The sequence below is a fragment of the Chionomys nivalis genome, chromosome 10 (assembly GCF_950005125.1).
Source record: "Chionomys nivalis chromosome 10, mChiNiv1.1, whole genome shotgun sequence".
Classification (NCBI taxonomy): Eukaryota; Metazoa; Chordata; class Mammalia; order Rodentia; family Cricetidae; genus Chionomys; species Chionomys nivalis.
This window is the reverse complement of record NC_080095.1, coordinates 14,196,159-14,257,106: the sequence shown is the minus strand read 5'-3', so window position 1 is coordinate 14,257,106 and position 60,948 is coordinate 14,196,159. Positions and strand designations below refer to the sequence as shown.

At 51.1% G+C, this 60,948-nt stretch overlaps 3 protein-coding genes and 2 pseudogenes across 8 annotated transcripts; 3 read left to right on the top strand and 2 right to left on the bottom strand.

The window, feature by feature from the left end:
* Positions 1–556: 556 nt before the first annotated feature.
* On the top strand, positions 557–6,655 carry LOC130882897 (cysteine-rich protein 1). 4 transcript variants are annotated; one of them, XM_057783048.1, is made up of 6 exons: positions 557–629; positions 4,827–4,898; positions 6,042–6,136; positions 6,226–6,283; positions 6,386–6,432; positions 6,547–6,655. In XM_057783048.1, the coding sequence occupies exons 2-5, from the start codon at positions 4,859–4,861 to the stop codon at positions 6,424–6,426; spliced, it is 234 nt and encodes a 77-aa protein (XP_057639031.1). In that variant the 5' UTR covers positions 557–629; positions 4,827–4,858; the 3' UTR covers positions 6,427–6,432; positions 6,547–6,655. The 4 variants fall into 4 exon arrangements, with proteins under 4 accessions (XP_057639031.1, XP_057639029.1, XP_057639032.1 ...); XM_057783046.1 differs by lacking the exon at positions 557–629 and adding an exon at positions 3,767–3,784; XM_057783049.1 differs by lacking the exon at positions 557–629 and adding an exon at positions 4,377–4,437.
* A 2,704-nt stretch (positions 6,656–9,359) lies between these two features.
* On the top strand, positions 9,360–21,955 carry Tedc1 (tubulin epsilon and delta complex 1). 2 transcript variants are annotated; one of them, XM_057783346.1, is made up of 8 exons: positions 9,360–9,518; positions 9,620–9,698; positions 10,508–10,710; positions 10,946–11,101; positions 11,482–11,580; positions 16,171–16,248; positions 16,609–16,788; positions 17,999–21,955. In XM_057783346.1, exons 1-8 carry the CDS (start codon positions 9,384–9,386, stop codon positions 18,326–18,328), a joined length of 1,260 nt encoding a protein of 419 aa, XP_057639329.1. In that variant the 5' UTR covers positions 9,360–9,383; the 3' UTR covers positions 18,329–21,955. The 2 variants fall into 2 exon arrangements, with proteins under 2 accessions (XP_057639329.1, XP_057639328.1); XM_057783345.1 differs by having other exon boundaries at positions 16,162–16,248.
* Positions 21,956–24,080: 2,125 nt separating this feature from the next.
* On the bottom strand, positions 24,081–25,037 carry LOC130882200 (40S ribosomal protein S25-like; annotated as a pseudogene).
* Positions 25,038–28,371: 3,334 nt separating this feature from the next.
* On the bottom strand, positions 28,372–28,814 carry LOC130883099 (profilin-1-like; annotated as a pseudogene).
* Positions 28,815–37,307: 8,493 nt separating this feature from the next.
* Tmem121 (transmembrane protein 121) lies at positions 37,308–40,832 on the top strand. 2 transcript variants are annotated; one of them, XM_057783068.1, is made up of 2 exons: positions 37,308–37,395; positions 39,433–40,832. In XM_057783068.1, exon 2 carries the CDS (start codon positions 39,616–39,618, stop codon positions 40,570–40,572), a length of 957 nt encoding a protein of 318 aa, XP_057639051.1. In that variant the 5' UTR covers positions 37,308–37,395; positions 39,433–39,615; the 3' UTR covers positions 40,573–40,832. The 2 variants fall into 2 exon arrangements, with proteins under 2 accessions (XP_057639051.1, XP_057639052.1); XM_057783069.1 differs by having other exon boundaries at positions 37,323–37,719.
* Positions 40,833–60,948: the final 20,116 nt, after the last annotated feature.

Sequence of the window (60,948 nt, the reverse complement as noted above, 5' to 3'; positions counted from 1 at the left end):
CAGACGGGGGTCCCTTGAGGCAAGCTGCTGAAAATAGGCCCTGGGAACTTGTAAATGTCCTCAACTGGTCTGAGGGAAGGGAGAGGGAGGGCGGGAGGGAGGGCGGGCCCTAGGGAGGCCTGTGCTTCTCTGAGTGTGTGCGGGTGGTCTGTGCACCTGAGAGCTGAGCACATAGGCCAGGCTCGGGTGGCCTCCAGCTCTTGAATGAACATTGCCACATGTGGTTACATCCTCGGTCAGGTTCCAGCAGAACCGGGAGATGAGGGTAGTGTTTGCCACACCAAGAGGCTCTTCCCTGAGTCACTGAGCTTTCTTGATGGAGCGGGTATTGAGATTCCTCAGTGGTCATCAGCCCACAGGGCCCACACCTACCTTCTCTGGCTGGCCTCAGGGCATGGTATCCTAGCCAGTGGAGGGCGCATGGGTGTGTGCAGAGAAGGCTTGGGCAGACATGTGAATTCTGCAGGCTCCCCTCCCCGACACCCTCTGGGTTGCCCTGGTACAAGCAGTCGGGAGCTCAATGTGTGCCCTGTGAGTGCTTGTGCATGCGGCGCACCTCAGGCCTCCTTGGCTCGGTAGTCCTGGTTGCTTGTCCTCCTCCAGGAATAGCCTGGAATCAGAGGAAGCAGGTGAGTGTGGGGTTGGGCCTCAGGAAGGCTAGCAGGACTTGGGCACCAGCTGAGCCTCAGCCAAGAGCTGGGCTGAGGGCTAAGGCTAGTGGTCTAGAGAGGAACAGAGCAGGGGAACATTGCTGACACTAGGGGAGCCAGCTTTGAACTTTGAAAGTGCGCTCTCTCTCTCTCTCTGTGTGTGTGTGTGTGTGTGTGTGTGTGAGAGAGAGAGAGAGAGAGAGAGAGAGAGAGAGGGGGGGGGGGTGAGGTGCATGTGGCATGTGTGTGTATCAATGTGCGTGCGTGTATGTTTTGTCATTTTTTTTTTTTTTTGAGTCAGGGTCTCATTTAGCCATTTAGCCCAGGCTGGCCTTAATGTTTTATATAGCTGAAGCTGACTTTGAATTCCTGATCCTCTTGCTTCTACCTTCAAATGCTGAAAAAGTTCTCAGGCTAAGAGCAGACTCATGCCTCGAAGTCTTTTGGTACAGCTGGGGGTGTGGGTGGGGACCTAGTAGAACCTTTCTTTCTTTCTTTCTTTCTTTCTTTCTTTCTTTCTTTCTTTCTTTCTTTCCTTCTTTCTCTCTTTTCCCTTCTCCTCCTCTTCTTTTTTTTCCTCTCAAGACAGGGTTTCTCTTATAGCACTAGCTGTCCTGGAACTCACTCTGTAGACTAGGCTCACCTCAAACTCACAGAGATCCACCTGTCCCTGCCTCCCAAGTGCTGGGATTAAAAGTGTGCACCACTACTGCCCTCCTGGGATAGAGCCAGTAAAAGCAAAAACCCACCAAAGCCATAACTCACATCAAAGTTAGGTGAGGGTCAAAGTAACCTTGAAACATTTGTTTCTGACAGAACATAGTAATTATTTCAGACAATTATGAACAATTAGTTTTACTTATACATTCTTCAGCTATTTTAGTTTATATTAAGTTTGTTAACATTAAGTATTCTGTTCAATACATCTGGGCCATGGTCAAGGTCATAGAAATCTCCAATGTGTTTCCAAGGCAGCCATGGTTTTGAGGGACTAAGTAAACAAAGATGGTTTTTCCTTACTTTATCACTCCATCCCTTGCTGGGTTTTTTTTGTTTGTTTGTTTGTTTATATTGTTTTGTTTTTGGTTTCTTTTTTTTTTCCAAGACAGGGTTTCTTTGTGTAGCCCTAGCTGTCCTGAAACTCATTCTGTAGACCAGGCTAGCCTTGAACTCACAGAGATCCCCCTGCGTCTATCTCCTGAGTGCTGGGATTAAAGGTGTGTGCCACCACAGCCTAGCATCCCTGGCTTTTTTCCCTGTTTTTCTTTTGTTCTCTTTTTCCTTCCTCCCTTCCTTTTCTTTCTTTCTTGACAAGATCTCACTCTGTTGAGCAGGACATCGAAGAGGTGATCCACTTACTTCAGCCTGTGGAGCTGTACCAGCTTGTGTATTATCTTTGTCGGATGTGTCTGACGCGAATGTCTGGGAAAACTGCTATGTACCAACAAAGAAGATATCAGCCCTTGGGCCCTGCCTTGGCACACCTCCCGTGCCCATGGAAACAGAAAACAACATTAGGGAAGGCCGAGAAGACTCATTCTGTTTTTTTGTGAGGGTTCCCTAGTGCAGGGCAGGGCCTGAATCCAGGAAGGAGCTATCTCTGGGTGGGGCAGTGGGTGGAAGGAGCGTGGTCAGGGTTATTGACTGACCTGCCTTAGCAAGCGTCTCTTGAGTGAGACCTGGGAAGGGACTGTCAGGGAGTACCTGGGTGCAGCTGGTTAGAAACATGGACAGCCATTTGTTTTGAGATCACACATGACCCTAGAGCCATCCCAAAGGCCATCCCCCGCCCCAGGTACGCCTGCAGGCCCCAGGTTGTGCGTGTGTATCCAAGTACTCAGCCTCTGGCACACACCCCCACTAGAGGCAGGCAACGTGCCAGGTGCCCTGTGCCTCCACCCAGTGCACGCCCCTGGCACTCTATGGACAGTGAGATAGTGTGCTCTCTGTGTGGCCAGGCCCCAAAATCTGTGACAGCAGAGACACCACCCTTCCAGATGGTTCTAGTCCTCCCCTGGCCTCTCTATTTTACCAAGGATTTACTCAGCTCCCTGCTTCCAGAGCAGCTGCACACCCCTACTTCCATGCCCTCCTCTCCTCCTCTGTAGACTAGCTCCGGGGCTACAGCAGTTTGGACCTCTTTTTCAACAGAAGGACTGAAGGACTATGAGAAATGACTAGAGGAGGGTTGAACTGGTGACCCTAAGTCCAGAAACTACTCAGGAATGCCAACCCAGCCCTCTCGTTGCATCTTAAGTAATGGTAGGCTAGGGAATAGGAATCTATCCTTGGAGGGACTGTGTGCATCTCTGCTCTAGAACCCCCACTCTAGAACCCCCACTCTAGAACCCCCACTCTAGAACCCCCAAAGCCTGGTAGTAAAGAGCTTCAGAATGCTTTTGTGGAGCTGGGCATTTGTGGGGTGCCAGCTTGGGGCAAAACTGTGCCCTCAAGTTAGGGTCCCTGGGAGGAGGGTAGAGTGTGCTGGGGGAGGGGAGTTCGAGTCTGTGGGTAGTTGCTGAAGTGTGGCCTTTGGGTTAGACACATGGTGCCACACAGTGATGCCACAGCTGAGAGCTCTGACCCCCACCCCAGCCAGTGAGATGACGTACCCCAGATCCGTGGCACAGGGCCAGAACTGAAGATGGGCTCAGACACAGGGTCCCTGGCATTGCCAACGATGGACCTGGACTGGCCCTGAGATGAGGTCTTGTTTTGAGAGGAGTGTGTCAAGAGGAGAGGACTCTGGTAACAGTGTGTGTAAGGAGGTCCATGTGTTAGGGACAGGTAGGAAGTTCCGCAGAACAGGGAGATGAAGGGTGGGAGCTGAATGCCCAGCTAACAGCAATCACAGTATCAAAGTTAGGCAATGGTCAGAGCCCCAATCCTGGTGAAGGCCTGCGTGTGGTGAGCACACTGGTCTGCAAGTCTCTACCTGGTACCAGTCACGGCTCAACAGCCTCCTTAGCTGGGCGGTGGACTCGGACTGCTGAGCACAGCAGCTTCTCCCTGAGATAAGGACTAACCCGTTCTTCTTTGATTGTACCTCCAGGGATCAGGGAAGCAGCGACCTGGGTGTGGCCTCGCCTGCATTCCTTGTCTTGACCTGACCTCTAGTCTCCAACCTCAAGTTGGTGGATCCTCAAGTTTAGATTCTGTTGTCCCTGTGGCAGGAAGGGCTTTCCTGGAAGAGAGTCCCCTCTTCTGAATTCCCCTGGTGAAACTGTGGCCGCAGTCCAGTCGCCTGGCAAAGGTCAGGCTATTTACTTGCCTATAACCAGGTGGACCTCCTGGCGTCTGCATGGGTTAGATCTGGGAAAGTCTGGGAGGGGCTGGGCTACAAGGCCGAGACACTCTCAATGCCCTCAACTTTCTTTCTGGGAGACGGCAGGTTCAAAATAAGTGCAGAACCCTTGAATGATAATTTGCATCTGTTTGCATTTTATTTTACTTTTATTTATTTTTGTGTGTGTGTGTGTGTGTTTTTGGGGGGGGCGGTGGGTTTCGAGACAGGGTTTCTCTGTGGTTTTGGAGCCTGTCCTGGAACTAGCTCTTGTAGACCAGGCTGGTCTCTGTGAGTTTCACAGAGATCCGCCTGCCTCTGCCTCCCGAGTGCTGGGATTAAAGGCGTGCGCCACCATCGCCCGGCTTGTGTGTGTGTTTTAAAACAGGGTTTCACCCTAGAGACCATATTGGTCTCACCAGTTCTAGTAGGAAAGGACAATCGCACCTCACCAGGCTTTATCTGAACTTCAGAATTTTCCTGTGCCCACCGGGGCTCTCGCAGGTGCAAGGCTCAAGGTGGTCCTGATAGGGCGCTTCATCATTTGAGGGAAGGACCTAAGGTTCCCTGCTCGGCACAGCACACTCGCCCTGCCCCAGGCAAGGGGCGGGGCCTGGGCCGGCGGGAGCTGCCTGGCTCCTCAGAGGGTCCCCAGAAGACTCGGCGCCCCTGCATGGCACTTGGCCAGTTTGTCCTGCCAGAGGCGAGCATGGACCAGATGACCATTCTTGGCCAGTTGATTAGGATCAGAGATCCCAGGGGTCCAAGTCCCGGACTCAGGGGGCGGGGCGGGGCGGGGGCGGGGCCTTAAAGGGCAGGGCCGTGGGGTCCCTGAAAAGCGCGGACCAGGCGGACGCCACCCAGTCCAGAGCTTACTACCTACTTCCTTCTAGTTGCAGCCACTTGTGTAGGACTCAGCTCCGCCATGCCGAAGTGTCCCAAGTGCGACAAGGAGGTGTATTTCGGTGAGCATGCTTGGGTGTCCCAGCCTTTCTCTACATGCCCGCGGGCGCACTGCAGGCGGTACGCGGAAGCGTTGCCTGGAGGCGGATAGTTCTGGGGTTGTGCAGGTGGGCGGCAGTGCCGCCTAGAGTTCGGGGAATCGCCTTGGATCGAACCCATGAACCTTGCCTGCGGAGTGAGGGTGGGACAACTTGGTATCAAACGGAACCGACATCTATGCCCACTTGTCTAATGCTTTTGGGTCGGTTTTCTAGCCTCCTTGCCTCTGGGTCTCCAGATCTCCATGACTCCCATGCTTTTGGGTCTCCCCCTTCTCTGTGATCCTCGCCTCTGGATCCCGCTGGTCTGTCTCTCCCGCCTTCTCTCTGCGTGTCCTGGGCGGGGTCCCCGCGGGAAAGGAAGGAACGCGGGACTGGGGCGGCCCCTCCCAACCCTAAGTAGAAACAGACACGGAAAACCACGTCCGGGAGCGCAATCTCTGGGGTGCTGGTTTTCTTGCTCTTCGCGCGCCCCAGGGCTCCCACAAGAGGGTGTTTAAGTCAAGTCCCCTTGTTCCTGTTGTAGAGAAGGGCGCGCCCAGGTTCATTTATTCAGCCACCAGCGCAGAGGTCAGAGGACTTAACCCATTCGCGACCTAGCCTTAGACTCTCTAGACCTGCTCCCCAAATCCATCCCGCCTTGTCCCTCAAGTCTGTAGGGCTCCGCTCCAGCCCTACAAGCGCTCAGGGGGTCACATCCCTGTGGTAGCGCTTGAAAATGTCCCACCAATGAACTGAGGTGGTGTGGCCCACACCTTTGGTCCCAGCACTTGGGAGGCAGAGGCAGGAAGAGCTCTGTGAATTCAAGACTAGCCTGGTCTACAAAGCAAGTTCCAGGACAGCCAGGGCTGTTACACAGAGAAACCCTGTCTCAAAATATCTGACACAGAGAGAGAGACAGAGAGAGAGAGAGGAAAAGAAAATATCCCTCCCGCAGGAGGACCCTTCTGGCTTGTGCTATAGGAGGTGCCCCTCTATGGAGCTCAGGGCAGTCTGAGGACCCAGGGTGGGGAACCTACCACACTGAGGGAATGAAGCGCGTATGTGTTGTGCAGCTGAAGGGATATGCAGGGCCCCCAGGGTCTCAGTGGGTTTGTGCTTTTGCAGCTGAGCGAGTGACATCACTAGGCAAGGACTGGCATCGCCCCTGTCTGAAGTGTGAGAAATGTGGAAAGACATTGACCTCTGGGAGCCATGCCGAGGTAAGGGACTGCTAGATGGCAGAGGGAGGAACGAAGGGGGGCCGTGGGAGCTGGGGTGAAGGCATCCCCTCATATTCTTCTCCTTATAGCATGAAGGCAAGCCCTACTGCAACCATCCCTGCTACTCAGCCATGTTTGGTCCCAAAGGTATGTTGCTGGGCCTCTTCCCTAACAGGCCTCTCACCTCAACTGACCCCCTTCCCCAACCTATTGATCTCATTTTCTGTTTTTTTTTTGTTTTGTTTTCAGGCTTTGGGAGAGGTGGAGCCGAGAGCCACACTTTCAAGTAGATCCAGGTACAGCCCCATCTCCAATCCCACCCAGTCCGCCTGTCTACAGGATGAGGTCAGCCCTGGTGGAGTAAGGAAACTTGGACATGCACTCACGTTTGTCTCTGTCTCTCCTTACAGGTTGTGGGAACCCTCCCTACCCGCCCAGGCACGTGCCAGGCCTTAACCTTGGACAGCGGGGGCTCTCAGTAGCCCTTCATGCCCTTAATAAACCTGATCTTTTGGAAGACCCGTGTGTTTGTCTACCAGTGTGTGCTGGAGGGAATGCAGGACACTAATTTTTCCTGCTGCTGTAGACATTGCTGCCCACTACCCTCTGGGGGAGCGCCACTTCGGGGCAGGACTTCAGAATCCATAAAGTTCCTTAGTGGTTCTGGCCTGGGGTGAGGCCCTGGCCAACAGGGTCAGCAGGAACATGGAGCCTGGGAGTGGGTGGGGCTGGCCACAGTTCAGAGGGTGAATCAGTGGGAGCTGATATGGTTCCCTTTCTGAGATTCTTTCGTGGGAGTTGTGCGGACTTCTAGCCTATTCCATTTCCACTTCCTGTAACCCCACCCTGTCCCCAGAAGTGCACCCTTGTGGATGTTCTGCAGCTGCTCAACAGATACCACATCCACATCTGCGCTCCCCCCCCCCCCAGGAACGCTCCGCTCTGGGTGACTTGGTGCTCTGCTGGGATTTGAGGGCCGGCTCTCTGGAAACTTATGTAGAGCCCGGCAACTCTCAGCTTCCCCTTCCCCCATGCCACTGGCCTTTCAAGACTCTTTTGGACTTAACAATGCCACACAGATCTTAGCAGTGCCCCTGGGCTTTGCCTGCCTTAGTCTTTGGCACCTGTACTGCAGGAACAAGCCTGATAGGCTGTTGGTGAGTCCTGTAAGTGCCCGTCTGTGTGTGTATGTGTGTTTTACTGGGTGATTCTGGAATCCCAACGGGTAGACGTCATAGTGCTTTAGGTTACAACAGTGCAGAATAGGTCAACCTGAGTTTTTTTTTTTTTTGAGACAGGTTTTCTCAGTAGCTATGGAGCCAGTCCTGGAACTCCCTCTGTAGACCAGGTTGGTCTTGAGATCTGACTGCCTGCCTCTGCCTCCTGAGTGCTTGGATTAAAGGCGTGTGCCACCATGGCCCCGGCTAAACCTGAAATCTTAAGAGTTTCCAGCTGGGAGGGGTATGGGTGTTGGGACAGACCTCCAGGTCTTGGGTGTCCAACATCTGCAGAGGACCTGGAAAAGGCATGGGTGAAGGGCAGAAGCTCCGTTTCCCCTGGTTTCTCCCACCTTCGAGGACCCTGCCTTCCTCATAACCCCAGCCCCCCGTACCCAGTTTCATGTCTCCCAACGAGGGCAGACTTGGAGTGAATTCCCAGCAACCTGAGGCCTGTAGGAACGAGCAGGTCAGGTGGGGCAAGAGCATAGTATTGCAAAGAGGCCTCGAGAGACAAAAGGCTCCTTAGGGGTGTATTAGGAGTTCCTTGGCACAGTAGCCAAGATCTTTGAGCTTAAGGTTTCAGGGCGCTGTGAAGTGTGACGGTATGCACAAGCCTGTGCAGAAGCAGGGTCCTAGACCCAGGGCGGTAGGAGCAAGTAGGGTCTAGCTGGGCTTGGCTATTTGGCACCAGCAGCCCTAGCTGCTTGGCAAGGGCCCAGGAAGAAGAACACCCGAGGCAGAATGGCCCAAGGCACCAGATGAGCAGAGGAAAGTCTGCAGCAAGTCATATGCGGGGGCGGGGAGGGGTAAAGTGCGGAGCAGGAGCACACGGAAGGTTAAGATCGAGGTGGGCCGACGGTCCCGCACTTCCGGAGGGCGTGGCCATTCTGTAGCTGCGGTTACGGTGGCAGGTGCCTAGGGTCCGTTGCCCTTCCCTCTCACCTCAGTTTCCTCTTCCGCATCGCACCCTCTCCCTCTTTCCCGGCTTTATTGAGATGGAGAGCGCACACAGTACTGTGCATAGTCCCAGCTATTTCTGGTGACATCGAGCACACAAAGCTTAGCTTGTGCCCGCTCAAGCGTACAGGCCCCGCCCCCACAATCCGCCCGGTCTTCCGTAGCCTGCAGATCCCCGGATCCCCGTAGGCAGCGTCTGGCCTTTGTCCGGCCCTCCTCCGCACGCACTGGAACATTTGAAGTGGTCTTTCGTCCCCGGCTTCCCACAGAGAATGTTCTGGTAAAGGCTGTGGCCACGTACCAGCCTCATGCCCATTGCTGAGCATAATTGCTGCCTGCTTGTGGTGCGGCGTCTTAACCCGTTCATCAGGTTGGAGTCTGGGTTCATTCTGCTGTTGCCATGTAGCTGCTGTGTACTTCTACATGTTTCCTCGCAGGGTTCTCACGGCTTACCAGGATTGACACTGTAGTGCGCGAAACTAAGTTCAACCCTAAAGGAGATGGCCGCACCCTTTTCTAAAGTGGAGAATTTTCCTCAAAAACTAGTCTTCTAGTGGCTGGAGGAAGGATGAAAATGGGGACAAGGAGGTCTGGGATTGTACAGGAGAGCGAGGATGGCTTTCTCAAGAGACTCCTGGCGACGTGGCCCCCGGAACTCCCCACCCGGTTTGCCGGGCTCGGCTTCTCCTCGCGGGTCCCTGGCGCCCCCTGGCGGCGAGCTCCTGGGCGGCTCCGCAGAGACACTCCCTCCGTGTTTGGGTGGAGCCCTACTTCTTTCCCTGCGCCTCCAGGGGACACTCGTGCGCATGCGCGCCCTCGGCGGGAGCCGCCTGGGAGGTTGGGAATCAGAGGTGCTGATTGGTGCGTTCCAAAGTCCGCGGAGCTGGCAAACCCGCGGCCCCACCCAGACCCCGGAAGTGCCTGCCTACGGGACAGACTGGTAGGCATTCAAACGCCGGTCACCGCTCATTGGGCCTGGGCGCAGAGGGCGGGTCCCAGCCCGAGCCCTGATTGGTCGCTGGGTCCGGCTTGCCCGGGCGGGCGATCCGAGGCTGCCTGGTGCTGGCTGCATGGGGCGGCGGAGGCACCGGGTGGAAGGGGCGGCCGGGGCCCTTCCTGAAGCTATCGCTGCGTTGAGTCGATCTCTGCCCGCTGGGCCCAGCCCTGAAATCTTCCGCCGCGCGAAGTTTGACCGTCCAGAGGCGGTGAGGCTATCAGGGTAGGCGGCCGGGGTCGGGGAAGGCGTTGTCCTGGGCCGACGTTGGTGAGACTTGACACCCGCTGTGTACAAACTCCTTCGCTGCAGGCTCCAGTGCTCTGGCAGCTTCTCTTACGCGTGCTCTCACCGCTTGCTGCTAAAGATACCTTGACCGACCTTGCTCCAGGTAAGCCCTGCCCTCTCAGAAAGCCACGCCCCAGGGCCCTTATTTCCACTCCCCCACTCCCCCAACTCGGTCGACCTCGCTCAGCTCAGCTCGGTAAGTCACGCACCTTTAAAGCTCCTCTTTTTTTTTTTTTTTTTTTTTTTTTTGGTTTTTCGAGACAGGGTTTCTCTGTGGTTTTGGAGCCTGTCCTGGAACTAGCTCTGTAGACCAGGCTGGTCTCGAACTCACAGAGATCCACCTGCCTCTGCCTCCCGAGTGCTGGGATTAAAGGCGTGCGCCACCACCACCCGGCTAAAGCTCCTCTTTTGTCTACCCTTCTGTGTTCAACTTCAGCGCCCCCTTTCTGCAGACACCTGTCCCTTCCCCTCTCTCCGCCAGCACTGCCCCGCCCACTTCTTTTTTTTTTTTTTTTAAAAAAAGATTTATTTATTTATTAACTATACAGTGGTCCTCCTGTATATGTCCCTGCAGGCCAGAAGAGGACAGAATATTTCATTACAGATGGTTGTGAGCCACCATGTGGTTGCTGGGAATTGAACTCAGGACCTTTGGAAGTGAAGCCAATTCTCTTAACCTCTGAGCCATCTCTCCAGCCCCACCCACTTCCTTAAGCCTCGCTTTCTATTCCCTCTTCCCTCGCTCTCCTGAGTAGCAGTGGCTCTGAGACTGACTAGACCCTGAGCCCGCCATTCACAGAAATCCTTCCCCCTGGGCCTCCTTTGTCCAATCAGCTGGCTCTCAGTTTCCCAGAAGGACTCAGGTGACACCTCCAGGTTGGCACCCCCTAATCTGGTGATTTCCTACTCCAGAGGCTCAAGCCCGTGTGGTGAAGTCAGCACTGGACTCCCAGGGCTACCCCAGGTCTGCACTGGTACAGTTTCCTGAGGGCAGTTCTCAGAGAAGCCGGGAACTGCTGCTGGCCCTGTCTTGGCTTCTGGCACGAGGACCCTTCCTTGAGCAGCTGCTTGCCCAGACCCGTGTGCAGTTGGGTGATCAGCTGCCCCAGTATGAGGTGAGTATGTAGTGAGGGTGTCTGAGCCGAACTTTGCTCAGAAACCCTGGATTTCTCTGTGGTCCCAAGTCATATGGTACCTACCCTTGGTGCGGTCCTCAGCCGGGCTCATCCATCTTCCTGGCTGAGACTATAGCGGACTGATTCTATGCTGGTAGCGCACCTCCTCCTCCTGGTCCTTTCTTTAGCACGAGATGGGGTGTATAGCAGGGGCTGACTCTTGTTCCCTCTCTAGTGTGAGGCCCTGGCCATCCCTGGTCCTCCTGCACCACATGTGGAAACAGAGACTCCGGTGGATCTCCGACTAGTGGAATGGCTGATGGGAAAGCTGCGGTTTAGGTGGCGACGCCTGATCTCCAGTCAGCAGGAGCAGTGCGCCCTGCTCAGCAAGGTAGTCCAGCCCTATGGCTGCTCACACTGGGCCCATTTGCCCTGTGCCCCAGGCTCCCTTTCCCTGTGGTCCAGCTCTGTCCTCACTGTTGGCTCACTGGACTGCTGGACTTCCCCCAGCTCTGGCCTATAGGTTAGGTCTCCCCTTTATAAGTAGAGCAGGACCCTGCCTTACCTCTGTCCTGGTGAGTAAGGTGTGGAAGTCCTCAGTGAAACTGTCTAGTGCTCCTCCTCTGCAGCCCCCACCCCCAGCGTTACAGAGCTGCCCTGAGCCCAGCTCTGTCCTTCCTGGCTATGAGTGGTCTCGAAGGTGCCTGTATCCAGCTAAGGGAGATCTTGTTGGGGAGTGGCTCCCCAGCCTGGGTGCATTGCTTGTTGCAGATCCACCTGTACACCCGTGGATGTCACAGCCAGCAGAACCTTGACCATCTTTCTGTTGCTGAAACAGAGATGCTCAGAGACCCAGAGAGCAGTCAGCAGGTGAGGGTTGCTAGGGTGTGGTCTACTGGGGAATACCTGGGTTGGTGTTAGGCTTTGACTTCTGTGTCTCTGGGTATTTGCCAAACTCACTGTCATTTGCTGTGGTGGGTGATCGGTGTGTCCCTTAGGATTCTCCCTGTCCTGTTGATTGTACGCCTGTCCAGGAAGGAAGACTAGGTGTTGTATATGCCCGTTATTTGGCCAGACAAGGTCCGGGTTGGAGGGATGTGGTGTCCAGGAGGGGACAGCTGGCTTGGAGGAACACTGATCTCGGTCTGAAATGGGCGGCTAGCTCTGCCTGACTGATGTATCTGGAGGTGTTTAAAGGCCGAGTGAGTGGAGAGAGCTGCTCTTCAGAGCCTAGACTCACAGGGTCTCTGGGGAAGTCTACTGGGGTAGATCTGTGCACAAGTGCTGATATTTGTAGGCCTCAGTCCTGTCTTGTTGCCCAGGGTCCATTTGATTCTTCCCAACCATGGCTGCCTTGGGCAATGGGCCCCTCCTGATGGTCTCAAATAGATCTAAATCTTAGCACAGACCTGGAGGATAGCAGGCCATGAGACCCAGTGATAACGTGGCCTCAGGCAGACAGTGCCTTCTGTCTGAGGCTGGGAAGAGTGTCAGTTCTGGCCCCATCCCCAGCTTCTCCCAGTATATCCAGTTCTTTCCACTTGCCTTCCCTCCCTCACCTTCCTGCCTGCCTTTCTAGGGCCCTGTCCATCATCACTGGCTTCTTCCTTTTGGTCAGCTTATCTCTGAGGTTCACGGGAGAGGTCCAGCATTGGTCACCACTTAGGGGCTGGACTGTAGACCTCCCTAGGGGTTAGCTGGCTGTTGGCATTGGGCATGTATTGCAGCCGAGCTGGAACTTGGGCCAGGTGACCCCTTCTTCCAGGTCCAAATCCCTTCTTTGCCTCTACTCGAGCCCAAGATTGAACTTCTCCACCTTATCTAAGGCTCCTATGGCTGGGTGGGTGGGACTGGAGGATCATGGGCTGAGGGACAAATGGCTGGAACCCTGCTTTCTCTCATCCTCCTGGGCTCACACTACAAGGCTAGTTGGCAGATTCCACTTCTGGGCTTCTGGGCTCTGGGTGATTTGCCTTGCTGTGAACCAGGGGTGCTCACTTGGTAAGGTGTCTAGCTCTTGGTGCCAGCTGGACCTGGACAGATCCTGGACTGGGCCCAGCCTGTTAGGGCCAGTGCTTGGCCTTGAGGTGCTGAAACAACATTTGAGGGTCCTTGTCTACCCTGGCTCTGACCCCTTTTTATTTTTTTACTTTTATTGATCTTTGTAGATTTTACATGATGCATTCTGATCTCACCTATTTCCCTGGCTCCTTGAATCTGCCCTCTACGCTTGCAGCCTCCCCCCAAATCAGAACCAAATTTAAAAGAAAAGCCAAAAACCAAACAAAACAAAACAAAAAGAAGAAGAAAAAGAAGAAGAAGAGAAGAATCTTGTCATGAAAGTTGTATTATTACAGCACTGCTTGGGCTATTAGCTCACGCTTCTTATTGGCCAGCTCTTATATCTTAAATTAATCATTCCTATTATTTTATTTTATTTTTGGTTTTTCGAGACAGGGTTTCTCTGTGGTTTTGGAGCCTGTCCTGGAACTCGCTCTTGTAGACCAGGCTGGTCTCGAACTCACAGAGATCCGCCTGCCTCTTTCTCCCAAGTGCTGGGATTAAAGGCGTGCGCCACCACCGCCCGGCTCGTTCCTATTATTTTATATTTTACCATAAGGCTCATGGTTTACCAGCAGGGTTACGGCACATCTGTCTCGGGGGCGGGCTACAGGGCGTATTGAGTGGCCCATTGAGTCACACATTATCCCCTTTAGTCTGTTCATCTTTAGTTGCAAGTGGTCATTGCTATGACTCATTGGTCTGGCTGGAGGCCTCTAGTTTCTGCTACACCATTAATAATGGGCTCTCACTGGGACTCCTGTTGGATATCTTGTTGCTATTCTGTGTCATGGAGGGTCTGCTGTTTTGGATCTGACCCCCTTTTAAATGTGGCTTGGTAAAGCTCAGCACTGCCTGGGGCTTTGCTAGAGGACCACTCTAGGGGTGGGGTAGAGGAGTTAAGACACCTCTAGTCTCAGCTGGCCTGTGCTGATGATGCAGGACTGGACAGTGATGTGGGATTCCCCTCTGTATGCTGTGAATATGTTTTATTGCTATTGCTTAATAAAGGAGCTGCTTTCGGCCAATGGCTTAACAGAATATAGCCAGGCTGGAAAAGAGAGAGAGAGTAGGCAGAGTCAGTGAGACGCCATGTAGCTTAGCCCCTCCACCCCATGAGACAGAAGCACTGTAATCTTGCCGGTAAACCATGACCCTTGTAAAATGTAAAATAATAGGAATAGGTTAATTTAAGATATAAGAGCTGGGGGCTGGAGAGATGGCTCAGCTGTTAAGAGCATTGCCTGCTCTTCCAGAGGTCCTGAATTCAATTCCCGGCAACCACATGGTGACTCACAACCATCTGTAATGAGGTCTGGTGCCCTCTTCTGGCCTGCAGGCATACACACAGAATATTGTATACATACATACATACATAAATAAATAAATAAATAAATACATAAATATTTTTAAAATTTTAAAAAAAGATATAAGAACTGGCCAGTAAGAAGTGTGAGCTAGCCAGGTGTTGGTGGTGCATGCCTTTAATCCCAGCACTTGGGAGGCAAAAGGCAGTCGGATCTCTATGAGTTCGAGGCCAGCCTGGTCTACAAGAGCTAGTTCCTGGATGGGTTCCAAAGCTAGAGAGAAACCCTGTCTCGAAAAACCAAAAAAAAGCCGGGCGGTGGTGGCGCACGCCTTTAATCCCAGCACTCGGGAGGCAGAGGCAGGCGGATCTCTGTGAGTTCGAGACCAGCCTGGTCTACAGAGCTAGTTCCAGGACAGGCTCCAAAGCCACAGAGAAACCCTGTCTCGAAAAACCAAAAAAAAAAAAAGAAGAAAAGAAAAGAAAAAGAAAAAAGAAGAAGCATGAGCTAATAGGCCAAGCAGTGTTGTAATAATACAGTTTCTGAGTGATTATTTTGGGTCTGGGCGGCTGGGAAACAAACAAGCACTCTGCCAACAGGACAGCAATGGTTAGGTGGACCAAGGCCCCAGATCAACTTCTTTCCATGTGTTTGTTGGGGTGCTGACCAAAACCTGGATCTGAGCTACCTGCAGACAGGTCCCAGAAGTTTCTGGAATGAGATATGCCTGATGTATTAGCAGCCAGGCATGCTGCATTGCTAGTCAGTTCCCTTGGTTGCTGTGGAATCCAGGGCCTTCTGTTTGTACCCTCTCTGTCCTTGTTCCTGCTGGGGAGGAGGTTCAGGGAGAGGGCTGCATCAGAATACAGAACTGAGGGTGAGCCATGGGAAGGTGAAAGGGCTTATTTGTTCCTCCGTCATGCCCACACCCCACAGTTGAGGTGCACTGGACCTCCTGGGGACTGTTCTCAGAGTCTGTCTTATCTGCCCTTCCGATGGTGTGTTTAGGGGCCTTTGCTCTTTGGTGCTGGGTGGTAGGGCTGGGGACCACCCTCTGTGCCTCCTCACCCTGATCGGGCTCCTTACACCTCTTTCTTTTTTTTTATTTTATTTTATTTATTTATTATGTATACAATATTCTGTCTGTGTGTCTGCCTGCAGGCCAGAAGAGGGCATCAGATCTCATTTCAGATGGTTGTGAGCCACCTGTGGTTGCTGGGAATTGAACTCAAGACTTTTGGAAGAGTAGGCAGTGCTCTTAACCACTGAGCCATCTCTCCAGCCCCCCTTACACCTCTTTCTATGACCAAGTGGTGGCTCTAATCCCTAATCTGTTGTGCTTGCCCCAGTACACTGGCCTTGGCTAACATTCAAGATTTCCCCAGTTTCTTAGGCTGTAGACTCTGCATTCTCTATGGAGCCAGGGGTGGGGATCTTAGGTCCAGAGAGTTTGACATGTGCTGTCTTCTGTCCTCTCTCTGGGCCCCCATAAAGGTGTTAAGGGTGGGAGCGTTTTTGTTCTGTGTGGGTTGGGCCTCTGACTAGATGTGGCACCTGCAGGGCACCCAGAGGCACCCTTCATTTACAGATTACCAAGCATCTTGTCTTCTAGGTGTGTTGGATGATCTGTGCTTAGAAGGGAGGGAGACAAGGAGCTAGTGGTTTCTGGCTTTAGCCAGTCAGTGGATGTTCCTCAGGAAGGAGAGGTCTGAGCATGGGGCTTACTCTGTCTGTCTGTGAGGCACAGCTGTTAGTGCAGGACTAGCAGGCTTTGCTCTGCTGAGGGTGGGCAGTGGTTATCTTCTGACCTGACCCTGCCCTTCCCTCTTATGCAGGCCTCAACTCTGTCCCCTGCCCCTGCCCTATGCACAAATCCCCATCACCTATCAACTCTTCCTTACCTTGGGGGTTTGGCCCAGCAGGCCCCCCAGTCTTAGGTCTTCCCATCTATGCAGCCTTTGGGACAGCCTCTAGTCGGTGGAATATTGGGCAGAGAGGACTCTGGTCAAAGGCCCCTGGACTAGAGCTTGACTCAGGAGATGGTCAGGGAGCAGTCTGGCCCAGCAGTCTGTGTCTTCTCTAGCTTCTGCAGGCGCTGGAGAGTGAGAACGTACGCCTGGGGGCAGCTCTGGAGTGGCGGCAGTGTGAGCTGGTCTTCTGGCAGTGGATGGTGAGGACGTCTTCCCTGCTGTTCCAACCCTTCCTGGCGCTGGCCAGGAGTCCCAGGCTCATTGAGAGTAGAGTTTGGAAGATATCCCTCCTTGAAGATGGAGACGAGGGCTCTAAGGGATGCTTCTGCTCAGGATATCGGCTGTACTCAGTGGAAGCCTCATATTGCTGGTCCTTATCTCTGGTTCTCCCAGAGGTCTGATTTTTGTGCTTCTCTGAATGCCAGAGAAGTAGCCAGGGAGTCAGAAGCTGCCCTGTCTGCAGTGCGATCTGGGAATGCTCTGCCCCATCAACCTCTGCATCTTTTGTCCCCACTTGAAGCCTGTGCTTGTCCCTGACCATCTCACTGGGGTCTCTGCAGGATACAGTTCTGGATGCCTGCTTGTCAGAGACTCCTGCTGTGACCTCACAGCCCACGGTTCTGCCCATGATTTCTGAACGTGGGCTTGGTGAGCTGGAGTTGGTAAAACAAGAGTTGCAGGCCCTGCAGGAGGAGCTACGGGAAGTGGCTGAGCCCCGGAGGGCGGCATGGGAAGCCCAGGTGAGCTCCTAGGCAGCTACTTTGCCCACTCTTCCCAACCTACGCTCCAACTCTGCCTCCTTTTTTTCTGTCTGGACTGGCTCTTTTAGTGGGAGGTCTTGATTAACCATTTGACAAAGTCTCTGGATGAATTACCCTACTTATTTGGATTAAATTTGATGGTGATACACTTGAACAGCAAATTCCAAAAACGGGTTGCAGGGAAGAGACCCCGCTATCCTTCACTGTCACCTTGAGATTTTCTCCGGGGACTCCCACAGAGAGGTAGGCAGCCTGTACTCCCATTCCATGCGCATTATCGGTTGGTTGGCCACTCTGCCCCTGCCCAGCAGTTCCTGGTAGCTGCAGACAGGCTCCCCTTAAGCTCTTCCATAGTCTCCTTGAAGATACGGAGCAACCACCGTTTTTCCTCCAACTCTCCACCCTAGTGAGGCTGGCATGCCGCAGACCGCAAGCCTGTGGTTGGGCCAGAGGCCTCTTCCTCTTCCTCACAGCAGGTGATACCCCAGGAGTGGTAGTAGATTTTATCCTGAATTTTATATATATTTAGAACTGTGAGGGCAGAGCCCATTCAGCAGAGCACCCAGGACTCAAGGTGACTCTCTGGGATCTTTGGAGTGGGTTAGTGGCCTCATCAGTGTGACCTTCACTTAGACCTGCTGCCCACAGGGTCTTTGGCTAGGGATTGCCCTAAGGGTTAGAGGTAGTACCCTATGCCCCCTGGGTCAGTCCCACTCAGGTATTCCCCTCCTAGATAGCAGTAGGAAGGAGAGGGTGAAACAGGGTGGTGGGGGATGCTGCCCCAAATCCTGGAGTAGCGGGTGTCCCCAGGAGTCTTCCTTGTGTTCTGAAGACCCTTGAGGGACATGGTAGGCTAGAAACTGCCCAGCGGTCCTACAGCCAGCTGTCCTCAGTGAGGAGCCCTGGAGGTTAAGATTAGGGATCTTGATTCTCTTGAGTTTTGGGTCCGTGTGTCCCAGCTACTTCTGGCATGGGCTTCAGATGCTTTGTGAGGGTAAAAGGCTTTTGGGCTAGCCAGGCCTTTTGTACGGGTCCCGGGGTGGCCTGGCTTTGTATGGTGGGATGATGCATGGACTAATGCCTTGCCTTGCAGCTCTGGAGCTGCAGGGGTTTTGGGTGCACCTGGACCCGTTCTCCTGGGAACAGAGCTGCCCTTGGCTCAGGAGCCTGTGTGTCTTCTCTCATGCAGGTTGGAGGCCTAGGTCAGGGGCCAGAGTGGAGCACCACAAGGAGGGCCTTGCAGGAGGCTGTCAAACAGGAGTTGATTGCCCTGCAGGTATCCTGGGAGCCATTCAGTGGCCCTACCCAGCCCCAGAGACCCCATCGGCTGGTGAGAAGTAAGGATCAGTCACCAGGACCTCAAGGCCTACAGGCAGCTGAGATGATCAGGACCCTGAGCGCCCAGGAGGCCGGTCTGAAAAAGGTGTTGCACCAGCTACAGAGCCAATGTCAGCAGGAGCTGGCCAGGCTGGCTGGTGCTCTGCCTGACTTGATTTGGATTATGGTTCCTGGACACTGAAGGCCCCAAGATGTGCCCACCTGTGTAGAGGTCTTTGTAGGGTCTCAGAGGAGCAGAGGTCCAGGCCTTGTTGCCTACAGTTTTGGAGTCACCATGGGCTGGTCCTCCAGAGCAGTTTGGAGGGGACCTATATATACATGGTAGAGCTGTCTCTGGGGACACCAGGTTGTTGCCCTCTGTCACTGCCCTTTAACTTCCTCCTCTTCTGATACTGGGATATGCATGGTGCATGGTTGGCCCCGTGCTGGAATCACACAGCTGCACAGTGCAGGAAGCACTGGGTCTCCCCTGAGTGGAGCAGCTCTGGTTTCTCTAGCCATATACCTCCTGTAGCAGAGTCTCCTCCTGTGCTGGGCCGTGGATGTGCCTGCTGTGTGTGGGGAGCTGGATGGGAGCCCTGGGGCTCTGCTGGGGAGAGAAGAGGAGGGAAGCTGCAGTGCAGACAGAAGGCCTTTGTTCTGAAGGCTGCTGGGCACTGGGCAAGCTCGGTCTCACAAAGCAGCCTGTGTCCAGGACGTACCCACAGCCTGGTGGGATGGCTCTCTCCTAGCCCAGGCTTCTAGCCAGTGGGCCCAAGCGGGTCCTGTGGTTTCTAACCCTGCCTTCCTTCCTATCCCTAGCTCCAAACACTGACCAGACACTGGGCAGGTGGTAGGTCCCACTAGGCAACCTCTAGCCTCCTGCTAACTCAGGCCTGAGGCTACTATCCAACTCTGGACACCCTGGACCCTCTGCTAGAACATTCTCTCATGGGGTTTTCCTGCTTGCCTAGTGTCGTATGGTAAGAGTGACAGCTCATGCCTAGGGTGACAGTTCTGATACAGGTGGCCTCTGGCCCTGAGGCAGGGCACCATGCTGTTTGTTCCAGTGACTGTTCCTAGCATGTTTCTGGAGGACCAGTGTCTAACAGGTCCTTCCTAACTTTCATGACGTAGCTCCTGGAGTCTCTGGAACCTCCTGCCTGCTGCTGGGCCTCTGCTGTCCCTCCTGGCCTGCAACCCCTGCCCATGCTAATACTTGCTTAGCTCTTCTTGCTGCTTCCACCTGTGGGTTCCAGCTCTGGTCCAGGACACATGGGAACTTGGCTCCTTTTGATGGTGATATGAGCTATAAACAAGTCCAGTTAAGCTCCCTGCCTCTGAAAACTGCCCTGCTCTAGGACTTCCAGTGGCCCTTTGGAGCTTGACTTTAAAAAAATATAAATGCAGCCAGGCAGTTGTGGTGCACACCTTTAGTCCCAGCACTCGGGAGGTAAAGGCAGGTGGATCTCAGTGAGTTTGAGGCCAGTGTGGTCTACAGAGTGAGTTCCAGGGCAGCCAGGACTAACTACACAGAGAAGCCCTGTTTCAAAAAAAAAAAAAAAAAGAAAAAAGAAAAACAACAAAAACCCAAATGCAGATCCAGTGCTACTAGCTGTCACTTCTCCATTTGCTCTGCGGAGTTAATCGGTTCCAGGCAGAATCCCACATTGTGTCTGCTTTGTCTTCCCTGGGTCTCGGGTCTGTGGGCCATGTGAAAGAAAGCATGTTGGCCAAGCGGTGGTGGTGCACACCTTTAATCCCGGAATCGGGAGGCGGAGGCAAGCGGATCTCTGTGAGTTCGAGGCCAGCCTGGTCTACATACAAGAGCTGGTTCCAGGGCAGCTAGGACTTACACTGAGAAACCCTGCCTCGAAAAACAAAAGAGCATGTCAAAAGCTCAACCATGGGCCCCATCCTTGGTCAGGTTGTCAGGACTTGTCACTTGGCAAGGATCTCAGTATCAGCTTTTCCACACAAGGGCTCAAAATAATGCACATTTGTGGTCTCACTGTCCTGCGCTCCCACACAGCCAAGTAAGAATAAAACCAAATACAACCGTCTTGGTGGGCCCTGAGGTCCTAGGGTGAGCTCGCACCATTGATGACACATGGCGCTCCAGGGTCCACCTGCAGCCTGACTTTGGGGAAGAGCAATCTTATTGTCTCTAACACCCCAACCTGATCAAGGTCAGGAGAATCTAAGGCCTGGCACAAGGCCTGGCACAAGGACTAAAGCTCTGGCCAGCAGGTGGACAGTGGGGCCCTGTTCTGAAACCAGTGAGGACATGCTGTCTGTTTCTTGGGTTAATATGCAAAAACAAGCACTCCCTGCTTGAGGCCATGGGGAATACCAGGGGTGGTTTCCTGACACCAAAATCTGCTGACTGTGAGGGGAACTTTGGTAGTTTCAGCTCTTATCAAAGCTAAGAACTGTTTGTTAAAGACCACATAATAGGATGCAGATCAGTGGTGAAACACTTGTTTATCTTGTGTGAAACAGGACTCCATCTCCTTGTTTGGGGCTGTCTGGGAGAGACAGTTTGGGCTGGGAGTGTCAACTACACTTGTAAATGGTTTGGTATAGAGATGAGCAACAGGGTATCAATTAAAAGACATCTGGAGACTGAAGAGATGACTCAGTGGTTAAGAGCACTGGCTGCTCTTCCAAAGGACCCGGGTTCAATTCCCAGCATCCACATGGCAGCTCACAGCTGTATCTCCAGGTCCAGGGGATCCAACATTTTCACACAGACAGACATGTAGACTAAACCCCAATGTACGTACAAAATAAATCTTAAAAAATAATGGCAGCTGAATATAAGATAGGAATTGAGGAAGCCATCATGGCAACCAGTTGAATGGGGAGGAGGCTTTTGCTAAGGGCCAGCCAGAAGTGGGTGCACTCATTGGATCGAAGGGACCACTTCTGGGCCTCTCCCAGAGAATCAGTGCTACGTGCACAGAAGCCCTGGCAGTAGCCAGGTGTTTAACTACAGGAAACAGAAACACCCACGATTCTGTGAGAACCAAGAATGATGCAAGCCTGAGTAGTAGCTCGGTCTTGAAGCTAGGTGAGCTGTGGCGCACACCATTAGTCCCAGTGCTGGGGAGGCAGAGGCAGGCAGGTTCCTGAGTTTTAGGCCAGGCTGCTCTATAGGCGAGTTTCTGGGTAGTCGGGGATGTTACACGGAGAAACCCTGTCTCAGCCAAAAAAGAGAAACGAAAACAAAAAACTTGTGTTTTAGTGTGACATTTAACAAGGCCATAAAATAAGGCAAGATTGATGATGTACCTAGTATCAGAAGACAAACCCAGGCATAAATCGACCAGAAAAGACTTACACAATAACCTCATTCACATAATTCATGCTAGAACAAGGGGAGGTGTGGGTGCTGGAAAGGTCTCTGCTGAGGTTCTCTTGAACATTGACTTTAGGCGCATAACCTGCATGTCACATCTGTTTTCTGGGTTTATCAGCCTTGCCTTATAAAGAAGTAACTCTAGACAACACCGTCCCATGATGATGCTATCTGTATATAGCTTCGTCCTTCATATGGTGTGGGTCAGTCAACCTGGGCAAATGGGTCGGACCATGTATACCTGTGTGACACTGAGCATCATCTGTGTCCTATTGTGTCAGCCTTGGCTGAGATGTCTAGGTCGTTTAGGAGAGAAACTCAGGGATAGCTGGCTCCTGTTTAATCATGGGTCCTTGGCAGCTAGCTGGGGTCATTTTATTCCATGGAAATCTGTAGGTGAGTAGGTCTAGCATTAGGAACCCTTGACCCATGAGTACAGAAACCTGATGGGCTGATAAACTCAAGCTTGTATCCCAAAGCCCTGGGAACTAGAGGTACATGGGTCCTCACCTTAGGAGCCAGCGACTGGCAGCTTCAGCTGCTCGGGTTAGAGGAATCTTGTTCTGGCTTTTTACTGCCTGCAGTCACCATGCAACAGTTGGTGAAACTCAACTTTGAAGCAGTGGTAGCAGCAGGTAATGCAAGGTAGCATTACAGTTCCTAACCCTTGGGTGTTGAGACCCTTAGACTTCAAGGCTTGGTAATTCCAAGATCTCTTCTGGTGATGGGTCTGAGTCTAGCACCCATCACCTTCTACCTCTGTTCTGTTTTCACTGCTGCCCCTGTCGGTGTTATCAGACCAGCACGAATCTCAAATCCCAGATAGATACAAATCTCAAATAGATAAAAGACTATTCTGAGGAAGCCTTTTGCTGTGCTAAGCAGCCTGGTTACATAGCCAGGAGGGGTGTAGGACATGTTAATGGAGGATTCCATTTACACCAATCAGCACAGCTCCCAGTTCCCCCATCACTGACTCCCTTCCTCTCCCCCGCCTTAAGTTTTTCTCTCATATATTACATCACAACCACAGGCCCCTCTCCCTTCACTCCTCTCAGATTCCCCCCACCCACCCACGACTCCTTTCTCCCCTAGATCCAGTCCTCCATTTCCCTTCAGAAAGGAGCAGGCCTTCCAAGGATATCAACCAAACACGACATAAGTTACAATAAGACTAGGCACACACCTCACATCAAGGCTGTGCATTGCAAGCTGGTGAGAGGAAAAGGGTCCCAAGAGCAGGCAAAAGAGATGATTCCACCTCTACTGTTAGAAGTCCCACAAGAATGCCAAGCTGTATAACCATAAGGCATATGCAGAGGACGCACACAGACGCCACTGGCTTCTTGCTGAACTGCTGTGGAGACAGCCCTCTCCCCATCATGAGAATGGCTTCAGGATCTTGCCATGGATGCTGCCTTTCAAGAGAGGTGGAGTTGTGGAGAGTAGTTGAGACTGGGGCAAGCCCTCCTGGATTAGGAGTCAGTCACGGTGGCATATTCTTAGAGTGATGGCAGTGTCTAAAACCAGCCAGCAACTTTGAGAGCAGTGCCACCAGCTGTCAGAGAAGGGGCTGCCTGGCAGACAACTCCCTGCTTCAGACTGCGTTCCTTCAGGAAGGGTCTTCCTGCCATTCGAAGGTCTGTGGCCCATACCCGCTTTTGCTCATTTGCAGAAAAAAAATTATTGGGTATTTAGAATAGGGACTTACAGCTCAACACAGCCAACATTCTCTCCCTTCATCTTCTTGGCATTGGTTCCCTCAACCCCATAACCTCTGTATACCATGTCTCCAGGTGTGGTCATCAAGTCTCATGCCTTGTGGGACCTCCCTGCAGGTGACTCTGAAGCTTTTTCCTGTAGGGACTCTGGGCTCAGAGCTGTCCCTATTCTTAGGGTATTAGGTGCCTGGGGTGGGAGTTTGGGGACATCTTTACCCTTTGCATGGTTCTCTCATTCTCCGGCCATATTTATCTCCCCCCTTAGCCATTTGGCCAAAAATCACCAGGTACTCTTTGATGGGGTCGGGACAGGGTGGGGACAGAGTGGAGAGCCCACAACATAAACCTGGGAACAGTCGCTATGCAGTGGGGCAGGTGGGCTGGAGGGAGCTGGGAGTGCAGTGCAGGGTGCTGGGCAGAGGGAGGCTGCAGTGTGCTGAGACCCTGACAGAAGCCTGCGGAGGGTGGGTGGGATGAGGACAGCCGCACTTGTTTGGAGTGGTGAGTGCCCTGCATGAGGGGAAGGTGGTAAAGAGAACCGAGCATAGTGGGCCTAGGCCTGCTCTTTATTTTGATTGGCCCCTTCTGACTTGGAGAGATTCTGGGGTCTAGCAAAAGGAAGGTGAGTCTTGCCTGGGGAACTACATGGGTTCTGGTTGATCTAGGAATGGAGTCTGGTGTCCTGGTCATGAACTGTCCTGGTCTGAGAGCTGAGAGCTGAGTAAGCTAAGGGTATGCTCAGTCAGCTCTCACCATGACATTCGAGTTGGGTACATGGTGGGTAGTCAAGCTTTTCTTTTTTCTTTTTTCTTTTTTTTTTTTTTGATTTAATAAAGTTTTATTTTTCCAAATGTACAACTGACTGAACCTGTTCATGCATCTTCACCAGCAGCTGGGGCATCTCCATCCTTTGTGTTTCTGGTGTAAATTACTTGGGCTCTGTGATTTGAAACCAGCTTGATAAACCCTTTACTAAGGAGCTCCTGAAGTGCTGCCCTGGCCAAGGAACCACGAATCTTCAGTCTTCAGAGACCACGGCTGGAGTAATAAGTTTATAGTTGGGAACTTCCTTACAGAGTTTGTCGTATGTAGCCTTGTCAAACAGGACTAGATTGTTGAGCTTGTCCTGAACTTTGCCTTTGGACCACTTCTTCTTTTTAGCCTTGCCACCGGACTTATTTCCTGGGTCTTTGTCTTTTTTGGCCGACTTTCCGGCATCTTTCTTCTTCTTGTCATCCTTGGGCGGCATGATGAAGTTTGGAGAGTGGCAACGACCACTGCAGCCTCCCTAAGATGTCGGGGGAAAAAGGCTAGTCAAGCTTTTCAAATTGAATTTGGGACCAGAGAATTGGTGAGAACCCTGGTGTGGGTGGGACCACGCCGGGAGTGATGAAGCCAAGATCTAAGTGTGAGGCGTGAGCCTCAGGTCTCCCACAAGCAGTAGCTAGAAAAATGAGGTCACAGGGACAGGCTGGGGAGTCACCTGAGGTTGTACAAACAGGAAGTGACTATTAGATTAGCCTTGGAATGGTGGTCCCCTCATACTCATTCTAAGAGAAAGGACGTGCAAGCCACAGTACCACAGTGCCTGGCAGTCAGGGGAGATTTATTGATCTCAGAGAGGGTGTGGGCCAGACTCTTTTCCTGTGTGGTCTATCTGCAGCCCTGCTTCCTCTTTGTGAACCAGAGCTTTTCCTGGACCACTCTGCCTGTACATCACCATTGTACCCTAGGGACCATGTGATGATACTGTAGGGACAATTGTCAGGCCTCCGAAGCCCTGGGTTGGGAACCAGGGAGCCTGGAACTAGATAACTCAGTGTCACCTCTCACCCCCACACACCTAAGGGACACAGCAGCGATTGTTAGCTGCTGCTCCATGGCTCCTGGAGGTCTCTGAGCTTTCTCTGTTCACAATATTTTCTATGTGTATCTCAGTACTTTCCTGTGACATCCTTTGGTCAAAAAGAGGGCTGGGGAGATAGCTCAGTAGATAGATAGTAGATAGATAGATAGATAGATAGATAGATAGATAGATAGATAGATGTGTAAAGGGCTTGTCATGCAAACATGAGGATCTGAGTTCAGATCCTCCAAATCCACGTAAAAATCTGGGTTTGGGGGGCTGGAGAGATGGCTCAGAGGTTAAGAGCATTGTCTGCTCTTCCAAAGGTCCTGAGTTCAATTCCCAGCAACCATGTGGTGGCTTACAACCATCTGTAATGGGGTACACTCTTCTGGCCTGCAGGCATACACACAGACAAAATATTGTATGCATAATAAATACATAAATATTTAAAAAAAAAATCTGGGTTTGGAGTTATTTGCCTATGAAGCAGGTACTAGAAATGAGACAAGAGGATCCCGGGCACTTGCTAACCAGCCAGTCTAGTAAATTGGAGAGCTCCAGGTTCAGTGAGTCCCTGTTTCAAGAAATAAGGTGGAGAACCAAACTGGAATATACCTGGTGTTGATCTCAGACCTCTACATGTGCACATGAACACACAAACATACACAGACCAGCAAAAGAAAGACCCAATCATTCTGTTGATTTGTTTGGGTCAAACAACACAGGAATTTCTCAGCTGTCCTAGGAAGTGAATTGTGGAGTTGGGGGTGTAACTCAGCTGGTAGAGCTCTTGCCTAGCGTGTACATCCCGAGTTCTGTTCCCGGAACTTGATAAACTCTGAGTGGTGGCACGTGCCCGTAATTCCAGCACTCAGAAGTTAAAGGTCATCCTTAGGCTACATAGCAGGTTGGAGCCAGTTTGGGATGCATGAGAACATGTCTCAAAAGAAAAAAAAAATAATTATGGTTGGAACTAAGTGAAAGATACAAACCCTTGGTTTACTTCTTAAACAACTACACTTGCTTATGGAAAGAATTCAGAGTCTAACTTTCAAGCTTTAGTTTGATTGGGCGTCTCACCTGGGCTCCCTGATCTGCTTTGACTTGTGCCTGGAATTTGCTTTCTTATCACAGCAATGGCTGCCACCCCAGTTTGTTAAAGAGGTAAGCAAAGGAGAGTGTGTGCCCAGTGTTGGAACCCCGAGCTCTTTCGAGTTGTCCAGGAGGTGTTTGGCGGGCCGTACATCCCTATGTTACCTTCCCTGTAAACCAAGTGTTAAGGCACAGACTTTTAATTCCAGTACTCAGGAGGCTGAGGCACGTGGATCTCTGTGAGTCCAAGCTAGCTCAGTCTCTATAGTGAGTTCCAGACCAGCCAGGTCTGGATGAGACACAATGAGACTCTGTCTCAAAACACCCCATCCCCGGTTGCCTTGCTGTGTCCCGTCCCCCCCCCCCCCCCCGAGAATTCCCTGTTACACCCTGGGTTGTCTTAGCACTCACTTCAGAAACTGAAACTGCAGCTAACACGAGTCCTTGTGTTTCCCCACCCTGCCTGCTCTGTGACGTTTTAAGAGATTCGCGTTGTGAGTGCTGTTCTCACTGAAGCACATGCGTTGTGAGTGCTGTTCTCACTGACGCACATGTCCAGTGAAATGTGTGTACCGATTTCTCTGTTTCTCAGAGACCAACGCCCAAGCTAGCTCTGGTTCTCTGAAGCGGGAGAAAGTCCTGCTCTGGAGCAGTGACTTGGCTGAACAGTCAGATCAGGTCAGTGGACGTGAGGTCTATAATCTCTCGTCAAGGTGACAGTTGCAGCCCAATGCCTTCGAGCTCTTGTTGGGGTCCCTTACTCCTTTCATCTGCTTCAGCTTCTGTAGGCCACTGAATGTTAAGTGGTCATTCTATCTCATGTGTTTCTTTGGTTGCTGAAGTCGAGTACTTGTTTAGCCTTCTGGTTTTACTTTATGTGTATGTACATATGTGTGTGGTACATTGTATATGCATGTTTGTATGTCTGTAGGCACTTGTGTGCATGGGGCGTGCACACATACATAGGTAGGCGTATGCACATGTGATTACCTCCCCTACTCACTCTTCCTCCTCTGTTGAGGGAGAGTCTGTTGCTGAACTCAGAGTTTGCCTATTTTTTGGCTAGTCTGGCTAGACAGCTTGCTCCAGGGTTCCTCTGTCTCTACTTCCCCCATGCTGGGATTACAGGCAAGGCCATCATGCCCACCTGACTTTTATATATGTTCTGGGCTCCAAACCCTGGCCTTCATGTTTGTACCACACTTTACTCACTGGGCAAGCTCTGTAGCACTGGCTCTTTCCTTCAGCAAAGGACTAGTCAGATCTTCTTCCTCCTCCTCCTTTCTGACAGGGCTTCTCTGTGTAGTCCTGACTGTCCTGGAACTTGCTCTGTAAACCAGGCTGGCCTCTGCCTGTCTAATGCTGGGAATAAAGGTGTGCACCACAACTGCCCGCTGTCATATCTGTTTTTATTGTGTCTGTCTCTGTGTGGTGTGTTTATCATCACTTTCTACTTTGTTTTGTTTTTATGATTTTTTTTTATATTTATGGGTGTTTTGTCTGCATGCACATCTATCTGCACACCAGAAGAAGGTATCAGATCCCCTGGGACTCCAGTTACAGTTGTGAGCCCCATGTGAGTGCTGGGAGTTGAACGCAAGCCCTCTTAGCAGCTCTTAACCGCTGAACCATCTCTCTGGCCTCTCTCCTTTAGTTATTGAGACAGGGTCTTTTTTTGAAACCGGAGCTAGCGATTTTGGTGAGGTTGGCTGGCTGTGAGCCCTGTCTCTGCCCTCCCTAGCTCTGGGAGTTCAGACACCTGGCACCGTGTCTGGCTCTAAAGGTGCAGTTGATCTGAATACGGGCCCCATGCTTTCACATTTACTCCGTGAGCTAGTTCCAGCCTGGTTCTTTGAGCTCTTCTCTTTTCTCTTCTTCTCTTTTCTTCTCTTCTCTTCTCTTCTCTTCTCCTCTCTCCTCCCTCCCCTCCCACCTCCTTCCCTCCCTCCCTCCCTCCCTCCCTCCCTCCCTCCCTCCCTCCCTTCCTTTCTTTTTGTTTTTTGTTAGTAGAATCATTTTTATTCAGAAAAAAACAAAAACATTTTTTTTTTCAAACACACACAGGAGGGGGTATGGGTAAGGGGAGGTATCTGTCTGTCCAGCCCCAGCCCCGGGGCCTATGTGGTCTTGGTAGCAATAAGGGAAATGGGATAATGGCCCAAAAATATGATATGTATGTGTGTGTATGGAAAGAAAGGGTGCAAAAGCTGAAGGGAGTGGTGGGGGAGGGGACAGATGAGGTCAGTATTGGGAACGCCGCAGGTGGGAGGCCATTTCATAACATTTCTTGTTGATCAAGCCACCATGGACACCTTCTTTGCCCATCAACAGGACTAGCGTCTTGGCAGTCATGCTGACAGTGACATTGAATGTGGGGGCTCCTCCGGTGCTCTTGGTATGAAGATCCATTGTAAATTCTCCGTCCTGCAGCAGTGAGTCCCGGATCACAGAACATTTCTGGCCCCCAAGTGTTAACCCATTCACGAAAAAACTTGATCCGTCTTTGCCTACCAGGACACCAACCTCAGCTGGCATAAAGCTAACGAAGGTCTTCCTGGGGGACAGCGGCCCAGTCGGAGGGCCAGTCCTTGTAGCCTATGATGGCTGCATCCTGACAGGTCCCATCTGCCATGAGGCTATCAATGTAGGTGTTCGACCCCGCCATGGCACTGCTGGACTTGGACTGGCCTCAAACTCACAGCTATCTTCCTGCCTCTGCTTAGGATTAAAGGCATGCGCCACCACTGCCTGGCTCTTTTTTATTTTTGAGACAGGGTAACAGCTGTGTAACAGCTCTAGCTGTCCTGGAACTTGCTCTGTAGACCAGGCTGGCCTCGAACTCACAGAGATCTGCCTGCCTCTGCCTCCCCAGTTCTGGGATTAAAGGTGTGTGCCACTACTGCCCATCTTAAATGTTTTCTTTATAAGAGTTTCCATGGCCATGGTGTCTCTTCACAGCAGTGGAAACCCTAAGATAACAGCATGTGTGTGAAGGTCAGAGGACAACTTACCGGAGTCAGTTCCCTCCTTCTACTGTTGGATTCAAGGTTGGTGGCAGGCACTTCCCCCATAGGCATGACCTTGAATTCTTCTTCTTTTTTTTTTTTCTTTTTCTTTTTTTTGGTTTTTCGAAACAGGGTTTCTCTGTGGTTTTGGAGCCTGTCCTGGAACTAGCTCTTGTAGACCAGGCTGGTCTCGAACTCACAGAGATCCGCCTGCCTCTGCCTCCCGAGTGCTGGGATTAAAGGCGTGCGCCACCACCGCCCGGCTTCTTCTTCTTCTTCTTTTTTTTTTAAAGCCAAATTTGAAGCAAGCTTAAATACTGGCCAGGTAGATGGACTCTAGCCAGTTTTATACCCAGGTTCCTGGGAATTTGCTGACCTTGAATTCTTGAATTTTTGGCCCATCTGCCTCCATCTCCCAAGTTCTGGGATTGTAGCTGTGTGCCACTACACTAGGATTCTTCTTTGTTGGTTCAAGATGGGGTAGCACAGACTGGCCATGAACTCTGAGCTTCCTGTTCCAGCCTCCTAGTGCTGGGATTGAAGGCCTGCGCCTCCATGACTGGCTTGCTGCTGAGTTCCTTATTCTTACTCTTGTTCATCTTGCCTGTCGTTTTGTAAATTACATGCTCTGACTTAGGTCGTGTTCTCTGCACTGCTTCAGGAATGGTCTCTTTCTCCTGAAAGCAATCCCATGGACATTTCAGAATGAGTAATCTTAGAAAAAGGTTGGCTAGGCATGGTGGTGCATACCTTTAATCCCAGTACTCGGGAAGTAGAGGCAGGCAGATCTCTGTGAGTTTAAGGCCTGCCTGGTCTACAGAGTGAGTTCCAGGACAGCCAGGGCCATGTAGAGAGAGAGAGCCTGTTTCAACAAAAACAATAAAAACAACAACTTATCCCCTCAAAAATATAAAAAAACCCCAAAAAACCTCAAACAAGCAAATAAACAATACTTCAAGCCAAAACAACAACAACAACAACAACAACAACAACAACAAGAAGTTGGCATAAGGCAGTTTGAAGAGATTCCATGTTTCCATAATTTTGAATCTTCCAACTTCTGAACATATCTCTTCATTGATATTTCATGGGTCCTCAGATGGAGAATTTGTCTTGTTTGGTAGGGTTTATTTATGCATATTTGATTTTAAGTGTTATTAACTCTCTTCCTCTCTTTGTCTCTGTCTTAACACTACGTTTGCTGAAGATTGCAGAGCATGACTGACTTCTGCATATTGACTGAGGATAAATGAGCTTACTAAACTCTCTTATTAATTCCAAAAACCTGTCTTAAGTTGATTATATCACCTGCAAGACTAATAAATTTCATTTATAAAATTAAAAAAATATTTTAAGTATTTGGATGCTTTGCTTGCACGTATGTTTGTGTACCACATGTGTGCAGTGTTTGTGGTGGACAGAAAAGCATGTCAGAGACCCTAGAACCGGAGATACAAGGCTTTTAGTCACCTTGTGGGTACTAGGAACTGAACCCTGGTCCTCTGTAAGAGCATCGGTGCTCTTAATCACTGAGCCATCTCTCCAGCCCTGGATTGCTGCTGCTGCTGCTTCAGATTAACTTTTGTATGTGTGTGTGTTTTCTCTGTAAGTATGAATGCGCACAATGTGCAGGCCTGGTGCACATGGAGGTCAGAAGAGCGCATCAGCTCCCCCTCCCCCCAGAACTGGAATTATGGACTATTGTGAACTACAACAAGTGTAGGTGCTGGGAACCAAATCCAGGTCATCTTTAAGAAGGGGTTATATTCAGGAAGTGGTCTCCTGTGCCAATGCATTCAAGTGTACTTCCTACTTTCTCTTCTATAAGGTTCAGTGTGGCTGGCTTTATGTTGAGGTCTTTGATCCATTTGGACTTGAGTTTTGTGCATGCTGATAGGTATGGATCTATTTTCATTCGTCTACATGTTGATATCGAGTTATGCCAGCACCACTTGTTAAATATGCTTTCTTTTTTCCATTTGATATTTTTTGCTTCTTTGTCAAAAATCAGGTGTTCGAAGTTGTGTGGATTGATATCTGGGTCTTCTATTTGGTTCCATTGGTTCTCCCGTCTGTTCTTATGTCAATACCAGGCTGTTTTCAGTACTGTAGCTCTGTAGTAAAGTTTGAAGTCAGGGATTGTGATGCCTCCAGAAGTTCTTTTATTGTACAGGATTGTTTTGGCTGTCTGTCCTGGTATTTTTGCTTTTCCATATGAAGCTGAGTACAGTTCTTTCGAGGTCTTTGAAGAATTTTGCTGGGCATTGCGTTGAATCTGTCTGTGTAGCTCACACTTTAAAAAAGAATAAAGCTTGGGACTGGAGAGAAGGCCCAATGGTCAAGAGCACTTACTGCTCTTGCAAAAGATGCAGGTTCAGTTTCAAGCATCCACATGACACAGCTCATAACCACCTGTAACTCAAATTTCAGGGTGTCTGACATCCTCTGACTTCCATGGAAGACCCCTACACATGGTACGTGAAGACTCATGCGTGCACACAAACACACACACATATTAATAAATAAAAATAAAAGTGACACTGTAGGCATGAAGCTCATTACCATGACCACCTAAGAGAGTATTCCTGTAGTCAAAGGACTCACCAAAATGTAACGACAGCATGACTGTCAATGTTAGGGAAACACCACAGATGCAGCCCCCCCGGCTAATTCGTAGACTGCAATCAAACCCCCTGCTCAGTCCCAGTCATTCACACAGGTGTTTGTCACCTGCTGTTATGTCCTATTTTTCTCTACAGTGCTTCTTACTCTGCTGAGTCCCCAGCAGAGACTCACCATAGTGATCAGCGGAACCACTAGTCCCGCTGGCCACAGCAGCTCTGCAACCCTGACATGTGTGCCTCCTTAAGCCTCTGCTGATTCTTTCTCCTTCCAAATTCTCTTTGTGTCTGTGTCTGGGTACAGGAGGGTGTAGGATGCTCACATCTTCCTGGCCATCATCCCCAGAAGTCTACTTTGACATGACTTGTGCTTTCTTTCGGCAAGAGTTTACAGGAGACTGCTTTGTCTATTCCCTTGTTGGCAGTTCTTCTGTATACTTGTTTTAAACCATGAATTATGAAGAGAATCTGTTTGTCTTAAGATTATCTTTCTCAGTCTGTTTGTAACTGACTGTCCTATGTAAATCCCAGCTACATATAGCCTCCAAAACTCTCAGTTGGTCTGTGACACCCTGTTGTTGAAGTGAATAACTGAGAGCTTAAGGGAAGGAAGGCTTATTTTGACTCACAGGGTTTTAGGTGGTACATGGCCCCGTGTTTATGTTAGAAATAGGTCCAGGGTTCTAAGAAAATGATCAGCCAACCCTAAGTATTTCAACAAGGTAAAAAGTTTTACTTGGGCAGAAGGATGCATAGCCGCATCAGAGCAAGCAGGTAAATACACCCGGTGGGTTCTTGCTAGATTTATTATTATTATTATTATTGAAACAGGGTTTCCATATTTAGCACTGGCTATCCTTTTTTTTATTAATTAATTAATTAATTAATTAATTAATTTTGGTTTTTTGAGACAGGGTTTCTCTGTAGCTTTGGAGCCTGTCCTGGAACTCCTTTTGTAGACCAGGCTGGCCTCGAACTCACAGAGATCCGCCTGCCTCTGCCTCCCGAGCGCTGGGATTAAAGGCGTGCGCCACCACCGCCCGGCTAGCCCTGGCTTTCCTTGAACTCAGAGATCCACCTGCCTCTGCCACCCAAGTGCTGGGATCAAAGGTGTGCGCTGCCACCACCATCATCGGGTGGGATGATGATGATGATGATTATTCGAGACAGGGTTTCTCTGTAGCTTTGGAGTCTGTCCTGGAACTAGCTCTTGTAGACCAGGCTGGCCTCAAACTCACAGAGATCCGCCTGCCTCTGCCTCCTGAGTGCTGGGATTAAAGGCGTGCACCACCATCACCACCATCGCCACCATTGCCCAGTTTAGAGTGCTTGACTTTGGTGGTGGAGGTAGAGAATACTGAATTGAACCCAGCGCCTCCTCATGCTGGGCAGGTGCTCTAGCAAGCCATGTCCAGAGTTCCTGTCCGTTTTTTAGGTTGGGTTGTTCGTCTCCCTGTTTGCGCGTTTTTCTGTTTAGATGGTGTCTCACTTTGTAGCCTTGGCTGGCATGGAACTCACTGTCAACTAGGCTGGTGTCAGACTCACGGAAACTCTCTTGGCTCTGCCTCCCAAGTGCCTGCATTAAAGATGTGCACCCCTGTGCCTGACTCCTTACTGCTGAGATTCCAGCACTCGGGAGACAGAGGCAGGTGGATCTCTGTGAGTTTGAGGCCAGCCTGGTTTATAGAGTGAGTTCCAGGACAGCCAGGGCTACACACAGAGAAACCCTGTCTTGAAAAACAAAACAAAACCAAACCCCCCAAATGCAGATGCTCCTCTCTTTTCAATGTGATCAAATCCAAATTCATGATACATGCATCATGAGTTGAAAACTGTATGTGCTGACCTGGTAGCGCTACAGCCAGCAGCACAGTGCACTGTAGACTAGACCCCGAGGCCCGCAGCTACTGCAGTTCCGAGCTGCCCTGCGTGGGGCAGAGTCATAGACATCGGAAGTATTGTTCCTGTGAACATGTATCAATTTCCCACCAGGATAAAGCTGAAAAAAAAAAAAAAAGCTGCAAGCCAAATGAGCATGAGAATTCCTTTTTTTCATTGAAGTTTTTTGTCGGATACATGATTTGCAAAAACATTCTCTCTCACTGTTTCGGTTCTTTTTCAGAAGGGTGGATCTCAGACTGGCCTTGAACGGAAACTTCCTGTGCCTCCCTCTTTTGAGTGTGGAGATTATAGGCATGCATTACCATTCTTCACTTTTTAATATTCTCTCTCTCCCTCTCTCTCTCTCTCTCTCTCTCTCTCTCCCCCTTTGTTTTTTTTTTTGTGTGTTTTTTTTTTTTTGAGACAGGGTTTCTCTGTGGTTTTTTTGGAGCCTGTCCTGGAACTAGCTCTTGTAGACCAGGCTGGTCTCGAACTCACAGAGATCCGCCTGCCTCTGCCTCCCGAGTGCTGGGATTAAAGGTGTGCGCCACCACCGCCCGGCTTTTGTTTGTTTTTTTGTTCCTCTGTGTAGCTCTGGTTGTCCTGGAACTCACTTGCCCCTGGCTGGCCTTGAACTCACAGAGATCTCCCTGCTTCTGCCTCCCCAAGTGCTGGGATTAAATGTGTGCACCATCACCCCCTGGCTGACCTTTTAATTCTCTTAATAGTAACTTTTGGAGAGCAATGTTCCCCCTCTGTTGGTTCTGGTGGTTGATAGGAGACTTCACTAATGCCAAAGTCACTCTTGTTCACTTAGCTATACACACTTCCAGTTCAGACAGAAGGCTGTAGATTTTTTTTTTTTTTTTTAGTTTTTTGAGACAGTTTCTCTGTGGTTTTGGAGCCTGTCCTGGAACTAGCTCTTGTAGACCAGGCTGGTCTCGAACTCACAGAGATCCGCCTGCCTCTGCCTCCCGAGTGCTGGGATTAAAGGTGTGCGCCACCACCGCCCGGCTTTTGTTTGTTTTTTTGTTCCTCTGTGTAGCTCTGGTTGTCCTGGAACTCACTTGCCCCTGGCTGGCCTTGAACTCACAGAGATCTCCCTGCTTCTGCCTCCCCAAGTGCTGGGATTAAATGTGTGCACCATCACCCCCTGGCTGACCTTTTAATTCTCTTAATAGTAACTTTTGGAGAGCAATGTTCCCCCTCTGTTGGTTCTGGTGGTTGATAGGAGACTTCACTAATGCCAAAGTCACTCTTGTTCACTTAGCTATACACACTTCCAGTTCAGACAGAAGGCTGTAGATTTTTTTTTTTTTTTTTAGTTTTTTGAGACAGTTTCTCTGTGGTTTTGGAGCCTGTCCTGGAACTAGCTCTTGTAGACCAGGCTGGTCTCGAACTCACAGAGATCCGCTTACCTCTGCCTCCGAGTGCTGGGATTAAAGGCGTGCGCCACCACCGCCCGACTAGTTGTAGATTTTTATGGAGTTCATTGTATTTTTTCTGTGAGTTTTGAAGGATGAACCTAGGGCCTTGCCTGGGCTAGGCTATCTCTCTGCCTCAAGTTTTACCCAAATCCCAATTTACCTTTGATGAATGGTGCTTTTGTTTTATATCTAAGAATCTATTTATTTTTGCCCCATGTTGTAAGGCTTTTCTTTTGATTTTTAACTTCTGAAAGGTTCCCAACTTTGCGTTTACATTAGGGGCCTATGTGCATTTTGAGTTAATTTTCGCCGTGCTGTAAGATACTGGCCTTGAGCCCTGAGCGCACGCCGTCCTCCTGTTCCATCCAGCCCTGAGTAGCCGGAACAACAGCCACAGTGCTGACTTTGACTTCCTCTTACTTATGGACGACACCGTGAAGATCTCTAGATTTACTTGTGTAGAGTTGCTGTGGTCAGAAATTGTATTGATTTCTCGCTGTGGCTGTAACAAACCACTTGAAGAAACACGATTGACTTGTGTGTGGTATAGGCCCAAGCCTCAGTAGGCTAGAATCAAGGCTGCTTCTTTCTGAGGCCGTGTAAGAGTCCATGTGCTGATGTAAGCACCTTCTAGAGAAGTCCATGACCCTGGCTTCCTGGGCTTTTCTTCCTTCAGAGCTGCTGGTGAGGCCTCTTCACATCCCTCTGAGCTGATCCTCTAACTTTTCTCTTAAGGACCTTTGTAAAGACTCTGGCCACCCATGAGGTCCAGCGTGGTGTCTCTTTGTGGTCCTGACCATCAACACAGCTGCGAGTCAGTCCTTTCCCGCATTAGATCATCTGGCTGTGGGTTCCAGGATGCTGGCGTGGGGTGCAGAACACTAAGACAAGCTTACAGGTCTTAGGTGAGGGTGGGTTAGCTATGGCTTAGAGGAAGTAGGAGAGCGAAGGAGAAAGGTAAAGACCAGACAGGACTGACACAGGCTGCCTATTACTCCCCCAGTACCTCTCTCCCAACCTTGCTTGCGTCTGCGGAAGGAGGGGATGGGGTGGTGGTGGTGGCAGAATGTGTTGTCCCGGGTCCAGGGCTGAATTGCTACCTCCTCTCTCCATGCTGGGTCTGACCTGGCCTTGATGTCCAGCCCTCTGATCCCTGAGGCTGAGGAGATACAAATCATTCATTGCAAGATGTAGGGCCTCTTTGGGGTCCTGTTTCACAGCTTAGGAGAAATGAGTGGGTTGGTTGCTATTAATACTCCTTATTACTACTCTTCCCTACTTTTCTCTACTGATGGGCATCTTGGAACCGCCCCCTCCCCTCCCCTGGACCCACCATGGCCTGCTATTCTAGCTTCCCAGGGCCAAGGGAGGTCCACGGATTAGTCACCAGAAGTTGCCACTTACTCAGAACTGGCCATCAGTGTATTCAGTGTCTTGTTTAGGGTGCTGACAGGTGCTGAGGAAGCCCTGCTCCATCCCTTCTAGTCCCTTCAGCTCCATCCTCAATGCTTGCCAGAGGGACACTGCAGCTCAGGGGTGGGGGTGGGGGCATGGGAAAGTGTAGGTAACGAGTAAGCCTCCCCGTTGTCCACCTCTAGTGACAGGGAGCCCTGCTATCAGCATAGCAGGTTAGGAATGGGGCGCTCAGCGAGGACAGGACACGGAGACAGGTCAAGTCGGGCGCCAAGTTAGCTCTTTTTGATGCACTCCCATCCTCCTACTGACTGAGAGTCTCACAGTTGGATTTCTCCCACAGGGTGTACAGCTATAGAGCTAAGATCTAGGCCCTGACAAGGGTGTCCTTGTGGGCTTCTGGTGAGGTTTGGCCAAGAGGTATAAATTAGCCCCGCCTCTACGTCTGGCCACCTCCGCGGGTCCGGGTCCAGCGGTCTGCCTGTTGTAGGTGAGCAGAATCATTTTAGTGGCCGTCAGGGTCTGAGATCGAAAAGCTACAGAGGAATTTCAGGGTGTGAAGAGGACTGAGGAGACCTGTCTGACGATTTTTTTGCGTGTGTTGAGGCCAAGAGGATAGACCATGGGGGTCTGAAGTGGATGCCAGATTGTCTGGCACCTTGTGCCACCTGTCATGGGCGCAGGAGCTGCGCAGAACTGTCGTCATGGCAACCCGTACTACGCAACGGCCCTAGGACCCGGGTCCTCTCTTGGCTAGGGTCTGAGCGTCCCAGGGGCGCAAGGCGGGGCCTCGACCGGAGGCGGTGCCCGCGGCGGAGGGGCGGAGCGCAGCACCAAGCGCCTGGGCCCCGCGCTGAGGCTCGGCGGGGCCGGCCGGCGCGCTGCATCTGGCCGGCCCGGTAGGCGTGGGATGCGAACGGCGGGGCAGCAGAGGCGGGCTGCTGGTCCGAGCGGGTCGGCAGAGCTGGGCGGTAGGCGGCGGCTGCAGAGGCAGCGGCAGCAGCAGCGGCTGCCAGCTGGGCCTGTGCTATTCCCGCCCCCAGGCTGCAGGCCGTGGGATGGGCAGGGGCAGCTGCATGGCGGCGGAACCAGGCCCAGGCATCACTGGGGAAACCTTTAGTGGGGAAAGACAAACTGAGACGCAACCTGCTGGGAGCCGCTAGACCTTCCTCACCGGAGTCGAGGAGGGAGGATCCTTCCTTGCCTCAGCCTCTCTTTTGGAGGTACCAGGCGAGTAGGGGGTCCGTGCAAACCTGAGGGAAAGGCAGGCATTTTAGAGCTTGGAGGCCCTGAATCTGTGTGTGATGTTTGAACAGTGGGCAGATTTGGTAGAGATGGACATTAGGGCCTGGCACGAGAGACCCAGGGCAGGTGGACCTGGGTTTGGTCCCTGGGAACATGGCTAGGACAGAGTGTGGGGGAGGGGACGACAGGCTTGGGTTCTGGCTTTCTGGAGGCCAGGGCACTCCTAGGGGTTTAAAGCCTTTTGCTCGTGGCGTTTGGCATTTGACAGTGACTGAGCAAAGGAGTGATGGCGTGGAAATGATGGGGAGAAAGGATTAACCAGCAGAGACTACTTGGCCCGGACAATCGCTAAGAGGAAGGGAATTCTCAATGGAGTCCCAGGTGGTCAGGAGTGGGGCCAGCCTGTGCCACCAGTGGGCGTGAAAATGGAGTGTGTACCTGAGAAACTGGAGTGTGTGGATCCTTGGGGTCCTGGTGTGGCAGATGACTCCCTAAACACTTTAGTAAAGCTGTGGTGTAGTTTTGAGAACCCAAGGGGGTGAACAGAGGGGGCAAGAACTGAGAAGAGGAAGGGACCATGTACTGTGGTGGAACACATCACTGTCACGGGTGACAATAAATTTTATGTCTTTGTCTAGACAGGACAGTAAACAGAGTCCTCATGCCAGGTGTTGAGGAGGCTGGAGAGGAGAGCCCTGATTGGAAGTGACTTTTGCCTGGGTGGGTAAAGGCTGCCAGGAGTGTGAACAGGCCCAGATATCAGCACCCACAATCTGGGTACCACAGACATGACAGCCAGTCTTAGGGACTTATGAAGAGACGGTCTTGCCACAGCATTCCTGAGGTTGGCCCTGAAGGTGGAGGGGAGCCAGCAGCAGAAGCCCATCAGAGGAACTGGAAGTGCGAGTGTGCTGATTGAGATAGAGGGTACAGCAGGAGGTGTGGCCAGGAGAAGAGCGCTTCTCCAGAGGCTTCTTCAGAGCGAGGGCTAGCGGTGGTGGGTCAGGGAAGATAATGATCTGCTTTGCCCTAGATAGCCTCAGGAAGGGGAGAGATTGAGCTGTGGGTAGAGGAAAGAGGGGTGGTGGAGTACAAGGCAGTCGTAGGAAAGTACGAGGGACTTGGAGGGTGGGTATCTCAGGTTTTGGATGACGGTCCATCTAGGATTGAAAAACTTGCTAAGTGCCTTGTCTCCAGGGTGGGATCTGGGTCTCCAACTCTCCTTGTGCGCCTAGTACAGCACAGCTACCTCAAAATGCCCAGAACCTTCCAAAAGAAGTGGCCTAAAGCCGCCGGTCCGGGCGTTGTTGTCCAGGGTGTCAGAGCCAGGAGAGACGAAGGTTTGGGTCCAGCCGTGACAAATCACCAGGGCTTTTAGAGTGGCGGCCGGGGGTGGGGGGGTGGGGGTGGGGGGAACCACTTCCGTTCCATTTCCTTCCTGGCGGTGGCGGGAATGATATCGGTCCCTCAGGTGGGGCTGCAGCGCCCTCTGGAGGCCCCGTTCCGGGGCTCCAGGTCTCGGGTGCTAGCAGCGGCGCGTGCGTGCGTCCAAGGAGGCCTCCTGCACCCGGCGTGGGGACAGCACCACACGCAAAAAACAGCCAGGCCTGGGAAGGCTGGCGTGCGCCCTGCCAACCCTAGCCTCCGTGCCACTCTGCCGCACAATCTGAGTTGTATCTGGTCTTTCACAGGTTCCGAACTCGCCGGCTGGGAGCGGCAGCACAATCCAGGCAGCTGGACAAACCCCCGCACCCGGATGAGCTGCGCCATGCCGGAGGGTTGAGCGTCGCGTTCGCCGCTCTCTGGGCCACAGCAGGACCTCGTCCGGCTTTGTGTGAGGACCGCGCGCCAGGGCCGAGCCCGGGCCGCTGACCATGGTGCTGCCGCCTCCCGACCGGCGCCACGTGTGCCTGACCACGCTGGTGATCATGGGCAGTATGGCAGTCATGGACGCATACCTGGTGGAGCAGAATCAGGGCCCGCGAAAGATCGGCGTGTGCATAATTGTGTTGGTAGGCGATGTGTGCTTCCTGTTGGTGCTGCGCTACGTGGCCGTGTGGGTGGGTGCCGAGGTGCGCACGGCCAAGCGTGGCTACGCTATGATCCTCTGGTTCCTCTATATCTTCGTGCTGGAGATCAAACTCTATTTCATCTTTCAGAACTACAAGGCGGCGCGTCGTGGAGCGGCCGACCCGGTGGCTCGCAAGGCACTGACACTGCTGCTGTCAGTGTGCGTGCCAGGCCTGTTCTTGTTGCTCGTGGCACTAGATCGCATGGAGTATGTGCGCACCTTCCGAAAGCGCGAGGACCTTCGTGGCCGCCTCTTCTGGGTGGCTTTAGATTTGCTGGATCTGCTGGACATGCAGGCCAACCTCTGGGAGCCACCGCGCACCGGGCTGCCGCTGTGGGCCGAAGGCCTCACCTTTTTCTATTGCTACATGTTGCTGCTGGTGCTGCCCTGCGTGGCGCTCAGCGAGGTCAGCATGCAAGGGGAGCACATTGCACCACAGAAGATGATGTTGTACCCGGTGCTCAGCCTCGCCACTGTCAACGTGGTGGCCGTGTTAGCCCGTGCCGCCAACATGGCACTCTTCCGAGATAGCCGAGTCTCAGCCATCTTCGTGGGCAAGAACGTAGTGGCATTGGCCACCAAGGCCTGCACGTTCCTCGAGTACCGTCGCCAGGTTCGTGACTTTCCACCACCTGCGCTTGCGCTTGAGCTGCAGCCGCCTCCTTCCCAGCGCAACTCGGTGCCGCCGCCTCCACCACTGCATGGTCCTCCAGTGCGCCCCCACGGACCCTCACCCACTCGTGATGCGTTGGACACGTGACAGGGCCCCGTGGGCCGCACAGACGCTGGACTAGCTGCGCGCGGTTTGCATGGGATGGGATGGGGCAGGCTCCCGTTAGGGACAGTGCTGTGAGTACCTGTGCAGTGAGTGCCTGGGGTTCCGGGGCGCGTCTGCTTCTTCATCTCAGGAATCTCTCGGACCACGGACCCTCAGCTTCCACTCCACTGGCTCACCTCGATGCACAGGGCAGCTGGTGAGGCCTGGTCCCGAGTGGAGATAGATGCCTCAACCCCCGCTGGGCTGCCAGGGTGGGAAGGGCGGGCAATGTTCCAGGAGATCTGGACCTATGGTAGGGGCCCCTGGCTCGGAGTTTGGGGCCAGGGCGCCCTCCGTCATTTTAAAGACTTGTGTTTACAGTTTTGTACCCAGAGCCTGGCTGTTCTTCCTGTTTCACGAGTCCCCTGCCTAACCACTGGGCAGAGTGGCAAGGACTGGTGAGTGTTGGGCACCCCGGGGCAGCCAGGTACTTCTGGAGCAAGCAGGTATTTCTGGGTTATCTTCAGGTGACTCTTAGTAGTTCCAGGGTGGGGTCCATTGTGCCCCAGTGTCAGAGACACTCTTCTCCCACCTCCCTGCACTTGCCCCGACAGACTGCTCTTACTGAGGTATCCTGACCTCCCTCTCTGTATTCCTCAGTCTCTACAGTTGTCCAGGCCTCATGTCCCAGCCCTTCCCAACTCGGGTTCAGAAGTGTCCTATACTTCTTCTCTTCCTGTACAAACTCTCTCTGCCTGTGGGTGACTTGGGCTCATGACTGCCAGTATCAAACGGGATCAGGTGCCAGCTTCGTTCCTAAGTTGAAGCTGCGTGCAGCCTCAGCCAGAAGAGCGGTCTGGCCTCATGTCACCCCTGCCTGGCCCTGCCTCAGACACTGGCCAGTCCCGCAGTGCCCTGGCCAAGTGCACAGACCTTGACTGTCTGTCTGCAGGCGGTCTCTCCCTGACCTCCACCCTGAATTCACTGGGCCTTAGGAGGGTCTCGTTGTGGCAGGGGTCTTCAGCGAGGGTGTTTGAAGGGCCTTATCTGTGAGGGGTAATGGTTACATATCTTCCAGGCCTGGCACCTGCAGCACCATGCAGACCCATGACCTGCCAGGCCCGTGTTCACTGCATTGCCCAGTGCTCACATCTGCATCCTTGTGATCCAGAGCAGGGGGTCTGCTGTACAGTCTGACCTGTTGTAGAGGGGCATGGATTCAGCTGTGCATGGTAGGGTAGCTCCACCCCCGTGCTCACCTCCCCTGTGCCCACCTCTGGATGTCCCTTCCCTACTCAGAGAGTTGCTTCTCTGAGTCTGGATTTTGGGAGTCACCTGTTTTGCAAGCTGTTGTCCTTGGAGACAGCTCTTCAGGGGCACAGGGAGGACCCATGGCTACACCCCTCACCTGGTGGAGTGTGGCCAGTGCCTCTCTTTTTGTCTTCCATACTGGGCCTTGTCCCCACCTCTGACTACATCCTGCAGTGCCTGATGAGCACCCTGAAGGCCTTGGCTCTGGGTTCCACACTCCCACGACACTGCAACCCAAGCACGAGCCTAGAGAGTGGAGGCCTACGGTATGGAGAGTGGCCTGTAAGCACACATGGCACAGCCTGCAAGGGTTCCTCAGTTAGCGGGCAGACCCTGCCTGTCTTTGGCTCTGAGCCGTCTTTGATGGGCACACAATAGATGAGGCTCAAGAGGTGAGCTGTAAATCTGAGAGTCTGGGATTGCCTGTGTCCTTCCCTTGCTGAAGCCAGGGCCATCCTATCTGTCTGGTCTCTGTGTTTCCATTTACATCAACCTGCATCTAGCCATTCCTTCCCTAACTTCTTGAGGTGGCTTGTGGAGGGGGGAACTAGGGGTCCCCTTGTGCTCCTCAATTCATTCTTGGTTAATAAATCCCGGTGCTAGGTGGCTGACCTTGACCCAAGAACCTCAAGAAGACTGGGTATGATGGGCATCTGGGAGAGGCATTGGGCAGAGCTAGTCCTTAGGACATGGGCCCTCAAACAGCAAGTGTCCCAGGGATGTAAGCTGTGGGTTATGTGATTAGGTCTGGGAAAGGTACCGTGTGTGTGTGGGATAGCTGTAGTCATGGGGCACCCACTGAACACTTCAGGTGAAGCATTGGGTAAGGAAGCTGATGTCTGCAAAAGGGCAGGGAGGCGGGTAGTGAACAGACTTGGGGGCCACTCCCTATTAGGTGAACTGGTCTGGAGGACTCTGCCTAGGCTCTAGGCTCTAGCCCTCAGATGGGCTTTGGAGGAATGGAGGGTCAGGGTGTGCTCACTGTGAAGATCCCGAAGGAGGGGATTCTGAGATTGTGTGAAGCATAAGAAGTCACAGGTCAAAGGCTAAGCCTCCAGAGTACTTTAGACAAAGGAACCAACCAGCAAAGAAGACCCAAGGAGGGAGAGGATGGGAGGCTGGGCACTGGAGGGCACTGGAGGGCGTGGTGGGTAGGTTGCTGGCAGTGCCTGTGGGGTCTGGGGAGGGAAATGCTCCCTGAGAGCTTGGGCAAACGATTCAGGATGCAGATAGCGTGGACAGCCAGCTTTCAGCCCATTTGTGGGGAGCAGAGAAAGAGAAATGGGCATCAAGGCTATGCCCAGGTGCTGTGTCCCTCCAAGGGACTGACCCATCCCTGATGTCATCAAGAGCATGTTCATCCTGTTCACCTCCTCCCAGGCAAGGTCACGTGATGTTTCTAACTTATGTAGCAAGACTCACTTAAGGGTCAGAGAAGTCCCTGTCTGGATACATTAATCACCTATGCCCACGTCCCAGCATGGGACCTGCTGTGTGCTCAACTTGTACTGTTTGGGAGACAGCGGCATTGCTGTAGGGAGCCTGACCTTCCCGAGATATGAGATCCTAGCCAGAGTCCACACAGGTCTGCAGACCTGGAGCCTAACCTCATGGTGCTCAAGACTTGTTCCCACAGCCAGGTGCTGGGAACTGGACTCCGGTCCTCCACAAGAGTAGCAAGTACACAGAACCCCTCTTAGCTTTCCCAACTATTAGCATTGTTTTGTTTTTTCACTTTTGGTTTTCTGAGACAGGGTTTCTCTGTGTAGCCTTGGCTGTCCTGGAATTCACTTTGCAGTCCAGGCTGGCCCAGGCTAGCCTTGGACTCACAGAGATCTGCCTACCTCTGTTTCCCAAGTGATGGGATTAAAGATGTGTGTCACCACTGCCTGGTTGAACTGCTAGGTTTTAAGATGAGAGTCTCATATTGTTGCATAGATTGTCCCCAAACTTGTGGGCTCCAGTGACATTCCTACCCCAGCCTCCTGAGCAGCTGAGAATATAGTTACCACCTTCTTGACTTGTACAGTTTGTTTGCTTATTTATTGAGACAGGGTCTCATGTCTCTCAGGCTGGCCTTGAATTCACTATGAAACTAAGGATGATGGCCTTGAACTCCCGATCCTCTGCCCCTATAATACCAGAGCTGGGATTATAGGCATGAACACCGTGCCCACCACCCTTTTTAAAAAAGCAGTGCTCTATGAAACCCAGGCTTCATGCATGATGGGCAAGCTCTCTACCAACTGAGCTAAATCTTTAGCCCCATTAAAATAAAAAGGTAGGGCTGTGTTTTTCTCCTTTCAGCAAAGCTGTAGACTAACCCTATCTAAGCCCTTTTCTGGCACAGGTGAGAGGGTTGTGTGCATTGACTCTACCTTTCTCTAGTCAAGCTTTGGTTAGGGGTGAAGGCAGCGTTGAGGACTGTGTTGTGGTGTGCCAAGGCCTGGACCAGCCTTGACGACCTCAGTTCTGTCCATGCCACACTAGCTAGTGTCAGAGGAGGTGGGCCGTGGTGAGCTGTGTGGGCAGCACCTGCCAGGTCCTTACTGCCTCCCTTGGACTGGGCCAAGAGGAAACAATATCGTCAGGCTATGATGTGCTGCCCATTGAGCTGGGGATGCTGATCTTGGGACCAGGAGACAATTTTTTCTCTGTCACCATGACACTGTGGCAAGCTCTCAAAGTCAAGTCCCAGACATGACCAAGCATGGGAGCAGAGCAAAAAGGTATAGATAGAGGCTGTCCTAGGAGCTAGTTCAGGCCTTGGGTCCCATTGGGTGCCAAGCTAGGGCTTCTGAGGAAGGAGGGATGCTTAGGAATGCCCATGTGATCTTTGTTTATTGTGATACTGTTTGGAGTGATGATGGGATAGGGCCAGACTGTCCTTACCAGTTTGGTCCCAGCACAGGGGATAGCCTGGACCTGTGACTCTTCATCTTCCACTCCCAAGCACACTCTCATCTGCTGTAGAACAGTGGCCTCAATGTAATGAACCTGGCCGGGTGGTGGTGGCGCACACCTTTAATCCCAGCGCTCAGTAGAGGCAGGCGGATCTCTGTGAGTTTGAGGCCAGCCTGGTCTACAGAGTGAGTTCCAGGACAAGTTCCAAAGCTACACAGAGAAACTCTGTCTCGAAAAAGCAAAACAAAACAAAGAAAAAAAAGCAAAACAAAACAACCCCCGCCCCCCCCCAAAAAAAATAAAAAGAAAAAGAGAAAGAAAAATAAAACTGTAATTCATCAAAATCAAGCCCGCTCATCTTAATAGGTGAAGCTTCCTGTGGTCAGATTCCCGAGAGCGAAGAAACCATGCAAGATACCAGCCAATAGCGCCAGAAAACTCTGCTCTCTCCTCATTCAGATGGCTTGCCCTGCCTCCTAGGAACTCCTTTGCTAATAGCCTAGGATAAAGAGAGGAGCAGGGACTCCCCCCATGGTAAGACACGAGAAGAAAAGAGACACAAAGGATTCCTCAACCAGAGGTGGGCAAGGAGCAGCATCCTTGGCTCAGTCTGAGTGGGGCAGGTGTGTGCCAAGCCTGCAGGTGTGTGGGAATTCTCTGGTGCTGGACCCATCAAGATGCATGGGTTTTGGATGGGCGAAGAAAGAACAGTGGGTCAGTGGGGAGGAACACGGCAGAGTGCAGGAGGGAGGCAAGGGCTAGGACTCTGAGGAGGCCTGGTCAGGACCGGCCTTACAGGGCTGTCTTCGTAGGTCATTATTGCCCTGATTAGACACCGTGACCAAAGTAACCTGGGGAGGAAGAGGTTTATTAGGCTTCCTCATCATTGTTCATCACTGAAGAAATTCAGGACAGGAACTTAAACAGGGCAGGAACCTGGAGGCAGGAGCTGATGCAGAGGCTATGGAGGGAGGCTGCTTACTGGCTTGATCTTCATGACTTGCTCAGCCTGCTTTCTTATAGAACCAGGACCACCAGCCCAGGGATGGCACCACTCACAATGGGCTGGTCCTTCCATGATCAACCACTAAGAAAATGCCCTACAGGCATGCCTACGGCCTGATCTTATGGAGGTATTTTCTTTTCTTTTCTTTTTTTTTTTTAAATTATGTATTTATTATGTATATAGCATTCTGCCTACATGTGTGCCTACACACCAGAAGAGGGCATCAGATTTCATCATAGATGGTTGTGAGCCACCATGTGGTTGCTGGGAATTGAACTCGGGACCTCTGGAAGAGCAGCCAGTGCTCTTAACCTCTGAGCCATCTCTCCAGCCCTGGAGGTATTTTCTTAATTGAGGTTCCCTCCTCTCAGATAATCTTACCTTGTGTCAAGTTGGCATAAAACTAGCCAGCACAAGGGCGGCAGAAGGCACCTCCTCCATGTGATAAGTCTCCAGTTCTCTTGAGATCCCCTCTGGTGTCATGGTTGATTTGAGTGAACTCTATGCTCACTTGGACTGGGGTTGGCATGGTTGGCCCACTGGGATAGAAAATTCAGGGCAACTCTACAGCTTGACAGTCTGTGTCCTTCCAAAGTATGTGTTGACCCTTAAACCCAAAGTGACCTAGTTGAAGAGTCTGCCCTTAAAAGGATTTAAAGTGGGGAGTTCACCATTGTTCTCTGATGACCCAGTGGGAGAATGCTGCAGGCGCCATCTTGGCAGCAGAGGTCAACTCTCACCACACACAACTTGCTGTCATCTTGACCTTGGACCTCCAGCTTTTAGAAACACGAGGTAAGCTTTGTGTTGATAAATCTCCCAGCCTGGAGTATGTTGTGACAGCAGTGCAGATGGTCACAGAGAGAGTATGTGCTCCAGCCAGTGGAGTTTTCTCTGCGGCGAGTCTGGCAGGTGGTCCAGGCTGCCACTTCTTCTGGACCCAAGGCCCTCCTGTCCATACCATTTTCCTTGGTGTGAGTTATGCTTTTAGGACTCCAGCTGCTTCCTTAGACTGTAGCCAGAGAGAGGGCCGAAGAGGTCGGAAAAGACCCTGGTACTGGTAGGAGTTCTTTTTTTTTTTTAAAATATTTATTTATTTATTATGTATATAGTGTTTATTCTGTCTGCATGTATGCTTGCAGGCCAGAAGAGGGTATCAGGCCTCATTACAGATGGTTGTGAGCCACCATGTGGTTGCTGGGAATTGAACTCAGGACCTTTGGAAGAGCAGGCAATGCTCTTAACCACTGAGCCATCTCTCCAGCCCCCTGGTAGGATTTCTTTGTGGGGTGCTTGGAGGCTGGCTTTGGACATGTTGCTCACACATATCCACACATGCCCACTCTCCTGTGCCAGGCAGGAGGCTGGCTTTAGACATGTGCTCACACATATCCACACATGGTCACACACGCCCACTCTCCCGTGCTAGGCAGGTTTTCTTCACAGACAGATCTCAGGAACAGTGTAAAGCAGAGATTTATTTTGTCTCATAGGTTCAGAGGTTTTAGTCTATAGCTGGCTCTGTTGTTTTGAGCCTGAGGGAAGACAATGTTAGGACGGCAGGAGTGTGTGGTGGAGGAGGTTAAACACCTCATGGCAGCCAGGCAGGTGTGTGGGGACGGAGACCCCTTCAAAGACCTACTTCCTTCAAGTGGGCTCCTCTGCCCAGTGTCTACCACTTCTAATGAGACTATCAAATTGTAAGTCTTTCATCTCTGAGGTCAGAGCCCTCAGGAGTCAATCAGTTCCCAAAGCCCATCAGTGGCCAACCATGCTGTTCCCCATGATCCTCTGCAGGAAGCTTCACTTTCAAACCGTATTTCCTCTGTTGTTCAGAACTTAGATGTGTGCTCCCCTCAGGGAAAGGGTTTACTTTTTGTGTGCCCTGTGACCAGGAGAGGCAAAGAAAGCGGCCATCCTGGGCTTGTCAACCAGCTTTTGGAAGCACAGGCTGCTGTGCCCTGCTCACTTGGTCTTTTCAGCCCTCACTTGGACCATGTGACATGGGCATCTCAGCTCTCAGGTCCTCACCCATGCCTGGCCTTGGCAGAGTCCTAGCAGTGGCTGCCAGCCAAGCTCTGCAGTCTGGATCCATCACCCTTTCCCTGACTATTTGTGGGGTTGAGAGGCTCACTCTTTTCTGGGAATATCCCTTTCGGGGATTCCTTTCCAATTCTGTTTTCCAACTTCATTATTATTATTGTTATTTATTTGTTTATTTAGTTATTATTATTATTCCCCCTTTTTGTTTTTTTTTTTGTTTTTTTGTTTGTTTTTTTGTTTTTTTGTTTTTCGAGACAGGGTTTCTCTGTGGTTTTGGAGCCTGTCCTGGAACTAGCTCTTGTAGACCAGGCTGGTCTCGAACTCACAGAGATCCACCTGCCTCTGCCTCCCGAGTGCTGGGATTAAAGGCGTGCGCCACCACCTCCCGGCAGCCCTTTTTGGTTTTTTGAGACAGGGTTTCTCTGGGTAGCCTCAGCTATCCTGGGACTCACTCTGTAGAGCAGGCTGGCCCTGTACTCACAGAGATCCGCCTGCCTCTGCCTCCCAAGTGCTGGGATTAACGATGTGTGCCACCACCACCTGGCTCATTATTGTTTTGTAGGGTTTGAAGGAACCCTGTCTGTATTCTGCCACAGTTTTATTTTCTTTAAATGGATTTTTTGCTGTTATTTTGAGACAGGATCTTGCTGTTTATCACTGTAGGCTCAACTCACAGGTTCTCCTGCTTCAGCCTCACCGTGCTAGGGTTACAGGGCTCATATTTGTCACCACTCCTTGCTTCAGTGGGTCTTAGTAAAGGCCTAGAGGCACAGTCGTTCTTGGGACTGTGGTGGGCAAGCTACTTCACATATTTAATGTGCTGCTTTTTATAACGTAACAGGCTCTCGCCACCCAAAACAAGAGTTGACTGTAGGATCAGGCCCCTCCCACTCCGCTCACTGACACCCTGAGCCTTCAGCTGTGTTTCTTAGGGTTTCTTTCTATACAATTTACTTATTTGTTTTTATTTTTAAATGATTTACCTATCTTATGTGTTTTGCCTGCTTATATGTCTGTGTGAGGGTGTCAGATCCCCTAGAACTGGAGTTAGAGAGAGCTGTGAGCTGCCATATGGGTGCTGGGAATTGAACCCGGGTCCTCTGGAAGAGCAGGTAGTGATCTTAACCAATGAGCCATCTCTCCAGCCCATACTTATTTTCTTATTTTTTTTAAATATTTATTTATTTAGTATACAATATTCTGTCTGTGTGTATGTCTGCAGGCCAGAAGAGGGCACCGGACCTCATTACAGATGGTTGTAAGCCACCATGTGGTTGCTGGGAATTGAACTCAGGACCTTTGGAAGAGCAGGCAATGCTCTTAACCACTGAGCCATCTCTCCAGCCCATACTTATTTATTTTTAATTTAGATTTTTCTGAGGGAGACAGAGTCTCACTATGTACCCTTGACTGGACTCGAACTTGCAGCAATTCTTCTATACCTCCATCCTGAAGTGGAATTACAGATGTGTGCCACAAAGCTTGGCTGCTGTTATTGAATCTATATGTATTTGTGAAATGTATATTTTTTAATTTTACAAAATCCCTGTGGCTTACTTTTTACTACATATTTTATTAAGACTTTCCATATTGTGGCATTTTGTTTGTTTATTCTGAGCAATGGTTAAAAATCTGTCCTGTGCCAGGTGTGGTGTCACATGTCTGCAATCCCAGTGATCAGGGCCAGGTGTGGTGGCACGTGTCTGCATCCCAGTGATCAGGGCCAGGTGTGGTGGCACACGTCCGCAATCCCAGTGATCAGGGCCAGGTGTGGTGGCATGTGTCTGCAATCCCAGTGATCAGGGCAGGTGTGGTGGCACATGTCCGCAATCCCAGTCATCAGGGCAGGTGTGGTGGCACACGTCCGCAATCCCAGTGATCAGGGCCAGGTGTGGTGGCACATGTCTGCAATCTCAGTGATCAGGGCCAGGTTTGGTGGCACGTGTCTGCATCCCAGTGATCAGGGCCAGGTGTGGTGGCACACGTCCGCAATCCCAGTGATCAGGGCCAGGTGTGGTGGCATGTGTCTGCATCCCAGTGATCAGGGCCAGGTGTGGTGGCACGTGTCTGCAATCCCAGTGATCAGGGCAGGTGTGGTGGCACGTGTCTGCATCCCAGTGATCAGGGCAGGTGTGGTGGCACGTGTCTGCATCCCAGTGATCAGGGCAGGTGTGGTGGCACGTGTCTACAATCCCAGTGATCAGGGCCAGGTGTGGTGTCACATGTCTGCATCCCAGTGATCAGGGGCCAGGTGTGGTGGCACGTGTCTGCATCCCAGTGATCAGGGGCCAGGTGTGGTGTCACATGTCTGCATCCCAGTGATCAGGGGCCAGGTGTGGTGGCATGTGTCTGCAATCCCAGTGATCAGGGGGCAGGTGTGGGGGCACGTGTCTACAATCCCAGTGATCAGGGCAGGTGTGGTGGCACATGTCTGCAATCCCAGTGATCAGGGCAGGTGTGGTGGCACGTGTCTACAATCCCAGTGATCAGGGCAGGTGTGGTGGCACATGTCTGCAATCCCAGTGATCAGGGCAGGTGTGGTGGCACGTGTCTACAATCCCAGTGATCAGGGCAGGTGTGGTGGCACATGTCTGCAATCCCAGTGATCAGGGCCAGGTGTGGTGGCATGTGTCTGCAATCCCAGTGATCAGGGCAGGTGTGGTGGCACATGTCTGCAATCCCAGTCATCAGGGCAGGTGTGGTGGCACACGTCCGCAATCCCAGTGATCAGGGCCAGGTGTGGTGGCACATGTCTGCAATCCCAGTGATCAGGGCCAGGTGTGGTGGCACGTGTCTGCATCCCAGTGATCAGGGCCAGGTGTGGTGGCACACGTCCGCAATCCCAGTGATCAGGGCCAGGTGTGGTGGCATGTGTCTGCATCCCAGTGATCAGGGCCAGGTGTGGTGGCACGTGTCTGCAATCCCAGTGATCAGGGCCAGGTGTGGTGGCACGTGTCTGCAATCCCAGTGATCAGGGCAGGTGTGGTGGCACGTGTCTGCATCCCAGTGATCAGGGCAGGTGTGGTGGCATGTGTCTACAATCCCAGTGATCAGGGCCAGGTGTGGTGGCACGTGTCTGCAATCCCAGTGATCAGGGCAGGTGTGGTGTCACGTGTCTGCATCCCAGTGATCAGGGGCCAGGTGTGGTGGCACGTGTCTGCATCCCAGTGATCAGGGGCCAGGTGTGGTGTCACATGTCTGCATCCCAGTGATCAGGGGCCAGGTGTGGTGGCATGTGTCTGCAATCCCAGTGATCAGGGGGCAGGTGTGGTGTCACATGTCTGCAATCCCAGTGATCCGAGGCCAGGTGTGGTGGCATGTGTCTACAATCCCAGTGATCAGGGCAGGTGTGGTGGCACATGTCTGCAATCCCAGTGATCAGGGCAGGTGTGGTGGCACGTGTCTGCAATCCCAGTGATCAGGGCAGGTGTGGTGGCACATGTCTGCAATCCCAGTGATCAGGGCAGGTGTGGTGGCACGTGTCTACAATCCCAGTGATCAGGGCAGGTGTGGTGGCACATGTCTGCAATCCCAGTGATCAGGGCCAGGTGTGGTGGTATGTGTCTGCAATCCCAGTGATCAGGGCAGGTGTGGTGGCACATGTCTGTAATCCCAGTGATCAGGGCCAGGTGTGGTGGCACGTGTCTGCATCCCAGTGATCAGGGCCAGGTGTGGTGGCACGTGTCTGCAATCCCAGTGATCAGGGCAGGTGTGGTGTCACATGTCCACAATCCCAGTGATCAGGGCAGGTGTGGTGGCATGTGTCTGCAATCCCAGTGATCAGGGCAGGTGTGGTGGCACACGTCTGCAATCCCAGTGATCAGGGCAGGTGTGGTGGCACGTGTCTGCAATCCCAGTGATCAGGGCAGGTGTGGTGGCACGTGTCTGCAATCCCAGTGATCAGGGCAGGTGTGGTGGCACGTGTCTGCAATCCCAGTGATCAGGGCCAGGTGTGGTGGCACGTGTCTGCATCCCAGTGATCAGGGGCCAGGTGTGGTGGCACGTGTCTGCATCCCAGTGATCAGGGGCCAGGTGTGGTGGCACGTGTCTGCATCCCAGTGATCAGGGGGCAGGTGTGGTGGCACGTGTCTGCAATCCCAGTGATCAGGGGGCAGAGAGTGGATTGAGACCAGGCTAGTCTACATAGTGAGTTCCAGGCCAGCTAGGGCTACATAATGTGATCTTGTCTTAAACCAACTGACCAACCAACCAACCAACCAACCAACCAACCAAAATCTATCATGTGGGCCAGGTATAGTGGCACAAGCCTACAATTCCAGCACCAGGAAGTTGTGGCAGAGGATCATGAGTTTATGGCAGTCTGGGATATCCAGTAAGACCCTGTTCCAAACCAAAACAAGCCAAATCAAGCCAAGCATCTTGGTTAGGGTTTCTGCTGCTGTGATGAAACCCCATGACCAAAGTTAAGGGGAAGGAGCTTAGTTCCCCTTTAAACTCTCGGGCCACATTTGTGCCTCGAGGGCAGGAACTCAAAGCAGAAACCAGCAGGCAGGAGCTAATTGGAAGCCACAGTGGAACACTGCTTTCTGGCGTGCTCTTCCTGGCTTGCTCAGTTTGCTTTCTTATGGTACCCAGGAGCACCTGCCCAGGGGTGGCATCACCCACAGTGACTTGGGCTGTCCCATATCAATCACTAATCAAGAACACGCCCAACAGACTTGTCGACAAGAAATATGGTGGCAGCATGTCTCAACTGAAGATTCTTTTCCCAGATAGCTCCAGCTGGTGTCTAATCAAGACATTAAATCAACCCACCTTTTGCGTGGTCATTCCACACCTTTCAAATCGACTTTAATCATTTCTAGATTTTTTTCTAGAACAGTCCTGATTTGAAAATTCTAGTTCTAGTTCAGCGTTCCTTGGTAGAGGATCAGTCCTGACCTAGTGCTGCAGTGTTTGGGGATGGGGCATGCGCTGGAGCTGACGAGGGTTGGGCGAGACAGAGCGTGCAGCCTTGGGGTGGGATTACTGCCCCCTACAGGGAGAGAGGTTGCAGGAGCTCTTCCCTGCACTGAGTGGGGACACAGGGAGCAGGTGGCTGCTCACCAGCCGGCCAGGGGCAGAGCAGCCAGTCCTCCGGCTCCCCAGACCTGTGAAGGGTTGTGTGCTAGTTCACCCGAGCTGAGGACACGGTGTGGATATGGGCTTGCTATTTAAATCCCCCATGGAAATCTCAGCTGGAAAGGCAAGCTTAGCTTACATTCACTCTCGTTGGAAGTTGTGATGTAGCCAAGCCTATTTTTACCTCTGATTTTGTGTTTTCTCCGTCTGTCCTCCCGTCCACCTCCCTCTCTATGGCCTCTTGGTTGGCGGCATTTCCCATCGCACTTTCATTGTCAGTTTGAGAAATGCAGTTTTAGTTTGAAAATAAATTCTTTTGTAAGTCACCATTGAATTTTTTGAGGCCGGCAAGTTTTGTTCTTTTAAAAAGTTTTTTATTAGCATATGTTAACTATGTGTGTTGTAACGGGTTTCACTGCAGCATTTTTTGGTCTGCGATGTTCTTTGATGGCGTTCGTTCCCATTCCTTCCAGTCTCACTAATCACCTCCCTTTTCTCAGCTAGTCTCTCTTCTGCTTCTCATGACTTTTTTTTAGGGGGTATGACCTGGTGAGTTTAGAGGCGTCTGGGTGAGGGACTTTCAGAGCACGCTCACCTTACCGATAGCTACACCTTCACGAATGTCTCTGCCTTCTCCAGCAGTCATTCACGGTCTGCAGATACTCAGAAAGAGTGGGGGCCTCATGAGGCCTCAACAATGTGGGGGATGTTGATAGGTTCAGTTTTGGATAGGTGTTGTGCTGGCGATTACAGATACCGTGAGTTTGGCAGCCATGCCCGGAAGACATCTTTTTACTATACCCGACCCCTTCCTCTGACTCTTACACTCTTTCTGTCCCCCACAGCCCCGGGGTCCTTTGACCCTTGTGGAGGAAAGTGCTTAGTACTCTCACTGCCCCTCTGGCTGTTGTCCCTCAGGGTTGACAGCCCCACGTTAGCTGGCTGCCATGAGACTTTCCTCCTAACTTCCTCCTGTACTTCTGCACCCAGTACTCAGGAGGACGGGGAGCCCGTCTCCTGGCTTGTGACTTGAGGGGGTTGGATTTGCCCCGCGCAGTCACTGTTCCTTACGCACACCGAGTTTAATTCCTGCTGAGGCCAGAGGGATTGTGGGAAGGACTTGCTTAGACTTCTTTTTCAAATGCCTTCCTTGCCTTAGTCTGAGCTGACACTCTGCGGCTGCCGTAAGCAGTCCCGGTATTTTCCTCCTTTCCTTCCTATGCTGATGACACTGAAATCCAGACACGTAAATCTCAGCTCTGGTGAACCATGTGGCATATTCCAAACATGGGGGTGAAGAACGGAGTCGGTCTGTGGATGGACGCTCTTCTCCAAGGTCAGAGGCATCTGGGAAAACACACCTTTTCTTTTCTTTCTTTATATTCCTTTATTTTTGAGAACTTCATGCATGTCTACAATGAAATATGATCATTAGCCCTCCATTCTCTCTCTTTTTTTTTTTAAGTTTTTTTATGATTTATTTATCTTTATTTTACGTGCATTGGTGTGAAGGTGTCAGATCCCCTGGAACTGGATTTTTCAGACAGTTGTGAGCTGCCATGTGGGTGATAGGAATTGAACCCGGGTCCTCTGGAAGAGCATTCAGTGCTCTTAACCGCTGAGCCATTTCTCCATCCCCTCCATTCTCTTTTTGCAACTCTCCCATAGCCCATAACCCTCCCAGCATGCCTCTTCCCTTCAGTATTTATGTCTTTTTTTTTCTTTTGATAACTCACTAAACCCCGTTAGTGCTGCTTGCATGTGCATGGGTGCAGGGCATCCACTGGAGCTGGAGACTAACAGTAGCTACATCCTCAAAAAACAATGATTCCCCCCCCCTTCCCTAGCAACTATCCACTGCCAATAGCTCCTTAGTACGAGGTGAGTCTTGGAAATGATCTGTCCACCTCTACTGAGATTTTGGTAAGGATGATCTTGCACAGGTAACCACAGCTGCTATGAGTTCACTAATGCAATGGCTGTGTTCTGTCCAGAAGGATTTCACACCCTCCTTCCCATGCTCTGGCTCTTTCTTTCTGCGTTCTCTTCTCCCATGTCCCCTGAACCTAGATGATGGGGACGATGCTACAGATGTCCTCTTTAGGGCTGAGCACTTGGTTTCCTCGTCTTAGTACTCTGACCAGCTGTGCATCTTGCCACTGACTGCTACCCTCTGCAGAAGGAGGCATCTTTGTTCAAGGTTGAGAGCAGCTCAGGTCTATAGGGACAAAAGTAAGGTTTTAGTAGGCAATTTTAGAGCATGAGTGTTGAGCAAAATAACAATAGCAGGTTATACCCTAGGGCCTATCACTTTCCCCAACGGGATTATAGTACCACATATGAAACTCTGCTATGGAGCGGGCCTCAAATCCGGTCATAGAACAGTCATCCCATAATAATCTTTCCACTGTTGCACCAAGGGGCACACTTTTCTGCACAGGCCAATACTGAAGAATGTACTGGCTGGATAAAGTAACTGATGTCTTCCTCCTGCAGCAGCCTGCAAAGCATCTTCTGGCACTATGAAAGCCAGCGGATGGTTATTTATTATACAAAGTGGGACACAGAGTTGGGGAAATGGTTCAGTTGGCAAAGTGTGAGCCATGTAGATATGAGAACCTGGGGATGTGAGGGCGATCTGGCTGCGACATCTGTCACCCCATTCATCGCCAGGGTTGATTCGGCTGATCTGGCTGGCTAGGCAGGTGTCCCCTTCCTCCCTCACCAATCCATGTGTGTCCCTCCCAAAGCTGCGCACTCAGTCGAAGAGGATGACCTTCCCCGAATAGAGGAGGGCCGGTCTTCGGTCAAGGGTATAAGAGTAGCTGCGCTTCCCTGCGGGAACCTCCAAACAAGCTCTCAAGGTCCATTTGTAAGAGAATGTAGGGTGGTCAAATTTCCAGGATTCCAGACACATCCAAGTGAGGCGCTGTGTGTGGCAGTCTGCTGAGAGAGAGAGAGAGAGAGAGAGAGAGAGAGAGAACCTGGGTTCTGATCCCCAACATCCATGTAAGAAGCCAGATGTGGCCAGGTGGTGGTGCTGCACACCTTTAATCCCAGCATTCGGGAGGCAGAGACAGGTTGATCTCTGTGATTTTGAGGCCAGCCTGGTCTACAGAACGAGTTCCAGGATGTTAGTTAGCTTACAAAGTAGAGAATTTCCATAAGACTTCTTCACTTATCCCTAGCTTTGGCCAACCCAATCTTTATCTTCTCCTCCCAGTCCCATAATCCCCCATTTTCCACTTAAATCTTTAACGCTGAAAACCCCTTCCTGCTGGGCATGGTGGTACATGCTTTTAATCCCAGCACACGAGAGGCAGAGACAGGCGAAGCTCTGTAAGTTCAAGGCTAGCCTGGTCTATAAAACGAGATCCAGAACAGCCAGAGTTGTCACAGAGAAACCCTATCTGAAAATCCATCATGATTAAGAACTAGAGAGATCAGGGATTCAAGGAACAGTCCTAAACATAATAAAGACAAGATACAGCAAGCCTACAGCCAACATCAAACTAAATGGAGAGGAACTCAAAGCGATTCCACTAAAATCAGGAACAAGACAAGGCTGTCCACTCTCTCCATATCTATTCAATACAGTACTTGAGTTATAGCTAGAGCAGTAAGACAACAAAAGCAGATCAAGGGGATACAAATTGGAAAGGAAGAAGTCAAACTTTTGCTGTTTGCTGATGATATGATAGTATATATAAGTGACTCCAAGAATTCTACCAGAGAACACCAACAGTTGATAGACACCTTCAGTAGCAGGATACAAGATTAACTAAAAAAAAAATCATTAGCCCTCCTATATACAGATGATAAATGGGCTGAGAAAGAAATCAGAGAAACATCACCCTTCACAATAGCTACAAATAGCATAAAATATCTTGGAGTAACTGTAACCAAACAAGTGAAAGACCTGTATGATGAGAACTTTAAATCTTTGAAGAAAGAAATTGAAGAAGATATCAGAAAATGGAAAGATCTCTCATGCTCTTGGATAGTAGGATTAACATAGTAAAATGGCAATCCTACTAAAAGCAATCTATAGATTCAACGCAATCTCCATCAAATCCCAGCACAACTATTCACAGACCTCAAAAGAACAATACTAACTTTCATATGCAGAAACAAAAAACCCTGGATAGCCAAAACAACCCTGTACAATAAAAACAAAAAACAAGCCATCTTGAGGCATCACCATCAAACTTCATACTCTATTATAGAGCTACAGTAATGAAAACAGCTTGATATTAGCATAAAAACAGGAAGATGGACCAGTAGAATCAAATTGATATTGATCTGACATTAACACACACACCTATGAACACCTGAATTTTGACAAAGAAGCTAAAAATATAAAATGGAAAAAAGAAAGTATCTTAGATGTGGGAAGTCCTTCTGTATATGTGTTGCTTTTATTGGTTAATGAATAAAGAATCTGCCTTGGCCTCTGATAAGGCAGAGTAGAGCTGTGTGTGTGTGTGTGTGTGTGCTAAACTGAATGCTGGGAGAAAGAGGGTGAAGTTGAGAGACACCATGTAGCCACTGCTGGGAACAGATAGTTGGAACCTTGCCGGTAGGCCACAAGCCACATGGTAAAATATAAACTAATAGAAACGGGTTTCTATTGAGGAAAGATCTTCACCAACCCCACATCTGACAGAGGGCTGTTCTCCAAAACATACAAAGAACACAAGAAACGAGACATCAAAATACCAAATAATCCAATTAAAAATGGGGTACAGATCTAGACAGAGAACTCTCTGTCCTCACTCACTCTATGGCTGCCCTTCTGCTCTGGCCTCTGAACCTTCCTGGAGCAGCAATGTGAATCTGTTGCCTTGTATTTCACTCCATGTCCTCCCACTGCTGCCTTATCTTTAAGCTTGAACTACCGCGTCTCCAGATCTTGCTGTAGCGTCTCTTTCTCTTTTCTTCGGACCTTGTCAGTTTAGTTATTGGTCACAGGCACTTACCTGGGTTCATATTTTGGCTGTGATATCCTTACTGTACGACCTAATCGCCCCATGCCTCAGTTTCCCCACCTGAGAGTTGGGGCATACTGGGAGCAATGGGATGTGGGGCAATCTCAAGGGAGGGGGCAGAGAAGCTTCTGGCTTTGTTATCAGATTCTGTCTTGGTAGGATTTTTGGGGAGGACACTGGTGAGGGCACGTGTTCAACCTTCATGTTTGAGCAAAAGACTCAAAAATGTTTGCATCTGCCAGAGCCTGTTTGCGTCTTGATCGGGTCTCACTGTGTAACTCAGGCTGCCCTCAAGCGTGGGCTCCTTCTGCCATGGTGTCCCGTAGGCTCGCCCCCTACTCCCAGCAAGACTGGCTTTAATAAGACTTCAGTCCTACTCAACGAGTTTGGAATATTATGGGTAAAAGAATAAACACATTTTACCAGTCAGTAAGCTGCACTTGGAAACGTTTGTGCTGAGCAAAGCTTGGCATGGAAACTAAAGACTCTTGGTACAATCAGTGCTATGAAAATTTGATTAGGTGAAATTAATAAAACAGATAGTCATAATGGCAGAGGAAACCATGAGGTCACCCTTTTCTGTAGGTGAGTACTGTGCAAATTTCGGTTTCATTGTGGAAACTTGACGTGGAAAGGATTTTATTTGACATTTGCGATCAAGATCAAGAGGAATGATTTCATGATTCAGGAGTGTTGGTAGATGATGCCCTCTTTGGACTGTTTGGACTCCGGCTGCAGGAGAGAAGCCTTCTGGGACTCAGCCAGTGGTGCAGCATTTCAGGGGCAGGACAAATTTCACAGAGACCTCTTGGTCACATTCTGAGGCATCTGGCTTTGGTGGAGGAGGGCTTGTAGGCTCAGTGTTCCCTCCCCAGTTTAAGGAATGGGCCTCAGGAGCTTGCCCAGGTGAGTCCTGGGAGTAGAGGCCATGCCCCTGAGGGGCGACAGACATTGGGTAAGACTCAGCAGTGGGTAGAGAGGGGCAAACAGACTTGGGTCTGGTGGGTGGACTGACAGAGATGCAGTGATGCAGAGAGGCCACCAGAGGGCGCCCAAGCACTACCATTTGGCCACTGAAGGCTACTTGCCTGCCAGTGTTGACAGGACCCTGATGAGACGCTAATGACCTCAAAGTTGAGCATGTCTTGATCTGCCTGGGCCTGGGGCAGTCTCTCCATCAACTCCTGACTTCTTCTAAGCTGGTGCCGTGGAGTTGTCTGCTTCCTGCAGGGGTACATTGAAGACATTTTAGGCAGAAGAGCCCCTACTGGGAACAGTCTAAGGACATTGTCCCAGGCAGAGGCCTGGTAGCTGCTGTAGGGAATGCAAGAAGCCAAGTGAGCAGCTATTTGTTGGAGAAAGGGCAAGATGGCAAACACCATAGGGTGTAGGACCCAGAACTACAATCCAGAGAATATCGACATGATTGGGCAAGAGAGTGGGGTTCTGTGGAGACTTAGATTAGGCTATATATAAGTCTTGTTGGAAGGATGATAGGATCAATAAATTCCATAAATGAGAGTTGAATGCCTCCAGAGCAATCACTATAAAATGACAAAGTATAGGGGCTGGAGAGATGGCTCAGTGGTTAAGAGCATTGCCTGCTCTTCCAAAGGTCCTGAGTTCAATTCCCAGCAACCACATGGTGGCTCACAACCATCTGCAATGAGGTTTGGTGCCCTCTTCTGGCCTGCAGGCATACAGACAGAACATTGTATACATAATAAATAAATATTTTTTAAAAAATGACAAACTATAATGTTTGAAACCAGAAGTTGGGCTGTGGTGACACATGCCTTTAATCTTGAGTGCTGACTCAGGAGGCAGAAGCAGGTGGATCTCTGTGAGTTCAAGGCCAGTCTGGTCTACAGAGTGAGTTCCAGGGCAGCCAGGACTACACAGATAAACTCTGTCTCAAAAAATCAAATATTGCCAGGCGGTGGTGGCACACGCCTTTAATCCCAGCACTCGCGAGGCAGAGGCAGGCGGATCTCTGTGAGTTCGAGGCCAGCCTGGTCTACAAGAGCTAGTTCCAGGACAGGCTCTAAAGCTACAGAGAAACCCTGTCTCAAAAAACAAAACAAAATAAAATGAAATCAAATCTATCTATCTATCTATCTATCTATCTATCTATCTATCTATCTATCTATCATTATCTATCTATCTATCTATCTATCTATCTATCTATCTATCTATCTTATGGGAAGCAGGATCAACACAGGAAGGAAATAGAAAATGCCATGAACAGGAAAAACCCACAATGAGAACTAAGACACAAGACCCTGGTACTGACAGCAAAAGCCAATGGCTTAAATTAATCACTCAGAAGAGATTCATGTGTTGGAATAAGAACCATCCTACGCCGGAGTGACTTTATAATTAAAACCTACAACTACAAAGGCACAGGGCCTCAGGGGTAAAGTGCTTGCCTAACAAGTGTGCAGATCTGAGTGTGAAATCCTCAGAGCCTCCACAGAGCTGGGTGTGGTAACCTGTGTCTGTAACCTCAGTCCTCCCAAGATAAAGACAGGATCCCCGGAAGTGCACCCCTACTATCCTGGCGTATGCAGCCATGAACAGCAAAGAGACCTTGTCTCAAAGGGGAAGGTGAGGATAGACACCTTTGACCTCCACATGTGCCTGTGTCCCATGGGTGTCTGCCTCTGTTGCTTTTGGAGCTGCAGAAGGACCTCGACTGGACACTAGGGGGCATCCAAGCTCCATGTTGGTGAGACCTGGCAGGCGCACAAGCGGCTGAGGCCTCACAAGCTCACGTGCCAGTCTGACCTGATGACCCTGACCAGTTCACAGCTGTGCCTGGCCACAGTGGCAGACCCTGGTTGGCAAGAGGTCTCACTAGGTCTCAGAAACCCAAGTACTGGAGATACAAGAGCAGGTAGGAGGGTGCACCCTAATTCTGTAGATACCCCATCAACACTTTCACCTGTCATAAACCGTTTTTACTCTCGGTGTGGCCGTGTGTCCACCTGGGAAATGGAAGCCCACCTTCTGGGAGCCTGACTCTGGCCTTGGGATCTGCTGCCA

Coding starts and splice junctions, on each gene's coding strand:
- LOC130882897 (XM_057783048.1), top strand. CDS start 4,859: ATGCCGAAGTGTCCCAAGTGCGACAAGGAGGTGTATTTCG. Junction 4,899..6,041: donor CGACAAGGAGGTGTATTTCG/GTGAGCATGCTT, acceptor GTGCTTTTGCAG/CTGAGCGAGTGACATCACTA. Junction 6,284..6,385: donor AGCCATGTTTGGTCCCAAAG/GTATGTTGCTGG, acceptor TTTTGTTTTCAG/GCTTTGGGAGAGGTGGAGCC.
- Tedc1 (XM_057783345.1), top strand. CDS start 9,384: ATGGGGCGGCGGAGGCACCGGGTGGAAGGGGCGGCCGGGGCCCTTCCT. Junction 9,699..10,507: donor CTTGACCGACCTTGCTCCAG/GTAAGCCCTGCC, acceptor TTCCTACTCCAG/AGGCTCAAGCCCGTGTGGTG. Junction 11,102..11,481: donor AGTGCGCCCTGCTCAGCAAG/GTAGTCCAGCCC, acceptor TGCTTGTTGCAG/ATCCACCTGTACACCCGTGG.
- Tmem121 (XM_057783068.1), top strand. CDS start 39,616: ATGGTGCTGCCGCCTCCCGACCGGCGCCACGTGTGCCTGACCACGCTG.